We start from the raw sequence: 72089 nt of genomic DNA on the forward strand, positions 1-72089 counted from the left end.
CAGTGTGGACCCCCTCAGCTGTTATCACGAGCCTCAAGATCATCCAGAGCTTTCTGCAGTTCTTGAAGTTTCTCCAATGCCTTTTCCACCTGTTTCTGCCAGTTGCTTGCATGGGTTTTCAATTGCTCCCAATTTTCCTTCACTTCTATTGACTGTTTGAGGACAGCTTTGGCAATTCTCTGGGCTCTCTCTTCCGGGTTAGGTTCTGGAAATATGAAATGCAAATAATTTATCAACTATTCATGACTTTGATCGATGGAACTGAAGTTTTCTTTCGAAACCCCTTTCCTTTAAAAGGTCTCTCTGGACTTTAGCCTGAAATTGGGAATATATAGTATAAGACTAAAGATTTTGTTACAGGCACATCAATGATAAATTCTGTAATGAGCTAGCAGGTCACGGAGCCATTAACAGAGAATCTCAGAGAACCAATACAAAGCCAAATAAAATTGTGCAGATATTTGAAATTTATGACTACCAAGGAAACTTTAAAAAAGGAAAAAGATTAGAGTGACTAAATGGGTAAAATTCTCAACAAAAGATTTGACATATCCTTTCAGGATATCTTTCATAGCTATTAAAACAAACATCCAACACAAACCAAGTTTCATCTTTCAGGACTGGCAAGTTAGAATGATAAACCCGAAGTCTACCCTGCACAATTCGCTCTAGAACTCACTCAATGAGGTTGTTACATGATACAGAGATAACAAAGTGTGCAGCTGGATGAACGCAGCAGGCCAAGCAGCATCTTAGGAGCACAAAAGCTTACATGTTGGGCCGAGACCCCTCATCAGAAAAGGGGGAGGGGGAGAGGATTCTGAAATAAATAGGGAGAGAGGGGGAGGTGGATCGAAGATGGATAGAGGGGAAGATAGTTGGAGAGGAGACAGACAAGTTGAAGAGGTGGAGCTAGTAGAGGTGAGTGTGGGTGGGGTGGTAGGGAGGGGGTAGGACAGTTCAGGGAGGACGGACAGGTCAAGGGGTGAGGTTAGTAGGAAGGAAATGGGGGTGTGGTTTGAGGTGGGAGGAGGGGATAGGTGGGAGAAAGAACAGGTGAGGGAGGCGGGGACGAGCTGGGCTTGTTTTGGGATGCAGTAGGGGGAGGGGAGATTTTGAAGCTTGTGAAATCCACATTGATATTATTGGGCTGCAGGATTCCCAAGCAGAATATGAGTTGCTGTTGCTGCAACCTTCGGGTGGCATTGTTGTGGCACTGCAGGAGGCCCAGGATGGACATGTCGTCGAAGGAATAGGAGGGGAAGTTGAAATTGTTCGCGACTGGGAGGTGCAGTTGTTTGTTGTGAACCGAGCATAGGGACTGCTTTGCAGAACACTTAAGTCTCTCCTCGGTTTCCCCGATGTTGAGGAGTCCACAGCGGGTACAGCGGATGCAGTATACCACATTGGTAGATGTGCAGTTGAACATCTGCTTGGTGTGGAAAGTCTTCTTGGGGCCTGGGATGGGGGTGAGGGAGGAAGTATGGGGGCACGTGTAGCACTTCCTGCAGTTGCAGGGAAAATGTCGGGTGTGGTGGGGTTGGAGGGAAGCGTGGAGCCGACAAGGGAGTCATGGAGAGAGTGGTCTCTCCAGAAAGTAGACAAGGGTGGGGATGGAAAAATGTCTTTGGTGGTGAGGTCAGATTGCAGATGGTGGAAGTGTTGGAGGATGATGCGTTGTATCCAGAGGTTGGTAGGGTGGTATGAGAGGATGAGGGGGTTCTCTTTTGGTGCTTATTGCGGGGATGGGGTGTGAGGGATGAGTTGCAGGAAATGTGGGAGACATGGTTCTTGACCACTGTGTGTGGTTGGGTGGGGGGTGGGGGGTTGCGGTCGTTGAAAAACGAGGACATCTGACGTGTACGGGAATGGAATGCTTCATCCTGGGAGCAGATGAGGCGGAGGTGAAGGAATTGGGAATAGGGGATGGAATTTTTGCAGGAAGGTGGGTGGGAGGTGGTGTATTCTAGGTAGCTGTGGGAGTCGGTGGGCTTGAAATGGATATCGGTTTCTGGGTGGTTACCTGAGATGGAGACAGAGAGGTCCAGGAAGGTGACAGAGGTGTTGTAGATAGTCCAGGTGAACTTGAGGTGGGTGCCTGAGATGGGGACATATATAGCTCCATTCATATTCACAAATCTCTGTTTCAAATCTAATCTTCTTAAGCACGTACGTAATTTTTCATTGTCAATGAATGTTGATTGCATAGAGAAAGTGTTTCAAGAGACTGATTGGCCTCATACTTTTCATCCAATTGTATTTGGCAAGTTGACGTTCAGCACTTCTGTAACAAGTCCAATTCCAGTAAGTGGCGCAAATGGCATGGTCAACATTTCAATATAAATACAAGAGAGAAAAATTAAGACAATGGCCTGAGTGTTTCGCCCGATTACAGCAGAGGCATTAACACATACTAGTTTACATTAATTTATCTCTGAATCTACCAAGAAATGAATTCTTTGACAATGTCACGACAACATTGAGACATTTGGCAAGCTCAGGGGCAAGGGGACTGGTTCAGAACTGTACACAGAAACGTAATGAACAGAAACACTGTATGGTGAGAATGGTACTAAAAAGGAAATGGTACAATTTCATCTGTATCAATCTGTAGTTGGAATACACATGGTTTGAACCGGCACCAATGCAAAATTGAATTGCCATTGCGTGACATACCATGTGTTCAGAATGAGGAAGAGATGAAGCTTAGTTATGATTCATTTCATTAAAATGAATCTTAACTAACTAATCTAATTAAACGAAGCAGTTTTACAGACAGAACGCTGGTTTACAAACAAAATCTGCACTGATTGACTTCCAGATAGTAAAATGAAAGCTGTTGATCTCAGACTTTGATTAAACACAGAATTGAAAGATGAAGTGACAATCTTGGATTCAGGATTGCAAACTGACATCGGGGATTAAGCAACTGATAGAGACCATCCATGTAGTTAATCTTGAATTGGCAGCATTACAAGTGACCAGGACAATACCTGCTCTATAAAAATAAGAAAAAGTAGAAACAGAAGACAACTAAGATACAACAAAAATGCGACATTCAATTTGAATTACAAAATACTTTAAGCAAACAATTTTATTTAATTCACATATATTATCTGCAATAATATCCATTTAATATTGGTTCTTGCAAACTGTTGCAGTATTTTGACATTAAAAGAATATTCCATCACAAGTATTGCTTGCTATAAAAATCCCAGCATGTTCTGAAATTCTTAGAATAAAAGTATTTCAATCCGATGGTGCTCCTGCATTATTCATCAGTTCCCCACTCAATGGGTATGTTCTGATATGCAGGAAACTTCCATTGTTCGCTTTGGGGACGGGTATTTACTTGGCATTGTTCTAATGGAGGCAGCACTGACAGATTATAATTTTCTTCCTGTGGGCTCTGTAGTCCAGATTTTTCTCTCCTCCATTATATTGCATTAAAGATCAACAACATTCACCATTTCCTCAGTCTGAGAACCTACCATGTTAAAAAGTGACCAATTAAAGTGTTGCATTGCCTTCAATTTCACAAGGACTGAACTAATCTGCTGCTTACGACACTGATTGCAAAATTAAAAACCATGAATTGATAACAAAAACAGCGGGATTTTGTACTTTCCCTTGTGGCAAGTTTGAAAATGGAGGACATTTAATCAGGTGGAAGGATGGCACCACCTACAATTCTGCTTAGAGCCAGATTAAATCCATGGTGAGAAGACTTGTGCATAACTTCCCAACTTCATTGCGAGTTAAAGTCCCCAATTGAGCAACTGACGTACACATACATCATCCCACAACAACTGGTATTGACTCAACAGTGGGCAGGGGTGTCACCATTAAGAAATGTAACAGGCTTTCAAAGGCATTCAATGTGCAACATCAAGAAGGGGAAGTGGCGTGCTAATGGTGTTTCACTCAATCCTGGCCCGAGATCGAGCAATAATCGTAGGTTGGTTGCCAATGGTAACAGAGATCATCACCTCCCAAGTGACACTGCTGCTTACTACACCTGCTGGGTTCTGGTTAGCCAACCGCTCATGGAAAGTGGCATCCCACCAGGTTTGCCGCCGGTCTATTATGTGCCAGAGGGGAGAAAGATGTAGCTGCCTACGCATGAGAGGAGCAAGGTCAGGATGATGTACCCCTTGAGGGGAGCGACCTGAGGCTGGCGTTCCCCTGAAGGGAAGCTGGTTGGGGCAAGCCGTTCCCTCATCAGTTCTCGAGTCAATGGCCTAGACCCTCGTCGCTTCCACAGGATTACATCCAGAGGCTAAATAGCTGCCTATTCATCAGTGCTTGCAACTACTTCAACTCCGATTCACAGCTGGACCTGCAGGTAAATCTGCAAAACCACTGTCCCAGAGTACAGTTTCTTTGCATAAAAGGCACATTTTCAAGCTAGGAAGTCAAGGTAAACCAATCTCTTCCAACATTTAGAACTTTTGATGTTGGAAATCAGTCAAGTACAAAGTCGCAGCTCATCAGGAACTAAAACAAAGTTGCTGGAATAGCTCACCGGGTCTGGCAACATCTGTGACGGAAAACAAAAACAGCGTTAACGTTTCGGGTGCGGTGACCGTTCCGCAGATCATCAGGGATGTTTATTACTGGAATATTAATTAAGTAGAAACTAAACAAAATTGGATAAAAGGCAGGAGATGGAGAGTGGTGATGCAAGGAAGTTTTCCATACTGGAGGCCTGTTGCCAGCGGTGTTCCACAGGGATCATTGCTGGGTCTGCTTTTGGTTGTCGTTTATACAAATGATTTAGATGAGAATATAGAAGGCCTGGTTATTAAGTTTGCAGATGATACCAAAATCGGTGGTACAGTGCACAGCAAAGAGGGGAAATGCCAGTTTTGAGGAAAGGTCACCGGACCTGAAACGTTAACTTTGTTTTTTCCTTCAAAGAAGCTGCCAGACTTCCTGAGATTTGACAGCAACTTTGTTTTTGTTCGTGATTTACAGCATCTGTAGTTCTTTCGGTAGTTAAGAAGGTGTTTCATGACTCAGACCTTTGAGGAGAAGAGTTGGAATGCCATGTTGAAGTTGTACAGGATATTGGTGAGGTCTCTTCTACACTGTTGTGTCCAATTCTGGTCGGTGTTCAAGGAAGGATATTATTAAGCTGGAGAGGGTTCAGAAAAGAATTACCAGGATGTTGCCAGAAATGGAGGTTTTGAGATTTAAGGTGAGAATAGACTGGGGCTTTTTTCACTGGATCTTAGGAGGTTTCGGGGTCACCCGATGAATGTTTATAAAATAATGAGGGATCTAGATAAGGTGAACGCCAAATGTCTTTTCCCTACTGTGGAGGATTTCAAAACTATGGGGCATAGTTTTAAGATGAGAGGAAAAAGATTTAAAAAGGAAATGAGGGGCAATATTTTTATACAGAGGATTGTTCATATGTGGAATGAACTTCCAGAAGAATTGGTGGATGCGGGTACAGTTTCACTATTTAAAAGACATCCAGGTAAGTACATGAATGGAGGGATATGGCCGAGCGCAGGAGGCAGGCAGGACTACTTTAGTTTGGGATTATGGTCAGCATGGACTAATTGGACTGAAAGGTCTGTTTCGTGTTGTATCACTCTATGACTCTATAGATACAATTTTATTTAAATGCTAGTCTATCTTCTTTAGCATTGATCAAGGGTAGGTTATGGACAAAATAGAGCTTTGTAATTAGTCTGATCTCAGCTGTTTAAGGAGACTGGTGAAGTCTTTGTTGTCAGAAAAGTGGCCTAAAAAGGAAACAAATACAAGATTGGGTTGCCTCTTGAGGTTAACCACAGATCTATGTAAATGTCTGGCTCACATTCAGGAGGACTTTGCAATGTGTGACTTACTAGTGTTTTATACCACTACAACAATCGAATATGATGGATTTGCTTTACAAGAAAAATGGTGAAGGGCTATTTTGTTTCACTTTATAATTTACAACACACTATCAAGGTCATTCATGTATGACAATTGAATGAATCAAATTCCATTTTAGTTGAGGAATCGAGTGGTAATATCAGGTTTGGCCTTTGAAATGACAAGTGTAATGATCCCAGTTGATGGTGATACTGGACAATTCAGATTCCAGGGTGAGATAAATTTTCATTCTCTTTACTGTGGTATTCAATTACTGAAAATGCTCACAAGCGGATGCCTATGTATATTTATAACAGAAGAACACAGAAAATTATTAGATTAAAACCCACGTCTTGTCCTTCTCACTACACACGGTATAGGTGTACAATTCAAACTTAAAACTTGCGCAGCATTCCTCCAGTATAGAATCCAAGCTCACAAATAACATTATTATGTGAAGCCTGTTCAATATTGCTCTCCAGAGAGAGAAAAATGTTTTCATTTTCTATTAATGTCCTCTTATCATTATTTTAATTTTACTTGGATGGATTTCATTTTAACAGCATTGAAACCTTCATTTTTTTTAGTTTTATGAATCACAGAAACTCAGTAAGCAGGTACAGCAGGTATTAAGGCAGGGAAATGGAATTTTGGCATTTGTTGCTCAAGAAAGAGAGTATACAAATACAAAAGAAGGTTGCTGCAACTATGCAAGGCATTAGTGAGTCCACACCTGGAGCCCTGTGTACAGTTCTGGTCTCCTTACTTAAGGAGAGGTGTCATTGTATTGGAGGCAGTCCAGTGGAGGTTCACCAGGATGATTCCAGAGACGAGAATGCGTCTTAAGACAGACAGAGTAGTTTCGGCCTACATTCTCAGGTGTTCAGAACAATGAGAAGGGATCTAATTGAGGGATATAATATGTTCAAGCAGATTGATAAAGTTGACGTGGAAAGGATGGTTCCTCATGTGGGCAATAGAACAAGAGGTCATAGTTTTAGCATAGGGAAAGAAGGTTTAAAGGGATGATGAAAAATTTCTACACCGGAAGGGTCATGAATCTCAGGAATTCACTCCCTGAGAAGGCATTGGAGGGCTGTGACATGGAGCAAATTTGAAGAGGAGATAGAACGATTTTTGAGTTCATAATGGGTTCAAGAATTATGGAGAGCAGGTAGGAAACTAAAGTTGCAGCAGAGATAAGATCACCCACAATCATATCAAACAGCGGGGCTCGAGGAGCTGAACTGTCTTACTCCTCCTAGTACTTAAGTTCATTATCATTTTTGGTTTGGAGCTGTGAACTGTGAGCTGAGAGTGACCTTTGGACTGTGAGCAGCAGCTTATGTGAAAAAAGAAGAAACAATTTGATATTTGTTTATGAGGCTAGGTCTGGAGGTTAATTGCAGGTCAATTCTTCTTCCAAGAAAACTCTGTTGATGAGTCACGAGCAAAGAGAAACCAATATTGAACTGTCTTTAAATCAGAAGGATTGTCCCTGCAAAAGCTACAGGACAGACGTTTGATTGCCAACTGGTTGTCCTCCCATGATCAACTTATTCTAAGTTAAGAGGTCCTCTGTTACAAGTAATAATTAAATATCCCCCAAAGCCTACTGAAAGGTATTTGCATCGCTCAATGTTTTCAGAAACCAAGACAGAAGCTCAAAAATTACTGGAAATGCTCAGCGAGTCTGGCAGCATCTATGGACAGAAGTTAGAATTAACATTTCAGATCCTGTGACACTTAGAAATAAGGAATTCTGAGGAAAGGTAATACGACCCAAAATGTTAACTCTGTTTTCTCTCCATAGATGCTGCCAGATCTGCTGGTTTTTTACAGCAACTTCTGTTTTTGTTTCTGATTTACAGCATCTGTAGATTGTTCAGATTTTAACTTAACATACAATCTCATCTGACTGTGAGAATTTAGATGATGGACAAAAACAAAATTTCTGGAAAAGCTCAGCAGGTCTGAAAACATCTGTGAAGGCAAAAAAGAGGTACGATGTCAGATCTGGTGGCCCTTCCTCAGAGCTGATCAGAAGAAGGGTTGACAGATCTGAAATCTTACTTCTTTTTTTCCTTCACAGATGCTGCTGGACCTGCTGAGCTTTTCCAGCAGCTTTGTTTTTGTTCCTGATTTACAGCATCCACAGTTCTTTCCATTTTAAAGATCATGCAGTCTGGTTAAGTAAACTGGCCAGTTACACTTGATTTAGTTTTTTCCCTTTGATACATTCCTTAATTATATCTGTTTGTGTGTCTTTCTGTCTTTGCTAGAATTGGGGCTAGAATCAAAGAAGATGATGTTTAAGTCATAGGCGTTCGTCAGAATACCTTTTTGCTTAACTTTTTTTAAAAAAGATACTATATTGTTCATAAACTGTAAAATCTTTTGTTTTGGCTATAAACCTGGTGTCAGGTATTGTTATTCACAAAGTCTGGCACTGGCTTTTCAAAAAATCTGATTAGGAAACATTGGGATCAATTTTGAACGTCACTAAATACTTTATATCAATGAGTTGCAAATATAGACAGGGAAGCTGATTGAATACGGCTGTGACTTCAGGTCATAAAATCAGTCATAACATACTTATATTAAATAAATAAAGACATTCCATCACATTCTCTTACCAATCAAGTTCACTTTGATTGTGACATTAATTTCTCTCCGTATTTGTTCTTGATAAAGCAACCACATTGATATTGTCTCTAATTCAGATAAGTGGGCAAGGTAAGGGCACTGTGACAGTCAGCCAGTGTCACTCAGAACAGCGGATGAGGGCTCTGTGACAGGCAGTGTTACTGAGAGGAGGGAGTGAGAGGCCTGTGACAGTCAGTCAGTGATTCTGAGAGGAGGGGTTTAGGGCCGGGAGATAGTCAGAGTTACCAAGAGGAACAGTTGAGGGCCCTGTGACGGGCCGTGTTACTGAGAGGAGTGGGTGAGGGCCCTGCGACAGGCAGTCTTACTCAGAGGAACGGCTAAGGTCCCTGTGACGGGCAGTGTTACTGAGAGGAGCGGGTGACGGCCCTGTGATGGGCAGTGTTACTGAGAGGAGCGGCTGAGGGCCCTGTGACAGTCTGTCAGTGTTACTGAGGGCAACGGGTGAGCACCCTGTGACAGGCAGTCAGTGTTACTGAGAGGAGGGGGTGAGGGCCCTGTGCAGTCAGTCAATGTTACTGAGAGGAGCGGGTGAGGATCCTGTGACTGGCAGTGTTACTGAAAGGAGGGGGTGAGGGCACGGTGGCGGACTGTGTTAAAGAGAGGAGGGGGTGAGGGCCCTGTGACAGTCAGTCAGTGTAACGGAGAGGAGCAGGTGAGGGCCCTGTGGCAGACAGTATTACTGAGAGGAGTGGGTGAGGGCCCTGTGACGGACAGTGTTACTGAGGAAGGGGGTGAGCGCCCTGTGACAGTCAGTCAGTGTTACTGCGAGCAGCGGGTGAGGGGTCTGTGACAGGTAGTGTTAATGAGAGGAGGGGGGGGTGAGAGCCCTGTACTGTCAGTCAATGTTACTGAGAGGAGAGGGTGAGGGCCCTGTGACAGGCAGTCAATGTTACGGAGAGGAGTGGGTGAGGGCTCTGTGACAGGCAGTATTACTGAGATGCACGGGTGAGGGCCCTGTGACAGGCAGTGTTACTGAGAGGAGTGGGTGAGGGGTCTGTGACAGTTGTGTTACTTAGAGGAGTGGGTGAGGGCGCTGTGACGGGCAGTGTTACTGAGAGGAGCGGGTGAGGGCCCAGTGACAGTCAGGGGATGTTACTGAGAGGAGTGGGTGAGCGCCCTTTCCAATCAGTCAGTGTTACTGAGACGAGCGGGTGAGGGCCCTGTGACAGTCAGTCAGTGTAACAGAGGAGCGGGTGAGGGTCCTGTGACAGTCAGTGTTACTGAGAGGAGCGGGTAGGGGCATTGTAACAGGTAGTGCGACTGAGTGGAGCGGGTGAGAGCCCTGTGACAGTCAGTGTTACTGAGAGGAGCAGGTAAGGTCCCTGTCACGGGCAGTGTTACTGAGAGGAGCAGGTAAGGTCCCTGTGACGGGCAGTGTTACTGAAAGGAGCGGGTGAGGGCCCTGTGACAGGCAGTGTTACTGAGAGGAGCGGGTAAGGTCCCTGTGACGGGCAGTGTTACTGAGAGGAGCGGTAAGGTCCCTGTGATGGGCAGTGTTACTGAGAGGAGCAGGTAAGGTCCCTGTGACGGGCAGTGTTACTGAGAGGAGCGGGTAAGGTCCCTGTGACGGGCAGTGTTACTGAGAGGATCGCGTGAGGGTTCTGTGACAGGCAGTGTTACTGAGAGGAGCGCGTGAGGGCCCTGTAACTGGCAGTGTGACTGAGCGGAGCGGTGAGCGCTCTGTGACAGTCTGAGGGCACTGTGACGGAGTGTGTTACTGAGGGGAGGGGGTGAGGGCCCTGTGACAGTCAGTCAGTGCATAACTGAGAGGAGCAGGTGAGGGCCCTGTGGCAAGCAGTATTACTGAGAGGAGTGGGTGATGTCCCTGTGACGGGCAGTGTTACTGAGAGGAGGGGGCGAGGGCCCTGTGACGGGCAGTATTACTGAGAGGAGGGGGCGAGGGCCCTGTGACGGGCAGTATTACTGAGAGGAGGGGGTGAGGGCCCTGTGACGGGCAGACAGTGTTACTGAGAGCAGAGGGTTGGCCCAGTGACAGTCAGAGAATGTTATTGAGAGGAGTGGGTGAGATAAGGCTCTCCCTGAAAAGCAGGCATACCAGCAGAGACCTGAGAGTGAACACTGGTTTTTGTCCCCTACAATTAAGCAGGAGAATGAGTAAATTAAAAGCAAAGATCCGTGTTCTGTTGAGCTAAGGTATGCCTGGAATTAAGATCTGACCCATGATTGGTACATCCGACGCTACATGTCAAATGCTGAGTGCTCCTGCTGGTCTGCATGACCATGTGTACAGCAGGTGCCTCTTATTGGAGCAATTTGAGCAACAAGTTGGAGCATTAGAGAGCATTGATGAGTCTGACAGGTTTAGTGATAAAAACCACAAGAACTGCGGATGCTGTAAACAACGAACAAAAACAAAGTTGCTGGAAAAGCTCAGCAGGTGTGGCAACATATGTTGGAGGAAAAAACAGTTTACATTTCCAGTCCGGTGACCCTTCCTCAGAACTGATGGTGGCTGGGAAAACATCAGTTTCTATGCCGAAAATAGGGAGGAGGGTGGGGAGGGAGTAAACAATAGGATAGAGCCCAAAGAGAGAGAAAGACAGGTGGACAGATAAAGGAGTTGCTAACGATCAGGCTGGGAAGTTGTCAATGGGGACTGTTAGTCACTAACAACAGGGAGTGTGTAGTGGCAGGCTGCGTGGTAACAAAGCCTGGTGTGTGGGGTGGGGGCGCTGGGATATGGGAGAGTTTAGGCCCTAAAATTGCAGAACTCAATATTAAGTCTGGAGGGCTGTCAGGTCCCCAAGTAGAAAATGAGGTGTTGTTCTGTCTGCTTGTGCTGGGCTTCACTGGAACACTGTAGCAAGCCGGAGACAGAGATGTTGGCCAGGTTGGTTGATAGTATATGTTTCAGGGTGTTGTTTTGTGATTGAATGCAAGTTTTATGAGGAGAAACTGGTAGGCTAAGTGCGTTTTCCATGCAGCAGAGGAGGCTGAGGGGAAATCTGATCGACGTATTCAAAATTATGAGGAGGCATAGATTGATTGTGAGAACCAGTAGACGAGTTTAAGTCAGGGGGCATAGATTTCAGGTGAACTGTCAGCTATTTAGAGGGGATCTGAGGCAAGTGTTTTCACCAAAAGCGATACAAACATGTAATATGCTGCCTGACAAGGTGGAGAAGGCAGATACGCTTGCAATATTAAAGAAGCAACAGATGAGCATTTAAAGGGCCAGGGTATGGTAGGTAATGACTCAGTGCAGGTAAATGGGATCAGTAGTTTGATGTTTGTTAGTTGGCATTGATGTTGATCAAGTGAGCCTGTTTCTATACTGCATGACTTTATGAAGCAGGGGAGGAGATATCAAAGGTCCTGGCAAAGATTTTTCAAGTCATTTCTGGCCACAGCTAAGGTGCCAGAGGACCGCTCATACTTTTATATAAAAGAAGAAAGGACAGATCCAGAAGTTACAAGCCAGTCTAACCTTGGTGGTAGGGAAGTTATCAGAAAGAATTTTAAGGGACAAAATGTCGCTGCACTTGGAGAAACATGGAATGTTCGGGGATAGTCAGCATGGCTTTGTTGAGGTAATGCCATGGTTTGCAAATTTTATCTAATTTTTATTGAGGAGATATCAGAAGTGTTGAAGAGGGAAATTCATCTGATGTGGTCTATATGTTTTTGATAAGGTCAGTGATAGCAGACTGGTCAACAAAACAAGAGCTCATGGGATCTAAGGCTCAGTGGAGTGTTGGATCCAACATTGCCTGAAAGGCCAGAAGCAGAGGGCATGAACTCTTGCTTTTGGACACCAAGGTCCCTTTGTTTCTCAGTGCTCTCTAGGGATCTACTAGTCATTGTGAACATCTTTCACTTACCAGAGCTCCCAAAATGCATCACTACACATTTGCACTCTATCAATTGAGATTACCAGATCAAATTGTTATCCATTCAGATGCCACAAAGCTGTCAGATCAGAAAGTAACTGGATTCATGAATGATTCTCCATTTCCCCAAAGTCATTTCATCTTCCCTGTCTCAGGCAAAGGCAGCATTTTGGTATGGCTGATATACATCTAGTGGCACGCAGAAAAGTGTCCTCTGAAAATGAGACACATCAATACATCACCAAAATATGGTAGGACAGTAAACACATGCTTTTTGCTTTTGAATATGGTAATTAAGAACACATTGCAGAACGTAAAGTCATGTAACGTTTTGTGAAAATGAAAAAAAAATATTTCAAGATGCTGATCTATAAATTTTCTAATAATTTGAAGTTACCACAATCACTAGGTGAGTGGAAACATTTTCAATTGTTCCCACAACATACAATTCTAAGTAACTGTCACAGAATCTTCTGTCATGCGCTGTAACATGTTTCTTTAAATAACATACGAGTCCCTGCATTATTTCTCACTCTCCAGTTTAGCATTACTTTATTTCTAATCTCTTACTGCTCTATAAAGCCAAGTGTTCTGCAGAAAAGTGGTTGTTCCTGCAATAGATTAAGTGGCTGACCTGTTTAAACATGAAGGTGTCAGCGCGACTCCTCTGGCCCTTCTATGGGCTGAATCCAAAGCAGTTATGATTGTCTCCTCCTTATCCATTAGTTCATGTCTGAGTGCCTGCACGTGAAATTCCATTAAGAAATTATCACCATTTGAAAGCAACACTGTACATTTCCATTTAATAAATCCAATCAATCAGCACTGTCAAAAAAAAAGAACACTGATAATTGTATTAGGTTCCAATGAAGTAGTCAATCACTTAAGTTTCTAATATTGAAAGTATATTTAATGCAGAAAGACTAATTACCACCGCAACCTTAAGCATCAGTCAAGCAATGCTGACACAACATGTTAATGCCCATTAGAAGGCCTCTATTTATCAGATATCAGAAGTGTTGAAGAGGGAAATTCATCTGATGTGGTCTATATGTTTTTCATATTATGTTCTTCATATTAAATGTGCTAATCTGTGGATGGGGACAAAGGATGAAGATGGGCATATTTACAGAAAAACACCGTGACTGACAAATCACATCACTGGTTGGAAATGAGAATTGAGAGGAAGATACAAAGATGCTTCAAGAGGATTTGGAGTGACTAAGAGAGAGGGCAAAAAAAATTGTTTGATTCACTTTTTTTTTGAGCAGCTCATGCTGGGTTCATCCTCACCTTCACCAGCTCTCACCTGTGGCTCCAAATAGTTACTAGCATCTGACAGAAGCCACATAATTGTAAAAAAAATTTCAATAGTAAGGTCAAATGCAGAGAAGGTAAACACTGCATCTCTTACAATTGGTGACTTTATGATTGGTCTATTCTAGCAGGCAAAGGCTGATTCTCCAATACTGGACAGATGAGACCAATCTCAAGGCCAATGGTCACGAGTACAGAACCATGTTGTGGAACATCTGGTTACCGGGACAATTCACTCTAGATCTCCCAAACATACTGAAGAACTTGCAGCTTCTAATGTTGCTGTTCCAGTTTCAGAAAAACAGAGCTTGATTTTTGTTTTTTCATGAGGTAAGACCCCTAACAAACAAAAAAAAATTCTGAAGAGACACAGTTTGTTTCTTGTGATTCAGGCCAGGATTTGTTCACACAACAATGATGGGAAAGTTAGAGGAAAAGTTTCCATATAATGGAATAGGGAATGCTTTTACTGCAAGTGACTATTCAAGCAAAATCTAGTGCTTCACCTAAAAGGGAACTGGGTGAAATATTTACAAGAAAAGAAAATTAAAACAAAGGAAACAAGTAGGGAATTTGGATGAAAAGTCCCCCTTCCTCCATTAGGAGGGTAGCACCAGCACATGCAAGACTAAACTAATCATCCTCAGGGCAAATTTTGTTTTAAATCAATTAGAGAAGGAATATAAATGTGGTTCCATTGTTTATAAAGGGTACGAAGGAAATGCCAAACAATTAAAAGCCTGCTTGTCTTATGTTAGTGGTGGGAAAATTTTAAAATCGATCTGAGAGATCAAATAAACTAACTGAGAAAGGCATGGACTAGTCATGGGTAGTCAGCACGGCTTTGTCAAGGTAAGGTCATTACTTACAAATTTAGTTGAATTCTTTAAGAAAGTGGCAAGGAGGATCGATGAGGGTTGCGCAATGAATTTGTCGACATGGATTTTAGCAAAGCAAATGATAACGTCCCACCTGAGAAGTGCAAAAAAGTGAAAGCTCATGGGTCATGGGATACGGAGTAATGTGTTGACTAATCGGCTTCGTGGCAGGAAACAAGGGTAATTGTTCATGGCTGTGCTTATGAACGGAAAGCAATTTCCATTGGTGTTTCACAGGGCTTGATTTTGGGGCCCCTTTAATTTATTTTATAGATGAACGATTCAGACTTGAACATGGGGGGCACAATTGGTAAATTGGCAGACAACTGAAAAATTGGATGTAAGGTGGATAGGACAGAGGATAGCTCCAAGTTCCAAAATGATATTAGATGGGTTGGCGGAGAAGGCAGGAAAGCGACAGATGGAGCACAACTCTGACAAGTGTGATGCATTGCTTTTCATGAGGACATAAAGGGAATACACAATAAATAGGAACATACTGAGAGGGGTAGATGAAGTGGGGGATCTAAGCATGGAAGTGAACAGGTTCCTAAAAGTAGCACTACAGGTCAGTAATGTTCTGACGAAGGCACAGGGAATGCTTTGCCTCATTGGGAAAAGTGTAGATTACCAAAGTAAGGACATCATGATAAAACTGTACAGGATACTGATGATGCCACAACTGGAGTAGTGTGTGCAGTTGTGTTCATCACAATCCAGGAAGTATATAATAACTCTGGAGACAGTGCAGAAAAGATTTACTCAAATATTGCCAAAGCTGGAGAATTGTAAATATAAGGCTGTTTTCCTTGGAACAGAAAAGTCTGAGGGATGACATGATTGAGGTATACAAAACAGTGAAGGGCAGCGATAGGGTAGAGTTAGTGTAGACAGGAGGAAGCTGCTTCCCTTGGCAGAGAATTCAAAAATCAGCAGTTACAGAGTCAAGCTAAGTGGCAGAAGGGTTAGAGGGGATGTGGGAAAATCCGTTTTATGCAGAGGGTGATGGGTGTCAGGAATTTGCTGCCTGAATTGGTGTTGGACTAAGAGATTCTAAACTCTTTTAAGAAGTACCTGGATCTGCACTTTAAGTGCTGCAGGTCCATGTACGTTTGTAACAATTTGGGATGAAAAAAGGCATCAGATGTCTATGGGTCAGCATGGACAAAGATGGCTGAATGGCTCCCTTCTGGTTTATATCATTTGTATGGCTCTCTGTTGGTCCTGCGCAAGGCCAGCATACATTGGTCACACATTATCACTGTTGCAAAGGCACTGAACTAACTTCATGGACCGCAAGTGTTCATCTGGGATAGATACCCTGCACAAGGCTGATAGATAGGAATGGCCAGGATTCTGGCCCAGCATTTGATCTGATTTATTTGATTTATTGTAGTCACACGTACCCAATACAGGTGAACTACCCTTGTTTTTCTAGTGGGAACTGCTGTCAGATGAGTTATTGCAGTGCATTTTGTAGATGGTACACAATGCCCCCATTGTCTATCAGCAGTAGACAAACATCAATGTTGAGGTGATGGAAATGGTGCCAATCAAGCATGGATGGCATCAAGCTTCTTGAGTGTTACTGGAGCTGCGGCATCCAGGCAATCATATTCCATCACACTCCCAACTTTGCCTTGTCAGAGATGGACAAGCTTTGGGGAGAAAGGAGAGGAGATACTAACCACATGATTCCCAGACGTGCTCTTGTAGCCACAGTATTGATATGGCTTATCTCATGCAGGTTCAAGTCAGTAGTAACACCCATGAAGTTGATAACAGAATTTCAGTGTTGAAACTCAACAAAGGAAGATGGTGAGATTCTCTCTTGTTAGAGATGATCATTGCCTGGCACCTCTGTGGTGCAAACATTATTTGGCACTCATCAGTCCAAGCCCGAGTATTATCGACATCTTGCTGTTGATGCTAAACACTGTGCAATTATTAGTAAACATCCCCAAGATTCATCCTTGAGTTGACCATTTTGCCATCCTTCCACTGTGTCCTTCCACTGTGAAGCAGTGAATAAATATAACTTAGAGACATAAATAGAACTGTCAATGTATGTCACTTCTAGCAGGTGCAAATGAGCCCCGTTAAAAGTTCAACTGTTTATCTTAAACTGGTCATGACTGAACAGCCCCTGCTAATAGCAGGTGTTTCACTTTGGACTTCTGCAAGTGAAGGCTTGTTTGTTTGTCAGGACAGATGTGATAGAGGCCAAGAATCAGGGAAGATGGAAGGGAGACCTTACAAGAAACAATATGTGTGGAAGTGTGGTTGAGGTAGCTTTGGGAATTTGGAGAATGTAGTGAATATTCATGAAATTGCATGAAATTCTTCAGGGGAAGGATGAACAGCCAAGGTCCAAGTGGGAGCAAAATAGAAAATGAAAACAGCAAGGAACAGGAACTCAGGTCATGCTTGTGGACTGAATGAGGGTGTACCGCAGGATAATCACCTAATCAATGTATCATTTCCCCTTTGCAGAGAAAACACTGGAAAAATTGAATATACCTGTATGTTTGAACAGATGAAGTACGGGTAAATCGCTGTTTCACTTTACAAGTGTATTTGGGACCTTGCTTGGTGACTGAGGAGTGGACTACAGAGGGAATGGTCACTTTGGAATGCTGAAAGGGGATACTGGTGAAGATGCTGGAAGATAATCTGCTGAACGCAGAGGTTGATGGAGGGACAAGCTGAGAATAAGGAGAATTTATGATTCTGGGATAGGTGGAATGGATGAGGGCCGAATTTTGTGAAATGGATCAAAGTGAAAGTTCTGCGAACCATGTTGGGGTCCTTGGTTGTGGAAAAGAGAAAGCATCTCACACATGCCGGTGCGGTGTGCTCTGCTCATTACAAACAAGCAGTTTTCAGTCGGCCAATCATTATCACATATGACCTATATGTCTGGCATAAGACTGGCTGCAAATTTCATAGACAATGTTGGTCAATGCAATGAGAATTATTTTTGGACTGACAACAGCATACTGCTAGGGGAAAATACCATTCACATAACCACTATACAGCAGCAGCATGATTTACTTGCTTAAGCTCAAACTTTTGAGAAGCTTTGGTTTTCCATGGCAATTTGAGGTAGACCAGGCACTTTTCAGTTCTAAAATTTGAACCATTTGACAATGCACACTATACACATCAGTCATCTACTTGTGATATCCATTATAGAACATAGAATATAGAACAATACAGCACAGAACAGGCCCTTCGGCCCTCGACGTTGCGCCGACCTGTGAACTAATCTAAGCCCCTCCCCTGACACGATCCCATCATTATCCATATGCTTATCCAAGGACTGTTGAAATGCCCCTAATGTGGCTGAGTTAACTACTTTGGCATGCGGGGCATTCCACGCCCATAGCACTCTCTGAGTAAAGAACCTGCCTCTGACATCTGTCTTAAATCTATCACCCCTCAATTTGTAGCTATGCCCCCTTGTACAAGCTGAAATCATCATCCTCTGAAAAAGACTCTCACTGTCCACAATATCTAATTTTCTGATCATCTTATATGTCTCTATTAAATCCCCCCTTTTCTCCAATGAGAACAAACCCAAGTCTCTCAGCCTTTCTTCATAGGGCCTGTGCTCCAGACCAGGCGGCATCCTGGTAAATCTCCTCTGCACCTTTTCCAATGCTTCAACATCTTTCCTGTCATGGGGCGACCAGAACTGCACGCAATATTCCAAATGAGGCCGCACTAGCATTTTGTACAGTTGGAGCATGACATCATGGCTCCGGAAGTCAATCCCTATAAATCCCGTGACTGTACAAAACGCTAGTCGAGTAGCCTGTATCTCAGTATTCTCCTCGACAACATTGTCGTTTTCCAGAGTGAATACTGTCAAAAAATATTCAATTAGTGCTTCCCCTATCTCCTCTGACTCCACACACAACTTCCCACTACTGTCCTTGATTGGCCCTCATCTTACTCTCGTCATTCTTTTATCTTTTATCTTATTTATCTTCATGATGTACTTTATGAACAATACCACACATCCCCACATCACTTTAAACCTTTGGAACCTTAACAAGTTGTAGATATCTCCAATTAGCTCACTTCTTCGCTTGAAGCAGAGCAAGGACTAAGTCCTACACGGTGAAAATGTTAGAAACAACAATGAGCACTGTCCTGCTGAGCCTTACCTAACTTCGTTACTGACCAAACTACCAGCACCCAGTTCAAAGTTGCACAATTGCTCAAGATTTGCATTTCAGAGAGTGACTATTGTAAACATGGAAGCTAGGAGCAGGGAGGAGGCCAAATGGCTCTTTCAGCCTGCTCCACCATTCTTCATGATCATGACTGATCATCCAACTCAACAGCCTAATCCTGCTTTCTCTCCATAACTCTTGATCCCATTCACCCCAAGTGTTATATCTAGCCATATCTTGAATACGTTCAATGTTTTGACATGAACTGCTTGCTTTGGTAATGATTTCCACGGACTCACCATTCTTTGGGTGAAGAAATACCTCCGAAATCGTCTATCCTGAATCCTCATACTGTGACCCCTGGTTCTGGACACACCCACCACTGGGAACTGCATCTATCCTGTCCAGTCCTGTTCGAATTTTATAAGTCACCTCATTCATTTGAATTCCAGCGAAAACAATCTTAACCGAGTCAATCTCTGATCATACATCAGACCTGCCATTCCCGGAAACAGGCTGATAAACATGCGCTGCACTGATAAACTATGAGAGCAACAGCATCCTTCCGCAGAAAAGGAGCACAAAACTGCACACACTATTTTAGGTGCGGCTTCACCAAGGTGCTGCGTAACTGCAACACCACATTCCGGCTTCTGTACTCGAAACCTCTCAGAACGAAGGCCAACAGACCATTTCAGAGATGGGAGGAACTGCCAATGCTCGAGAATCTGAGATAACAAGGTGTGAAGCCGGATGAACACAGCTGGCCAAGCGGTATCAGAGGAGCAGGAAAGATGACGTTTCGGGTTTGGGCCCTTTTTCAGAAGTGGGGGAGGGGAAGGGGATTCTGAAATAAATAAAGAGAGAAGGGGAGGTGGATAGAAGATGGATAGAGGAGAAGATAGGTGGAGACAGATCAAAGAGGCGGCGCTGGAGCCAGTAAAGGTGAGTGTTGTTGGGGAGTTATGATGGAGGTTCGTCAGTCAAGGAAAGACAGACAGGTCAAGGAGGAGGGGATGATGCTGGTAGGTAGGAGGTGGGGTGGAGATTAGGGTGAGAGTTCGGGTTAGGGTTACACCCTAACCCCACCCCACCTCCTACCTACCAGCGTCAGCCCTGCCTCCTTGACCTGTCTGTCTTCCCTTGACTGGTCAACCCCCTTCCTAACATTTGTCTTTACCAGTCTCTTTCTCTTCACGTATCTATAGAAACGCTGTGTCAGTCTTTATGTTCCCTGTATGCTTACTTTACTGCATTTACCCCTTCTTAATCAATCCCTTGGTCCTTCTTTGCTAAATTCTACTATGCTGCCAATCCTCAAATGTTGTTTCCATGGATCAGATACTATCGCTAATTGCCTTTGTTAGGTCATGGATTGGTCCTCTTACCCATTTTGCTTTCATGCCAGACAGGAATAAACAGTTGTTGCAGTCCGCCCACGTGCTCCTTAAATGTTTGCCATTGCGTATCCACTGTCATCCCTTTAAGCAACTCTTTGTGATCTATCAAGGCTAATTTCATGCCTCATATCTTCAGCTTTCATTATTAAGATGCAGCACCCTGGTCTCCAAATCAACTCTGACACTCTCCATCTTGATTGAAAAAATTCTATCATGTTGCGGCCACTCATCTCGAAGAAATCTTGCACAGCTAGATTGGCAATGATTCCCTTCTCATTACACAGCACCCAGTCTTAGATGCACTGCTTTCCAGTTGGTTCCTCAACATATTGCTCAAGAAAACCATCCCGTATCCATTCCAGGTCTGTTCTAGTTCTGTCATAAACTAGTAGAGCTCTCAACAATAAATTAGAAGGCTATGGCTTCAAGCTGTAATTTATATTTAAGCATAATTTTTAGGGTAATACTTCAATGAAGTACTGAGGAATTTGGATTGTCGGAGATGCCAGCATTCAGAAGAGGCATTAACTAGAGGCTCCATCTGCTGATAAGAGCTCAGATCAACTGAAGTCGTGACACACTTTGCCTGGGTCATAAATTCTAGTGACAAACCAGTCCATATCAATAGTGCAAGATAACAAAGTGTGGAGCTGGATGAACACAGCAGGCCAAGCAGCATCTCAGGAGCACAAAAGCTGACATTTCGGGCCTAGACCCTTCATCAGAGAGGGGCATGGGGAGAGGGAACTGGAATAAATAAGGAGAGAGGGGGAGGCGGACCGAAGATGGATAAAAAAGATAGGTAGACAGGAGTGTACAGGTGGGGAGGTAGGGAGGGGATAGGTCAGTCCAGGGAAGACAGACTGGTCAAGGAGGTGGGATGAGGTTAGTAGGTAGGAAAAGGAGGTGCAGCTTGAGATGGGAGGACGGGATGGGTGGGAGGAAGAACAAGTTAGGGAAGCAGAAACAGGCTGGGCTGGTTTTGAGATGCAGTGGGGGGAGGGGAAGAACTGGGCTGGTTTTGGGATGCAGTGGGGGAAGGGGAGATTTTGAAGCTTGTGAAGTCCACATTGATACCATTGGGCTGCAGGGTTTCCAAGCGGAATATGAGTTGCTGTTCCAGCAACCTTCGGGTGGCATCATTGTGGCACTGCAGGAGGCCCATGATGGACATGTCGTCTGAGGAATGAGAGGGGGAGTTGAAATGGTTCGCGACTGGGAGGTGCAGTTGTTTGTTGCGAACCAAGCGGAGGTGTTCTGCAAAGTGGTTCCCAAGCCTCTGCTTGGTTTCCCCAATGTAGCGGAGGCCACACCGGGTGCAATGGATACGATATACCACATTGGCAGATGTGCAGGTGAACAAAACGAAAATGAGCTCAAAATTCATACTGGCAAGTAGACCCGCTTGACAATATGAATTGGTGCAGAGCACACTTAGATGTTGGAAGCAACTGCGGACACTTGGTTCAATGGTGCTGCCTCCAAATGAAGCTACCTCACCCAGCTGCCAAGGGATCTGGACTGCATCGTGAAGCAAAAGGTTCAGGCTTCGTTGGTCACATAAATCTGTGGGTTCAGCTACTTGTTTGAAGATATCTGCAAAAGTTATCCAGAAGAAAAATACTGACATTCCTAAACTTAAGGGAGGTAGTTGAGAGTTCAATACATCCAATACATCTTCCTCAATTGCCTTGCTTTGTAAATTATCTTAAAACATTATTTTATTACCTTGATTGGCTATTTGCAAACAACTGTGGAAACAAAAACTTCTGTTTGTTTACAACAATGGACAATGGATGTTGTATGATTCTCCAAGGAAGTCATTTTGTCAATTTCTTTCTTGATTGTAAATCTCAAACCTCTCTAATATCTCCTCGTTCATTTCACAGAGGTAATCTTTGTGTGGACCTGGAAAACATCGGCACCGTCCTCAATGAATATTTTGTGTCAATCTTTACAATGGAAAAGGACACTGCAAGTAAGATATCAGGGCAAAGGACCTCGAGGCATCAGAGGTTAAGAGACAGGGAGATGCAGCTGGTTGAGCAACTTTAAAAGTGGATACATCTACAGGGCGAACTGAAATGTATACCAGCTAGCGGGGGAAGTGAGGGAGGAGATATCTGGGCCGCTGGCAGCAATTTTCAAAACCTTGTCAATCGCACGTGAAGTAATGAAACACTATTAACATTGCCCCACTATTAACAAACGGAGAGAGGAACAGACCAGGAAATTAAAAGCCAGTCAGAATAATCTCAGCACTGGTGAAGCTATAAAGAGGCATTCTTAGGGGTAGAATGTACTTGCAAGAAATAATCAGGGATAAACACTATGGATTTGTTAAGATGAGGTCACATTATGCATTTGATGTGGGCTTAGTAAAGTCCCCCTTGGCAGATTGAGCAAGAAAACAACAGCCATGGGATCAAAGGCAAAGAGGCACACTGGAGCCAAAACTGGCTGAGGCAAAGAGCACAGGGTGATTGATGGTAGAGGGATATCTATTTGGCAGGATGTTTGCTTTGAGTGGGGTTGTGCAGGGCTTTCCATAAGGACCCTTGAAATTTGTCAAGTTAATTCATCATTTGGGCTTAAACACAGGATGTATGACTGTATCGCTAGCGAATGGCTAATTTAGTGAGGAGGATATCGATGGAATGGCCATGTAAATAACAGCCATGGGATCAAAGGCAAAGTGGCACACTGGATCCAAAATTGGTTGACAGACAGGAAGAATAAACTTCAGGAGGAGATCAACAGACTGGTCAGCTGAGCACAGCAATTGAACTCAACCAGGAAAAGTGTGAGCTAATGAACTTGGGAGGGCGAACAACGCAAGGGATCACACTACGAAGGGTGTAATCCTGGAGATGACTGAAAAAAACAGCTGCCTGGGCTGGGGGTTGTCATGGAATCATATAGTACAGAAGGGGTCCTATGGCCCACTAAGGCTGTACCTCTAAAAATACACTGCAACATATACTAGTTCCATTTTTACACACTGGACCATTCTCTTAAATATTACGACATGTCAACTGCTCATCCAAGTACTTTTCAAAGGTTGTGAGGTTTCCTGTTTCAACTTCCCGCCCAGGCAATGCGCTCCAGACCTTCACCACACTCTGGATGAAAACGATTTTCCTCAAACCTCTAAAATATTCCCGTCTTTCTCTTGAAAATTATGCCCTATTGTTATTGATGCTTTAACTAAGGGGAACAATGCTTTCTATTCAACCCATCTATACCTCTCATAATCTTATATGCCTCTGTCAGGACCTCCATTCACCCACAAAACCTTCTCTGCTTCACAGAAAATAATGTGATTTTTTCCAGTCTTTCTTCACAGCTAAAATGCTCCAACACATGCAACATCCTTTTCATTCCCTCCAGTGCAATTACATCCTTCCTAATGGGTGGTGACCAAAATGCCACACACGACTCCAGCTGTGGCCTAACCAAACTTTTAAACAACTCCAAAGTGACCTTCCCACTCTTACAATTTATGCCACAACTGACAAAGGGAGGTGTCCCATATGTCTTTGTAACAACCCTTACTAGCCTGACCTGACCCCTTCAGGAATTCATGAACAAGCACTCCAGGATCCCTTTTCTCCTCTAAGCTTCCCAGTGTCCTGCTATGCATTAGATTGAGATTTTATTATCACATGCATTCAATACAGGGTACAAGAGTACAAAGAAAAGAGTACAAAGTTGCCTTAGACGGTGCCATCTCAGGTACAAAGTACTTTGGTACGCAATTTTAGTTGCAGAAGTACAAAATTTATCCATCCTTCTTTACTCAGAGTCGTAGGGGAGTGGAATGCAATGCCGGAGAGGGTAGTGGAGTCAGCCTCAATAGGGGCATTTCATCGGCTATTAGACAAGCACATGGATGATAGTATAAGGGAGGGGCGGAGGTTAGATTGACCACAGGATTAGGGTAAAAGTTCGGCACAACATCGTGGGCTGAAGGGCCTGTACTGTGCTGTACCGTTCCATGCTCCATGTGATAAAAATAAATGAATAAGTTAAAATGTTCAGCACTACAGTCTTCTTATTAGAACAGTAGAAGAATAAAAACAAAAGTTTAAAAAGTCAAACATTCCAGTCCTCAGGTATGACTCCAGTGGAGAGTAGAGAGGCAAATGTAATTCCTCTCTTCAAGAAAGGAAATAGGGAAATCCCCGGCAATTACAGACCAGTAAGTCTCACGTCTGTCGTCTGCAAGGAGTTAGAAAGGATTCTGAAGGATAGGATTTACGACCATCTGGAAGAGCATGGCTTGATCAAATACAGTCAACACGGCTTTGTGAGGGGTAGGTCATGCCTCACAAACCTTATCGAGTTTTTTGAGGATGTGACTAGAAAAGTTGATGAGGGTCGAGCTGTCGATGTGATGTATATGGACTTCAGCAAGGCATTTGATAAGGTTCCCCATGGTAGGCTCATTCAGAAGGTCAGGAGGAATGGGATACAGGGGAACTTAGATGCTTGGATACAGAATTGGCTGGCCAACAGAAGACAGCGAGTGGTAGTAGAAGGAAAATATTCTGCCTGGAAGTCAGTGGTGAGTGGGGTTCCACAGGGCTCTGTCCTTGGGCCTCTACTGTTTGTAATTTTTATTAATGACTTGGATGAGGGGATTGAAGGATGGGTCAGCAAGTTTGCAGACGACACAAAGGTCGGAGGTGTCGTTGACAGTGTAGAGGGCTGTTGTAGGCTGCAGCGGGACATTGACAGGATGCAGAGATGGGCTGAGAGGTGGCAGATGGAGTTCAACCTAGATAAATGCAAGGTGATGCATTTTGGAAGATCGAATTTGAAAGATGAGTACAGGATTAAGGATAGGATTCTTGGCAGTGTGGAGGAACAGAGGGATCTTGATATGCAGATACAGAGATCCCTTAAAATGGCCACCCAAGTGGACAGGGTTGTTAAGAAAGCATATGGTGTTTTGGCTTTCATTAACAGGGGGATTGAGTTTAAGAGTCAGGAGATCTTGTTGCAGCTCTATAAAACTTTGGTTAGACCGCACTTGGAATACTGCGTCCAGTTATGGTCGCCCTATTATTGGAAAGATGTGGATGCTTTGGAGAGGGTTCAGAAGAGGTTTACCAGGATGCTGCCTGGACTGGAGGGCTTATCTTATGAAGAGAGGTTGACTGAGCTCGGTCTCTTTTCATTGGAGAAAAGGAGGAGGAGAGGGGACCTAATTGAGGTATACAAGATAATGAGAGGCACAGATAGAGTTGATAGCCAGAGACTATTTCCCAGGGCAGAAATGGCTAGCATGAGGGGTCATAGTTTTAAGCTGGTTGGTGGAAAGTATAGAGGGGATGTCAGAGGCGGGTTCTTGACACAGAGAGTTGTGAGAGCATGGAATGCGTTGCCAGCAGCAGTTGTGGAAGCAAGGTCATTGGGGTCATTTAAGAGACTGCTGGACATGCATATGGTCACAGAAATTTGAGGGTGCATACATGAGGATCAATGGTCGGCACAACATTGTGGGCTGAAGGGCCTGTTCTGTGCTGTCCTGTTCGGTTCTATGTTCTATGTTCTATTACAGTCCTTTCCTAAGCCACGAGTTTGCAGACACTCTGAACGAGGCTTCCCCCGTGATGGTTTGTATTCCCTGCGCTGGGCTAAAACCCGCCCATCCTTGCCAGTGGACTTCACTGCTGACTGCCGTTGCTGACCTCCATCGGGCACGACAGGCTTTGCCACATTAAGTACTCTCTTATCTTATTCCTTCTTCAGGCTATATCAATCTGCCACTGACCTGCCCATCTGACCGACGAGAAGATTGGAGCAGACAAGGGGACCTGGTAAAAGGTGTTTAAGATTTTGAAGGGCATAGAAAGGATAACTGGAAGCTGCTTTTTCCATTAGTTGACATGAACTCACTGACGGAAAGTGTGGCTGATTCAGAAAGTGTCTGAATATTTAAGCAGTATTTAGATATTCACTTCTGTTGCTGTAGGCTCCAGGGCTATGGGTCAAACAATCAAAAAGGAAATCAATGTACTGTGAGTTCAATGTAGACAGATCTTTGTTGAGCAGTGCAGTAACGACAGTGCACACGGCCTCCTCCTGTGCAACAAACATCCATGACTCTATAATTACACAGCTTTTCTTTGAGGCATTTCTCCACTTGACTGATTCTTTGTAAATGCAAGGCCGACAAAATAAATCCTTTTATTAAAAGCTTCCATCTCACTGAGAAAGCTTCAGGCCAATTTGATAATCTGCTCTGAAAATTCTGCTCATATTTTGATAGTTATGAAAAATTCTACTATCAGGGCTGTCACAATCCACAACATTCTAAATCAATCAACAATATTCTAGAAAGATGATCATTTGCCTATCCAACGAATTTTAACTGGTGTTTTTAAAAAATAGAGAAATAAATCTAGATCTGTCAAAAACTAATCAGTTCTTCCTTGGACCATACCTGTACAGACCAGGTTTCAATGAAATATGCCCATTAGTTGTGAGATACATTGTTGACAACACAACATCAAATGGGGAAAAACATGACCTCACATTAAGTGTTATCACTGCTGCAAGTGAGCAGTCGAGTCATACAGCACTTCTGAATATTTTCCAAGTATTCTAATGATGAAAACATTATTGGTAACAAAAACAGCTGCTAAGTTGGTGTCGTTGAGAAGCAATGGCATCATACAGATGTAGTGCATCATTTATCCAGCAGGAATACACTGTGCAGATTCTGCAAAGACCACGCTCTAACTTAACATTAATAGTGGCAGTGACTAAATAGAGAAATATACTAAGACAGCAAACCTTTTGTGAAACAGTACCCGTGGTACCAGGAATGGGCTGAATAATCAAAAATTCCAGTTGATCAATAGGCCCACACACACAAAAAACACACACTCAATAACAGGAACATAACGCATGGGATATACACATTACTGTTCTCCTTCATTTACAGCATAAATAACTTCAGCAATGATGCAACTTCGCCTTAACTCAAACTTACTGGCAGGGAGCCTTCTCACTTGCACCCTCACCAGACATCACAGAGATGATGAGAATACAGTAAACATCTGGTGTGTAATTTTTGTCAGTTTATTGAGTGGGCTAGTTTGTTAAACAAAGTTTACGTACAGTTAAATCTACAGTTTACATGTGTATCGGCAATGATAGATTTAGTACTTACACTTGTATTTTTTCCTCCAGATGACCCTTGGACAGACACATCAAGCCAATTTTCAAAGAAACACTCTGATTCTTCCACTCCTACCCCTGGAAAAGGAAGTGACAGAATGCCACTGACTGACTACTTATTTGAATACAGCATAAGATACATAGAACATTGAACAGTACAGGCCCTTCAGCCCATGATGTCGTGCTGAACTTTTACCCTAAACCTCAGGTCTATCTAACCTCCACCCCTATCTTGTATTAACACCCATATGCCTGTCAAATAGTCACTTAAATGCCCCTAATGAGGTCGACTCCACAACCCACTGCAGCTGAAACAAAGATCTCTTTGAATTGTCATTTGTCAGACATGTATTGAATCAAAAAACAAATTTCTCACTTCCACAGATTTCTACAGCATGTTAATATGATTTGTGAAAGTTAATACTTCACCCTTTTATTTTACAAATACAACTTTAAACAAAATGCTACTGTCTAGAACTTCTATGCTGGCATTTGTGCATATGCCATTTCAGTTTTGTGATCTGTTTCTATGCAACGAGTGATAAATACTTTGATTAAAACGGTTGAGAGCAGTATATGTGAGATTTAATACCATGCTTTATCTGCAGATAGTCCATCTGCAGGTAGTTATTCATGAGAATCAACTAACATCATGTCTCAGAGGAGCTTGTGTCCTCTGGGTTAGGTACTGTTTGACCGTTGCTTACTGGTCACTAGTTGAGACGAAAGAGAACTACTAGCTGCTATCCATTTTCAACAAGTGATCACGATAATCTACCTGCATTTCAACGTCCCATCAACATTCAAGAATAATAAAATGTGAGGCTGGATGAACACAGCAGGCCCAGCAGCATCTCAGGAGCACAAAAGCTGATGTTTCGGGCCTAGACCCTTCATCAGAAAGGGGGATGGGGTGAGGGTTCTGGAATAAATAGGGAGAGATGGGGAGGCAGACCGAAGATGGAGAGAAAAGAAGATAGTTTGTGGAGAGGAGAGTATAGGTGGGGAGGTAGGGAGGGGATAGGTCATTCCAGGGAAGACGGACAGGTCAAGGAGGTGGCATGAGGTTAGTCGGTAGGAGATGGAGGTGCGGCTTGGGGTGGGAGGAAGGGATGGGTGAGAGGAAGAACAGGTTAGGGAGGCAGAGACAGGTTGGACTAGTTTTGGAATGCAGTGGGTGGAGGGGAAGAGCTGGGCTGGTTGTGTGGTGCAGTGGGGGGAGGGGACGAACTGGGCTGGTTTTAGGATGCGGTGGGGGAAGGGGAGATTTTGAAGCTGGTGAAGTCCACATTGATACCATTGGGCTGCAGGGTTCCCAAGCTGAATATGAGTTGCTGTTCCTGCAACCTTCGGGTGGCATCATTGTGGCATTCAAGAATTGTTGCTCGAAGAGGCTTCTGTGTAACAAGTAGGAGTAGAATCAAGATCAACCATGTTGTTTTCCCAATGTGAACCAGCTGCCAACACCATATATATGGGACCATCTTAATCATTCTTCTACAATTAACTTTTACAACAGACAACAGGTGCAGGAGTAGGCCATTCGGCCCTTCAAGCCAGCACCACCATTCATTATAATCATGACTGATCATCCACAATCCATATCCTGTCCCTGCCTTATCCCCATCACCCTTGATTCCACTATCTTGAAGAGATCGATCCATCTCTTTCTTGAAACTATCCAGAGACTTGGCCTCCACAGCCTTCTGGGGCAGAGCATTCCATATATCCACCACTCTCTGAGTGAAGGAGGTTTTCCTCAACTCTGTTCTAAATGGCTTACCCCTTATTTTTAAACAGAACCTCTGGTTCTGGACTCACCCATCAGCAGAAACATGCTTCCTGCCTCCAGAGTGTCCAATCCTTTAATAATCTTCTGCATCTCAATCAGACCCCCTCTCATCCTTCTAAGCTAGGTCCCTGTACAGCTGCAGAAGGACGTCTTTGCTCCTATACTCAATTCCTCTTGTTATGAAGGCCAGCATGCCAATGGCTTTCTTCACTGTCTGCTGTACCTGCATGCTTGCTTTCATTGACTAATGTACAAGAACACCAAGATCACATTGTACTTCCCCTTTACCAACTTGACTCCATTGAGATAGTAATCTGCCTTCCTGTTCTTGCTACCAAAAAAGTGGATAACCACACATTTATTAACATTAAACTGCATCTATCAGCCATCCGTCCACTCACCGAGCCAATCCAAGTCATCCTGTATTCTCATAACATCCTCCTCACATTTCACACTGCCACCCAGCTTTGTGTCGTTGGAAAATTTGCTAAGATTACTTTTAATGCCTTCATCTCTATCATTAATGGATATTGTAAACAGCTGTGGTCCCAGCACCGAACCTTGTGGTACCCCACTGGCCACTGCCTGCCATTCCGAAAGTGACCCGTTCATCACGACTCTTTGTTTCCGGTCAGCCAGTCAATTTCTAATCCAAGTCAGTATTTTGCCCCCAATAACATGTGCCCTGACTTTGCTCACTAGTCTCCGATGTGGGACTTTATCAAAGGCTTTCTTAAAGTCCAGGTTCACGACATCCACTGGTTCTCCCTTGTCTATCTTCATAGTTACATACTCAAAAAATTCCAGAAGATTCGTCAAGCACAATTTCCCCTTTGTAAATCCATGCTGACTCTGACCTGTCCTGTTCCGGCTATCCAAATGAGTTGTAATTTCATCTTTTATAATTCACTCCAGCATCGTTCCCACCACTGACATCAGGCTAACCGGTCTACAATTTCCTGTTTTCTCTCTCCCTCTTGGACTCACCCATCAGCAGAAAAATGCTTCCTGCCTCCACAGTGTCCAATCCATTAATAATCCTATCCGCCTAAATCAGATCCCCTCTCATCCTTCTAAACTCGAGAGGACACAAGCCCAGTCGCTCCAATCTTTCAACATATGATAGTCCCGCCATTCCGGGAATTGACCTTGTGAACCTACGCTGCACTCCCTCAACAGCAAGAATGTCATTCCTCAAATTGGGAGACCAAAACTGCACACAGTATTCCAGGTGTGGTCTCACCAGGGCCCTGTACAGCTGCAGAAGGACCACTTTGCTCTTATACTCAATTCCTCTGATCTGATTGAGGCATAGAAAATTATGACAGGCACAGGCAGAATACATTGTGAGAATTCTTTCCCCACGGCACATGTGTCTAAGACCAGATGGCACAAGTTTAAGGTGAGGATGAAACCAGATGGCACAAGTTTAAGGTGAGGAAGTCTGAGGAAAAGCTTTTTCATGTCAAAACTGGTAGACGTATGGAGCACGCTGCCTGAGAGGGCAAGTAGAGGCAGGTATTCTCAACATTTAAAAAGCATCTGGGATGAGCATTTAAAATGCTAGGTCAAAGTAGGCTCTGGACCAAGTGTAGATAAATGAGATTAGTGCAGTTTGGTGTTTGTCGGTAGGCATAGATATGGTGTTTCTATGCTGTATGACTCTACGAGATTGACGGTCACAAAATTTTATTCAACATCTGGCCGTTTATTCCTTGACATTAACTGGATGATGTGCATATTGTGCGCATTATACACGTCATTCTCCAGCACTAACATTTGTAACCGTGAAGAGCATTGCAATCAGAGTGTCGCGATGTCTACATGATCCTGTACAGATCTGACCAAAAGGAATCAAAAGTATATCAGTTTCAATTTTATGATTTAAAACAAAAGTCGCTAAAACTTTCAACTACTTTATTTCTTTCACTGAAATGAAATTAGAACACACTGAAACTTTCTGTCAACAATGTGACTAGTAAGGTTGATGAGGGTCAAGCTGTGGATGTGGTGTATATGGACTTCAGTAAGGCATTTGATAAGGTTCCCCATGGAAGGCTCATTCAGAAGGTCAGGAGGAATGGGATACAGGGGAACTTAGCTGCTTGGATACAGAATTGGCTGGCCAACAGAAGACAGCGAGTGGTAGTAGAAGGAAAATATTCTGCCTGGAAGTCAGTGGTGAGTGGGGTTCCACAGGGCTCTGTCCTTGGGCCTCTACTGTTTGTAATTTTTATTAATGACTTGGACGAGGGAATTGAAGGATGGGTCAGCAAGTTTGCAGACGACACAAAGGTCGGAGGTGTCGTTGACAGTGTAGAGGGCTGTTGTAGGCTGCAGCGGGACATTGACAGGATGCAGAGATGGGCTGAGAGGTGGCAGATGGAGTTCAACCTGGATAAATGCGAGGTGATGCATTTTGGAAGGTCGAATTTGAAAGCTGAGTACAGGATTAAGGATAGGATTCTTGGCAGCGTGGAGGAACAGAGGGATCTTGGTGTGCAGATACATAGATCCCTTAAAATCGCCACCCAAGTGGACAGGGTTGTTAAGAAAGCATATGGTGTTTTGGCTTTCATTAACAGGGGGATTGAGTTTAAGAGTCGTGAGATCTTGTTGCAGCTCTATAAAACTTTGGTTAGACCGCACTTGGAATACTGCGTCCAGTTCTGGGCGCCCTATTATAGGAAAGATGTGGATGCTTTGGAGAGGGTTCAGAGGAGGTTTACCAGGATGCTGCCTGGACTGGAGGGCTTATCTTATGAAGAGAGGTTGACTGAGCTCGGTCTCTTTTCATTGGAGAAAAGGAGGAGGAGAGGGGACCTAATTGAGGTATACAAGATAATGAGAGGCATAGATAGAGTCGATAGCCAGAGACTATTTCCCAGGGCAGAAATGGCTAGCACGAGGGGTCATAGTTTTAAGCTGGTTGGTGGAAAGTATAGAGGGGATGTCAGAGGCAGGTTCTTTACGCAGAGAGTTGTGAGAGCATGGAATGCGTTGCCAGCAGCAGTTGTGGAAGCAAGGTCATTGGGGTCATTTAAGAGACTGCTGGACATGCATATGGTCACAGAAATTTGAGGGTGCATCCATGAGGATCAATGGTCGGCACAACATTGTGGGCTGAAGGGCCTGTTCTGTGCTGTACTGTTCTATGTTCTATGTTCTATGTTCTAATGCCAGGGTTGATTTTAATCAGTCGACAATCTTCACATTTACTTAACTGATCATGCATATATCAAAATCCAATATGCAGGAAGCAGTTTAATGCACCTTAGGACAATCTAAACATACTACATTCAAGTGTAAATCATACATACGTATCAAAGACGTTCAGCAGCCAGTTCAGATACATGTCGACACAGAGTGGCACATTGACCTAGTTTTTGTGATTTTGTTCCAAACCATCATAAATGGTCGTTGAACAGTTGATTACTTCAGTCACATTTAGAAGTTGCTCGTTTTGTGTCAATTTGTGTTGATCGAAGACACATTGTGCTGTGTGCAACTCCAACAGATCCACTACAAAGGAGGAAGAAAACTAACTTTGATTACAGTTTTAACTTATTGGATCTATTAAACAAAATTAATTCCTTTATTTGGCCTAGAAATAAATACAATGATTCACAAAAGTACTCTGGAATGATGGAAACAGGCCATTTCCTTCTCAAATGTAAAATGTCAAATCTAACTCGGGAACCGTCAGTGATGCTGGTCATATTCTGTTGTTTGCTTCAGTAATTTCTGTGGAACAATGGTGGAGGAACAGTAGCTTTATATGTTATGAAGCCCTCCTTGATATTTATGAAGCAGCACTCAGAACAATTTAACCTAAAACATCCATCTCTTTCAACCGGCGTGCATTCTCATTACATCCAAATCCAAAGTACAATCTAATTGGCTCTTCACTTGTTTCCAACAGTGGATCTTACAACCCCTATTTCACTTCGGGTTATCAGCATTCTTTTAAATCACACTATGTCGCAGCTATTAAATGTGTTAATGACACGTTCTTGTTAAGTTTAAAAAGGTGCTCTGTTACCTAGGTTTTGAACTAGATTTCTCTTGTAATTTTGCTATTTTGCCATACATATGGTATGTTCTACAGTGTCTACCAAAAACAATTAGTAGTTAAGCAAGTATCAATTCAATGTTAGTTCACAAGATGCCAACAAAATCTGGCAAACATTGTCAAAACATCGAATGCCAGGCAGAAACATTCACTGCTTTAAAAAAAAATTCCTCTTGACACCCCCCTACATCTTTTCCCCAAAACATGAATGCATTCCCTTCTCCTTGTATCATCATCCATTAGCCATGGGAACACAGCTTTTCCACGTTTATCTTATCCCAACCTATCGTAATCCCTAATGTCTCGATTAACTACTTATTAATCCCCTGTACTCCAATGAAAACAGCATTAGCTAAATTTGATGATAAAATGTCACATTCTTAAAACAAGTTGGGTAAATTTCATTATTATTATTCAAGACTACCAAAATTATTAGTCTTGAAGTTTCGTCACCAGATTTGGCTGCATCATTCCAGTCCTATTTCAAGGCTCAGGATAACTTCTTATGAGCTCGATTATACAGCCCCATCCCACAGATACGAAGGTGGGAAGAACACACAAAATCTGGAGGGCACTGTGCGTACATGTGTGAAAGTTCTGGGGAACTGTCAAGCAGCCTGTCTATCCTTTGACCTCCTGAGACTAATTGATGGCAATTTAAGGGATCCCCTCTGTTGTGTCAGGAGATAGATGTCAATCAGAAAGACAGTCAGCTTTACATGCACAATCCAGTCGAGAAAAAGTGAGTTGGTAGGGGAACATCGTTCACAGGCCCCTTGGCCTGATCCTAGGCACTTCATGCCCTTAAACTCTCATCCAACCTTTTAAAAACCCCTAACAACCCTCGGGGACCCGCCATCCAGCCATCAGCAACTTCAGACTCTTCTGGGCTCTAAGTGGCCAGGAGTTCTACAAGGTAGAACTTCCATCCAAGAGGGTGCCCGCTGTCCTGCCTCCAGCCATTTAATGCTGCAGGGCAGCTGTGAAGAGCATGGGCAGGCTCACATTTGGCATTTCAACTGGGAGAGACCTGAGCAGGAGCGGAGGCAACAGCACCATGTCGAGTACTATTTATCAGACCAAAAATTTCATATCCTAAGCATTCTCTCCAATGTTCTGCCAATTCAACAGTCAGTGCCCAAGGTTAGTAGAAAACCAGAAATAAGGAAAGATTTCAAAGCCGAGAAATAGAAAAGAAACAGACAATAAGAGCTTATTTAAACAAATGAAGGAAGAGGCCAAAGTGAAAGCAGATCCCTTAAAGAATGGAGGCGGCAAAAATAATAATGGGGAATCAGGAAATAGCAAATGAGACAAATAAATACTTTATACCAGTCTGCACAGCAAAAGACACAAATAGCATCTCAAAATTACTTAATTAACAAGGGGCAAAAAGAAGACAGGAAATATCACCAGAGAAGAGGTGCTAGGGAAACTAATGGGGCTAAAGGTCAATAGGTATCCTGCACGCGATGTACTCTGTGCTAGTAAATTAAAAGATGTAGCTAGTGCAGCCTTACTTGGAATACTGCGTGCATTTCTGGTCACCCAATTACAGGAAGGATGTAGAAGCATTGGAAAAGGTTCAGAGGAGATTTACCAGGATGTTGCCTGCTCTGCAGCGAAGGTCTGAGGAAGAAAGGCTGAGGGTCTTGGGTCTGTTCTCATTGGAGAGAAGAAGGTTCAGAGGGGATTTAATAGAGACATACAAGATGATCAGTGGACTAGATAGTGTGGACAGTGAGAGTCTTTTTCTGAGGATGATGGCATCAGCTTGTCTGAGGGGGCAGAGCTACACATTGAGCGATAATAGATTTGAGATAGATGTCAAAGGCAGGTTCTTTAGTCGGAGAGCGATAAGGATCGCCCTGCCTGCTGATGTAGTTCACTCAGCCACATTGGGGGCATTTAAACAGTCCTTGGATAAGCATATGGATGATGATGGGATAGTGTTGGGGGATGGGTTAAGATTAGTTCACAGGTCGGCGCAACATCGAGGGCCAAAGGAACACTGGCTTTGTGTCCCAGAAATAGATCCAGCATTGCACTGTCCCTTACAAGCTCATCTCCATGTTCATGTAAAATAATCTATCAAATGTATTTAAAGAATTATTTCCCAAGTCAAACTTTTGTCTAATCTCAATTAATGTTGTGCAGTTGAAATCCCAGAATATAATTATTATTTTATTAGCTTCTCACCCCTCAGTGAATTCCCTGCTCTTCAACTGCCCACTGCTTGCAAGGCCGATAGCTTAAATTCCTCACAACATTAGCAAACCCTTGTGCAAGGATTTTGGTTCCTTTCTGCTTCAGCTGCAGACCAGCCCACTTGTAGAGGACATACCATCCTCACAAATTCTCCTTCAGATCCAGGAGTCTAAATCCCTCCCCAAACACCAACACTTGAGCCAAGCATTCATCTGTTTTCTTCTCCTTTTTCTTGCCTTCTCAGCATGTGGCACCAGGAATAATCCAGAGATTACAACTTTACAGGTCCTGCTATTTAATCCACTGCCTAGCTCTCAGAACGCTTGGTGCAAGCGTTACCCCAAACCAAATCACTCATCTTACCAATGTGTACATCGAGCTGTGTCTTAGGGTCCTCCTCCTTCAGGATCCCCTTAATGACATTGTTGACCTGGTTAATATGCCACAATGGAGTCACAGGTACGACTGTGCAAAATCTGGTCCACCCAGATCGTCGCAATGGGCAAAAAAGCACACCATTTGTCTCTACTTGCCAGGGGGCTAAGGCAGTTTGGTGTGTCCACAAAGACAACTTTCATTGATGTACCAGAGAAAGCATCCTATCTGGATGCATATCACAGCATGGTTCCTCTAGCTGAACAATCCCTATTTATTATGGCTCTTGCCTTTCTTCTTCCAGGCAGAATTGGAGAGAGCGAGCGCGCGACAGACAGAGCGAGAGAGGTGGGCGATGAGGGAGAGAGAGACAGACAGACAGACAGAATGGGCGACAGAATGTGAGTGTGAGCGCGCCTGCATCAGACAGTGAGAGAGATGTTGCTGAGGTGGAGATAGTTGAGAGTGTTGATCACCAACGATCTCTCCTGGTCCACCCAGATCGTCACAATGGGCAAAAAAGCACACCAATGTCTCCATTTCCCCAAGAGGCTAAGGCAATTCAGTGTGTCCACAAGGACAACAATTATTGATGTACCATAGAAAGCAACCTATCACAGCATGGTTTGGCAACAGCTCTTCCTCAGGTCATAAGAAACTACAGAGTCGTGAACACAGCATAGTCCATTATGCAAACCAGCCTTCCATTCATTGATTCCACCTGTACTTCCCACTGCCTCGGGAAACCCACTGACAAAATCAAAGGCCCTTCTCACCCAACAATTACACTCTCTTCTACCTTTGACTGAAGGGAAGATGTAAAAAAGTTTGTATACATGTGTGAAAAGATTCAAGAACTGCATCTTCACCGCTGTTATTGGGGATCTGAATAGAACACTTAAAATTTTAAATCTAGAACATAGAACATAGAACAGTACAGCACAGAACAGGCCCTTTGGATCTAACTTGGATCTCGCTCTCAGTGACAGCTACAGAGAAGATGTACAATGTTCCATTTCACGAATGCACTTTGTATGGTATGATCTGTCTGTACTGCATGCATAAGAAAACTTCTCAGTGTACCAAGGCACAAGTGACAATGATGACTCAAATCAAATTGACTGTGTGCGAGAGAGAGGTGAGCATATGATTGTGTTCAAGAGTGCAAAGATGGTGCATGAAAGTGTGAGTGTGCGCACGACAGAATGTGTGCGCCAGTGTCTGTGCTTGAGAGTGTGTGAAAAGAATTAGCACAAGGAGGGAGTGTTACAAGCATGCATGAGGCTGTGAGAGTGTCTGTGAGAGCGAGTGACTTTGAGAGCAAGCAAATTTTCAAGCATAAGTGTGTGAGGGAGAGATTTGTCGGGGGGGGGGGGGTGTGTGTCTGTGCGTACTTGAGAGTATGAGCATTGGCAAAAGATCCTGCGACAGTGCATGCAAGTATGCCACAGCATGTGTGCAAGACCGTGCTTGACTGTGTGACAGTACGGAGTATGAATGAGTGAGAATGTGACAGAATGTGTGAGTGAGAGACTGTGTTCCTGGTTCTGTGTGTGTATGGATAGTATGTTTGAGCATGAGGGATAGGATATGCATGTGCAACACAGTGTGACTGTGAACTTCTGTTTGTGCCTGTGAGTCAAGTGATGGGGGATAACAGGGAGAGGAGAGATAATGACAGACAGAGAGAGAGAGAGAGAGAGAGAGAGAGAGAGAGAGAGAGAGAGTGCGTGAGAGAGAGATGAGATGAGGAATAAGAAATGATGAGTGGTCAATACCTGGAGGAAAAAAAGAACCGTGTGTGAGCATTAAGAGAAGCCGCTGGCTGTAATATGGAGGCTATTGTTTTACTGATTGTACGAAACGAAAAGCAAGTGTCACCTCTTGGTGTTAGGGGACAGGAGATGCCCATTAGAGAAGGAGATATAGTCAGCCTTGTTAGAGACAGCAGACACTTTGCAAATGCATAGAAACTAAAATTAAAGCTTTCTTGTCAATGTGTAAAGAGGTGAGACAAATATGACCGGCTAATATTGTACCTTTGCGCTCAGTAAAATGATAGAATCATGATTCAGGGAATCCTTACAATGTGGAAACAGGTCCGTCAGCCCAACACGTCCACACTGCCCCTCAAAGCATCCCACCCAGACCCATCCACCTATAACTCACCTAACCTACACATCACTGAACACCTTGGGAAATTTAGCATGGCCAATCCACCTAACTTGCACATCTTTTCACCGTGGGAGGAAACTCGAGCACCCGGAGAAAACCCATGCAGACACATGGACAATGTGCAAACTCCACACAGACAGTGACCTAAGGGCGGAATTGAACCCAAGTTGTTAGTGCCATGAGGCAGCAGTGTTAACCAGAGCCCCTGTGCTCTTTATTATGCTCATTAAGCTGCAAGCATTTTTTTTTAAGAAAGTAAACTTACCATCGTCACAGGATGCGAGTGCTTTCAATTTCTGTCAGCTTGGAGAACTTTATCCGCATCTGCAAGGGCAAGGTGATGGCAATGGTGTGAGACTGGTCAATATTCTGCAGCTCGCCGTGCAAAAAATTAACAGCATTTCCAATGCTTTTTACCTCGGGGCATAACAGAAAGACAAGAACATGAAAAAATCCTGAAATCTTCCTCCAATTTCCATCTCAGATGGACCATCCCTTCATCAAAAGCCACAACCAAACTGAACAGTAACTTGGTTCACTCCAAATCAACTATAACGCTAATTTCCAAAACTCAATGTCCTGTTTTTCGAAGATATCTGCATGTTCCATGTAAAATCATGTATTTTCCACTGCCTACCAGGCCAATCATTTGTTCACTATGATCTCTGTCTCTCTCTCTCTCTCTCTCTCTCTCTGTATCTTGCCCTCTTTGATTTCTGTAATTCACGCCCTCCCTACCCTCAGCTACCTGTGCTCATATGCTCGAGGCTTCTCCAATTTTCTGATGTTCGTGCGAATGCTTTAAGATCCCCGCACTGAATGTCAGCAATTTTTTTCAAAAGCCTCAATGACGACTGCCCAGTGGCTCTGACATCCATATTTATCACTATGAAGTGCTTTGAGAGGTTGGTCATGGGTCACATCAACTCCAGCCTCCCACATTACCTTGATCCACTGCAATTCACCTACTGATGCAGCAGATCCATGGCAGATGCCCTCTCCTTGGCTTTACACACATCTCTGGAACGTCCAGATAACAAGGGCATCTACGTCAAGCTCCTACTTATTGACCACATCTCCACCTTCAACACCATAATTCCATCTGCCCATCCTGGGCCTCCTGCAGTGCCACAACAATGCCACTCAAAGGTTGCAGGAACAGTACCACTTATTTTGCTTGGGAACCCTGCAGCCTACTTGTACCAGTGTGGACTTCACAAGCTTCAAAATTTCCCCTCCCCACCTACATCCCAAAACCAGCGCAGCTCATCCCCACCTCCCTAACCTGTCATTCCTCCCACCTATCCACTCTCCCACCTCAAGCCCTACCCCCATCTCCTACCTACCAGCCTCAGCTCCACCCCCTTGGCCTGGTCGTCCTCCCTGGACTGACCGATCCCCTCCCTAACTGCCCACATACACTCATCTTTACTGGCTCTATCCGCCGCCTCTTTAACCTGTCTGTCTCCTCTTCACCTACCTTCTCCTTTATTCAGAGACAAAGGGAACTGCAGATGCTGGAGAATCCAAGATAACAAAGTGTGAAGCTGGATGAACACAGCAGGCCAAGCAGCATCCCAGGAGCACAAAAGCTGACGTTTCGGGCCGAGACCCTACATCAGAGAGGGAGATGGGGACAGGGTTCCGAAATAAATAGGGAGAGAGAGGGGGAGGCGGACCGAAGATGGAGAGAAAAGAAGATAGGTGGAGAGGAGAGTATAGGTGGGAAGGTCGGGAGAGGATAGGTCAGTCCAGGGAGGACAGACAGGTCAAGGAGATGGGATGAGGTCAGTTGGTACGAAATGGAGGTGCAGCGTGAGGTGGGAGGAGAGGATAGGTGAGAGGAAGAACAGGTTAGGGAGGCGGGACAAGCTGGGCTCGTTTTGGGATGCAGTGGCGGGAGGGGAGATTTTGAAGCTTGTGAAGTTCACATCGATACCATTGGGCTGCAGCGTTCCCAAGTGGAATATGAGTTGCTGTTCCTCTGCACCCTTCGGGTGGCATCATTGTGGCACTGCAGGAGGCCCATGATGGGCATGTCGTCTAAGGAATGGGAGGGGGAGCTAAAACCGTTCGCGACTGTGAGGTGCTGCTGTTTACTGCGAACCGAGCGGAGGTGTTCTGCAAAGCACACATGAGGTTTTTTTCTTCTAGCTTGCACTCACTGGAGCACTGCAGCAAGCCTGAGACAGAGATTTTGGACAGGGATCATGATGGGGCGCTCAAGTGACAGGCAATTGGAAACCTGGGGCCATTCTTACGGCCAGAATATAGGTGTTCTGCCAAGCGGTTGGTCAGTCTGTGTTTCGTCTCCCCGATGCAGAAGGAGACCATATTGTGAGCAGTGAATACAGTAGAATAGATTGAGTGAAGTGTGGGTAAATCGCTGCTTCCCCTGGAAGCCTTGGATAGTGAAGCAGGAGGAAGTAAATGGGCAGATGTTATGCCTTCTGTGGTGGCATGGAAAGTGCTGTTGGGTTATGGGGAGCTGTTGAGAATGGATAAGGAGTGGATCGAGGTGTCCCAACGGAATGGTCCCTGCGGAAGGCTGACAAGAGAGGGGAGGGGAATATATGCTTGGTGGTGGGTTCTTGTTAGAAATCGTGGCTGATGTTCTTCTCGATGTGGATATTGATGGGTTGGTCATTGAGGACCAGGGTACCTCATCAGGGGTGAGGCCAAAGTGTAGGACATGGGTTGGACATGGCTGAGATATCTGTCAACCACAAACGCAAGGATGCTCAGTTGAGGAAGAATGTAGACATTTCGGAATCCCTCCAGCAAAAGATGATATCATGAGAACAAGTGGATCTGTCTGGACAGTCCTGTCTGAAGATTTTGTGATGTAAGACTCTGTTGTTTGTCATAAAGGATATGGTTGAGTGATCATATTCAAATAGAAGAGTCCAAGAATGTGAGGCTGGAGAATGGGTTGAGAACCATGACTCTAGGATTCCTCTGCATGTCTATGCTTGGCTTGGGCTACTATGGTTACCTTGTCCCAGTTTTGTATGACAGGCGTGATTCTCCACCCATAATGCAACCAACAAGCAGATACAATTGGGCCCCCACATACAAACCCATACAGATCAAAACCGGAAATGACAGTACTCATGGTAACAGACCGGACAGTATAAATTCCAGACAGAGTAGAGTAACATTGTTTTGTTGGAGGCTCTAGTGATGATGTCATTGATCATGGTGACGAAACGTCTCAATGAAAACAAGCCAACTCGGCGAGCAAGTCAACAACCGCAATTTGAACTACCTTGTTCAAGTGTTTCATTTTTGATCTTGAATGTTAAATCTCGCTCCAACACAGGGATGGAAGATGACAGTCAACAGCTGCATTCTAACTAATTCATATCGAATCATTGTTTTGACCAGTTCGGAAACATGTAGGTTAGGTGGATTGGGAATGCTGAATTACCCACATTGCCCACGGATGTGTAGGTTAGGTATATTCGCCATTGGAAATGCAGGCGGACAGGGATAGAGTAGGGAATGGGGATGGGTCTGGGTGGGATGCTCTTTGTAGGGTTGCTGTGGACTTGTGGAACTGAATGGCCTGTTTCCACACTGGGGATCCTATAAAACTAGGTTTTACTCAATTCAAGAGAGAGAGAGTTTATCAATTGCTAAATGCAAGAAGTCATAAGGCACCACAAATATGCACAAGTTAGACACAAGAAATTAGCTCAAAAAACATAAAAGTTAAGAGGGATACGGATAGTTCAGAATTTGGATTGTTTGTGAAGAATAGAAAGTGGGATGTTGTGGCCACTAAGTTGGGCGATCCCTGTAATGCTGATATGAATTCAGCAGTTAATTTTGAGATTCTTGTTGAAACTCTTTTGACCTTGTTTCTTTTTGACATCGCCCTGGTTTGCAGAGCTCAGAGCAAGAGATTGTCTTTTCTTCTTAGCTGCAGCAGAGGCCTATGAAATGGCTGTCCTAGAACTGCGACCTCCACAACTCCGTAGACCACACGAGCATATTCGCCCAGGAATACACACACACTGACATTAAAGAACTATTGGGATAACAATACTCAGCATGGGACTGGAAAGGACAGCATGTAGAAACAGAAAACAGCTGTAAATAGTGTCAAGAGGTCAAATAAAGTTATAAAGCTAAATTAATGACTCTTTGCTTGCGTGCTCATTGTATTCAGAACAAAATCAACAAATTAAGAGCACACATACAGGTTGACGGGCATGATTTGAGAGCTATTACAAAGACATGGCTCTAAGGAGATCAACACTGGAGGTAAATGTGCAGGGCTACGTGACATTCCAAAAAGACAGGCAGGAGGGAAACTGACTGTAAGCGATGAAATTACTGAGAGAACAAGAAACAATCTTCAATCAGAAGATGTAGAATCCAATTTTATTTATTTGTTAATGGGAGGAGGACATCATTAGCTACGCAGTGTTTATTGTCCATCCCTCGTTGCCCAGGGGACAGTTCAGAGTCAATCATATGGCTGTGGGTCTGCAGTCACAAGTAGGCCAGACCACGTAAGGATGGCAGTTTGCTTTTCTAAAGGACATCAGTGAAGCAGTTGGGTTTTTCTGACATTTGGCAATGGATTCATGGTCATCATTAGATTCTTCATTCATGATTTTCTTTTATGTTCAATTCAAATTCCACCATCTGCTGTGCTGTGATTTGAACACAGGTCCCCAGAATGTTATCTAACTCTCTGAATTAACAGTCCAGCAATACCACCACTGGGCCATTTCCTCCCCAATCTTGGAACAAGAAAACCTGTAGCTGACTCCCACATGGGGAAAAACACTGAACCAGGAGCTTCTTCAAACGGGGTGATCGCCTCTCCTTACATTTTAAGATAGCTATGAACAATTAGGAACTTGTGGGAAGCTACTAAATTGGGGGAAGGAGTATTAGGTAGGAGCTGAGTAGTATTCATTGGGAGGAGCTTTTATTGAACAAGTCGACATTTGATACGCGGGAGTTATTTAAAGACCTACTGATCAGCGTTTAGAACTGGCCTATTCCAGGGAAGGAGGAATGACAAGGATGGCAATCTAAGGACATACGGACATAAGAAATAAAGCAGGAGTAGGTCATCTGTCTCTTTCAGCTCACTCCGCCATTCAATAAGGTCATGGCTGATCTTTGTGCGGACTCAGCTCCACTTACCCCGCCATTCACCATAACCCTCAATTCCTTTCCTGTTCAAAGATCTATCTGTCTTGGCCTTTAAAACATTCAATCAGGGAACCTCAACTGTTTCACTGAGCAGAGAATTCCACAGATTCACAACCCTTTGGATGAAGCAGCTCATCCTCAATTCAGTCTTAAATCTGTTCACCCTTATTTTGAGGCTGTGCCCCCCAGTTGTTATTTCACCCATCAGTGGAAACAACTTCCGTGTATCTTTCCTATCTATTTCTTTCATCATTTTAAAAGTTGCTATTAGAACACCCCTCATTCTTCGAAGTTTCAGTGAGTGCAATCCTAGTCTCCTCAATCTCTCCCCATACAGCAACATTTTCAATTCTGGAATCATTCTTGTGAAGCTCCTTTGCACCCCCTCCAGTGCCAGCACATCCTTTCTAAAGTGAGGAGACTAAAACTGTACAAACTACTCTACATCAAGCTTTACCAGCACCCTATACAACTGGAGCATCCCCTCCCGATTTTTAAACTGCATCACTCGAGCTATAAGGGACACTATTCCATTTGTTGCCTCAATTACCAGCTGCATCTGCAAACGTTCTGTGATTCATACACAAGGTTGCCCAGCTCCCTCTGCATAGCAGCATGCTACAATTTTTCACCATTTAAGTAATACTCCATTTTGCCCTAATTGCTACCAAAATGGATAGCCTCACATTTACCATCATTGCACTCCATCTGCAAGACCCTTGTCCATTCACTTCAACTTTGTGTCCATCTGCAGATTTTCATTATCCTCTTTACTCTACCACTCATTTTAGTGTTAAATGTGATTTGTGAACTGTAATAGTACATGGAACAACACAGCGCAGAACAGGCCCTTTGGCCCTCCATGTTGCGCTGACCTGTGAACTAATCTAAGCCCATTCCCCTACACTATCCCATCAGCATCCATTTGCTTATCCAAGGGCTGTTTAAATGCCCCTCATGTGGCTGAGTTAACTACATTGGCAGGCAGAGCATTCCACCCCCGTACCACTCTCTGAGAAAAGAACTTGCCTCTGACATCTGTCTTAAATCCATCACCCCTCAATGTGTAGCTGTGCCCCCTTGTACCAGCTGAAGTCATCATCCTCGGAAAAAGACTCTCACTGTCCACCCTATCTAATCCACTGTTCATCTTGTATGTCTCTACTAAATCCCCTCTCAGCCTCCTTCTCTCCAATGAGAACACACCCAAGTTCCTCAGCCTTTCTTCATAAGACCTTCGCTCCAGACCAGGCAACATTCTGGTAAATCTCCTCTGCACCTGTTGCAACGATTCCACATCCTTCCTGTAATGGAGCGACCATGCAATATTCAAAGCGAGGCCGCACTAGCGTTTTGTAGAGTTGCAGAATGACATCACGTCTCCGCAACTCAATCCCTCTACCAATGCAACCTAAAACACCATCAGACTTCTGAACAGCACTATCAACCTGGGGGGCAGTTTTCAGGAACCTATGTACATGGACACCAAGATCCCTCTGTTCATCTCCACTACCAAGAATCTTTCTGTTGACCCGGTGTCCTGCCTTCCTATTATTCCTCCCAAAGTGAATCACCTCACATTTATCCGTATCAATCTGCATTTGCCACCTTTCGGCCCAATTTTGCAGTTTATCCAAGTCTCCCTGCAACCTGCAACATTCTTCCACAATGTCCACCACTCCATTGTCTTTAGTGTCATCTGCAAACTTACTAACCCATCCACCAATGCCTGCATCCAAGTCATTTATAAAAATGACAACAGCAGTGGTCTCAAAACAGATCCTTGAGACACACCACTAGTAATCAGACTCCAGGCTGAATATTTTCCATCAACCACCACTCATTGCCTTCTTACTGAAAGCTAGTTTCTAATCCAAATGGCGAAATCTCCCTCAATCCCGTGCCTCTGTATTTTCTCCAATAGCCTACCATGGGGAAACTTATCAAAGGCTTTACTCAAGTCCATGTACACCACGCCAACTGCCCGACCCTCATCCACATGATTGGTCACCTTCTCAAAACACTCAATGAAGTTTGTGAGACACGACCTGCCCTTGACAAATCCATGTTGACTATCTCCAATCTCATTGTTGCTTTCTAGATGATTATAAATCCTATCTCTTATAATCCTTTCCAAAATTTTTCCTACAACAGACGTAAGGCTCACAGGTCTTTAATTGCCTGGGTCATTCTTACTGCACCTCTTGAACAAGGGTACAACATTTGCACTTCTCCAGTCCTCTGGTACGAAACCTGTAGACAATGAGGACTCCAAAATCAAGGCCAAAGGCTCCACCACCTCCTCCCTAGCTTCCCAGACAATCCTCGGAAAAATCCCATCAGGCCCAGGGGTTTTATCTACCTTCACACGTTGTCGAATTGATAACACTTCATCCTTACTAACCGTAACCTTTTCAATTCTAGTAGCCCGTAACTCAGTCACCTCCTCTGCAATATTCTCCTGTCGCTCAGTGAAAACAGATGAGAAATATTCATTTAGCACCTCTCCAATCTCCACAGCGTCCACACACAACTTCCCACTTCTGTCTTTGACTGGCCCTTTGCCTAGCCCAGTCATCCTCTTATTCCTCACATACCTATAGAAAGCTTTAGGGCTCTCCTTTATTTACCAGCCAATGTCTGCTCATGTACCCTCCTTGCTCTTCTTAACTCTCTCTTTAAATCCTCCCTAGCTAATCTGTAGCTCTCCATCACCTCATCTGAACCATCTGGTCTCATCGTCACATCAGCCTCCCTCTTCTGCTGAACAAGAGATACAATTTTTTTAGTAAACCACGGTTCCCTTAGCTTATTGCTTCCTCCTTGCCTGACAGGGACGTACCTCTCAAGGACATGCAATATCTGTTCCTTAAACCAGCTCCACAATTCAATTGTCCCCATCCCCTGCATTTTGCTAACCCATTCTATGCCTCCTAAGTCTTGCCTAATCGCACTACAAGGGAGGAATGGAGAAGCAGATAGTGAAGGGGACTATCAGAGATTACAGAACAGAACAGAGATAGACTGGAGAGTTGGGCAGGTAAATGGCAGATGGAGTTCAATCCAGGCAAATGCGAGGTGATGCATTTTGGAAGATCAAATTCAAGGGCAAACGAAACAGTAAATGGAAAAGTTTTGGGGGAAATTGATGAACAGAGAGATCTGGGTGTTCAGGTCCATTGTTCCCTGAAAGTGACAATGCAGGTCAATAGGGTGGTCAAGGCGGCATATGGCATGCTTTCCTTCATTGGACAGGGTATTGAGTACAAGAGTTGGCAGGTCATGTTGCAGTTGTATAGGACTGTGGTTCGGCCACATTTAGAGTACTGTGTCCATTACCAAAAGGACGTGGACGAGAGGAGGAAAATTTAGGGGAGATATGCATGGCAAGTTCTTTACACAGAGGTTGGTGGGCACCTGGAACGCATTGCCAGCAGAGGTGGGCAACGCAGACACATTAGCATCTTTTAAGATATATTTGGACAGGTACACGGACGGGCAGGGAGCAAATGGACACAGACCGTGAGAAAATAGGTGACTGGTCAGACAGAGGATCTTGGTCGGCGCAGGCTTGGAGGGCTGAAGGGCCTGTTCCTGTGCTGTAATTTTCTTTGTTGTTTTGACTGACTGGAGTGAGGGAGGGAGGGTGCGACGGCTGGAGCGAGGGAGGAATGGATGGCTGGAGGGAGCGAGCGAGGGAGGAATGGATGGCTGGAGGGAGGGAGCGAGGACTGACAGGAGGAAGGAATGGATGAATGGAGGGAGGGAGCAGGAGGAGGGGGCGGGGGGTAGGACGAGGGGGTTGGGGGGAAGGAGGAGGGGCGGTTGGGGGGAAGGAGGAGGGGCGGGTGGGGAAGGGAGGAGGGGGCGGGGAGAGAGGAGGGGAGGAGAGGGGGTGGGTTCGGTGCCAGGCAGCTGTTCAGGCAGGTACCAGAGATAGTGGGAACTGCAGATGCTGGAGAATCCAAGATCTTGGCCTGCTGTGTTCATCCAGTCTCACATTTTATTGTTCAGGCAGGTAGCTGTGCCCAGGAGCCGGGCGAAGAGGCCTTCTCCCACCTCGGATCCCCGCTCCCGGCCAAGGCGGCGCAGGGCCGAGCCACTGAGCAGCGAGCGCTCCAGCAGCCTGGATGCCTGCTCCTCGCCCAGTGGTCATGCTGGAGGCTGTAGGGTTCCGGGATAGTGGTACGCTGATCCCGATGCAGAACAGCTGGGTCCTCAGTCCCCTCCCGCGAAAAGGGTTCCAGACAGTGGACTCGTCACCGAGGCAGAGTGGGGGGAAAAGGCATGAGTAGGAACAGGAGAGGAAGGGGATTGACTGAGAGGGAGAAAGAGACAGACTGTGTGTGTGAGAGAGAGAATTAGAAATGCAGTCTGATTGCGGATGGGTTGGGTTTAAACAGATTTTTAAACTTTTTAAAAAAAAACTCAATGCTCCCTGCTGAGCGGGTGGAGATGCACGGATAGATAAACACACGGTGAGAGGAAGAGAGACACAGAGAAAGACAGAGCGCCGGGGGTGGGGGCAGGGGAGAGGGAGAAGTTCACAGGGAGAGACGGAGAGACGGAGAGACAGGGGAGAGACAACGGCAGAGACACACACAGAGGGAGGCAGAGACAAGACGAGAGACAGAGAGGAGCGCGCGCGCGCGCGCACACACACACACACACACACACACACACACACACACACAAGAGACAGAGTGAAAGAGAAAGAAAGAGAGACAGAAGTGCACAGCGAGGTGGCAGAGACAAGACAACAGAGAGAGAGAGAGAGACATAGACACAGAGTGAGGCACACACAGAAAGATGGAGAGACAGAGATTGTGTGTGTGGCGAGGGGTGGGTTTGGAGAAAATGGGAGGGGGGAGCGAAGGCGAGAGAGAGAGACACAAAGAGACGAAGACAGAGTCGTAGAGTTGTGCAGCAGGGAAACAGACCCTTCAGTCCAACTCCTCCATGCTGACCAGATATCATAAATGACTAGTTCCATTTGCCAGCATGTTGCCCATATCCCTACAGACCCTTCCTATTCATGTGTCCATGCAGGTGACTTTTAAATACTGTGATTATAATAGCCTCTGGCACTCCTCTGGCAGTTCATTCCATACACAAACTACACTAGGGAGAACACATTGGCTCCAAATCCATCTACCATCCTCAGAGAAAAAGAACAGGAAATAACATGACCAACCCAAGGAAACCTAAACACTTGAATAGAAAGCGGGACCGAACACCAGCGCTTCACTGGAGGCTCACTGATGATTTTGCCTGGAATGGTGACGAATCATCTGAAAACTAACCTTCCAGCTCAGTGAGCAATCTTACATCCAAAACCTCAATCCTGAGCTAAAAATCTTCTCAAAACTCGATAATACTTTGCCACTTGATTGACAGATGCATCCTATTTTTTTTAAAAAATAAACTTTTTTTGTTCGATGTATGACTGACTGACCAGTGTTTATTGTCCTTCCTTAACTGAGACTTGGGAACTCTGCAGCCCAATGGTATCAATGTGGACTTCACAAGCTTCAAAATCTCCCCTCCCACCACTGCATCCCAAAACCAGCCCAGCTCGTCCCCACGTTCCTAATCTGCTCTTCCTCTCCCCGATCCCCTCCTCCCAGCTCAAGCCAAACCCCCATTCCTGACCTACTAACCGCTTCCCGCCCCCTTGACCTGTCTGTCCTCCCCAGACTGACCTCTCCCCACCTACACTCACCTCTATTGGCTTCATGTCCGACCCTTTAACTTAAGACCATAAGATATGAGTCTAAGTAGGGCCATTCGACCCATCAAGTCCACTCCGCCATTTAAATCATGGCTCATGGGCATTTCAACTCCACTTCCCTGCACGCTCCCCGTCGCCCTTGATTCCTGTGAGATCAAGAATTTGTTGATCTCTGCCTTGAAGGCATCCAACGTCCCGGCCCCCACTGCACTCCGTGGCAATGAATTTCACAAGCCCGCCACTCTCTGTCTTAAGAAAAGTCGTCTCATTTCCGTTTTAAATTTACCCCCTCTAATTTTAAGGCTGTGCCCACGGGTCCTAGTCTCCTGGCCTAAAAGAAACAACTTCCTAGCGTCCACCCCTTCTAAGCCACACATTATCTCGTAAGTTTCTATTAGATCTCCCCTCAACCTTCTCAGCTCTAATGAGTACAATCCCAGGATCCTTAGCCGTTCGTCGTATGTCAAGCCTACCATTCCAGGGATCATCCGTGTGAATCTCCGCTGGACACGCTCCAGGGCTAGTATGTCCTTTCTGAGGTGTGGGGCCCAACATTGGACACGGTATTCTCAATGGGGCCTAACTAGGCCTTTATAAAGCCTCAGAAGCACATCACTGCTTCTATATTCCAACCCTCTTGAGATAAACAACATTACATTCGCTTTCTTAATCATGGACTCTACCTGCAAGTTAACTTTTAGAGAATCCTGGACCAAGAATTCCAGATCCCTTTGTACTTCTGCTTTACGAATTTTCTCACCATTTAGAAAATATTCCATGTCTCTATTCTTTTTACCAAAGTGAAAAACCTCACATTTACTCACATTCAATTTCATCAGCCATTTCCTGGACCACGCTCCTAAACTGTCTCAATCTTACTGCCGCCTCTCCACCTCCTCAGTACTACCTGCCTGTCTACCTATCTTCGTATCATCGGAAAACTTCGCCAGAATGCCCCCAGTCCCTTCATCCAGATCATTAACATATAAGGTGAACAGCAGCGGCCCCACCACTGAACGCTGCGGGACACCATCGTCACTGGTTGCCATTCTGAAAAAGAGCCCTTAATCCCAACTCTCTGCCTTCTGTCAGACAGCCAAACCTCAATCCAGGCCAGTATCTCACCTCGAACACCATGGGCCCTCACGTTGCTCAGCAGCCTCCTGTGAGACACCTTATCAAAGGCCTGTTGGAAGTCTTGATAGATAACATCCGCTGGGTTTCCCTGGTCTAACATACCTGTTACCTCTTCAAAGAATTCTAACAGGTTTTTCAGGCACGACCTCCCCTGACTAAATCCATGCTGACTTGTTCTAATTTGACCCTGCACTTCCAGGAATTTCGAAATCTCATCCTTGACAATGATTCAAGAATTTTAATCAACTACCGAGGTCAGGCTAATCGGCCTGTAATTTTCCATCTTTTGCCTTGATCCTTTCTTAAACAACGGAGTTACAACAGCAATTTTCCAATCATCTGGGACTTTCCCTGACTACAGTGACTTTTGAAAGATCATAGCCAAAGCCTCTGCTATTTCCTCAGCCACCTTCCTCAGAACTCTAGGATATAGCCCATCGGGGCCAGGAGATTTATCAATTTTTAGACCTTTTAGCTCTTCTAGCACTTGCTCTTTTGTAATTCCTACCATCCTCAGCTCTGCCCCCTGGCTCTCCCTAATTGTTGGCATATTACTCATGTCTTCCACTGTGAAGACTGACGCAAAGTACTTATTAAGTTCTTCAGCTACTTCCTTATCTCCCACCACTTGCCTTCCAGCATCAATTTGGAGTGGCCCAGTGTCTACTTTTGCCTCACGTTTGTTTCTTATGTATTGAAAGAAGCTGTTACTATGATTTCTGATATGACTAGCTAGCCTACCTTCGTATTTGATCCTCTCCTTCCTTATTGCTTGTCTGTCTCCTCTGCACCTATCTTCCCCTCTATCCATCTTCAATCTGCCTTCCCCTCTCCCTATTTCTTTCAGAGCCCTCTCCTCCTCCCTCTTTTCTGATGAAGGGTCTAGGCCCGAAACGTCAGCTTTTGTGCTCCTGAGATGCTGCTTGGCCTGCTGTGTTCATCCAGCTCCACACTTTGTAATCTTGGATTCTCCAGCATCTGCACTTCCCATTATCTCTGATGCCAATTGTTTTTATTTTGTGGACAGCTGCTATCAATAGCAAACCAAACAAAAGCTTCATTTGTCATTGTCAAAATTGGTAATAGCCCACGAGCTGCAGAGTGAACAAAAAAAAGTTACCCATTTGCTTGTGACTCTCAGATGGATTTCTTTCCGATTTATTTATTCTTTAATGAGACATAGCTGTTGCTAATTGTCCAGCACAAATTGACTTCTTGAACAGCTTCATGTTGCTGTACACAGACCCACAATGCTGTTCCAAAAGAGATTACTAATATTGACTCAGGAACAATCATTCATTTCCAAATCAGTTTGAGAGTAGCTTGGAGGTGATTTTTACTGGGATTAGTGCTACCATGTCTGATGTCCTTGACCTTGAAGATGAGTTTTCTAAGTCTGGAAAGGCGGGTGTAAGAATAGTTGGAAAAAAATGTGGCAGTGCATCTTGTATATGGACACATTATTGTGTCTTGGAGTTGGTTGTGGAGAGAATGGATACGGTGCCAATCAAGGGGCTGCTTTGGTCTAGACTCAAGATCGTTTCCAGTGTTGTTGGATCTGCACCATCATTGACACACTTCTGACTTGAGAATTGGAGGGCGGCTGCAGGCTTCGGAGTCAGGAGTTTCTACATCAAATCGCAGAGTCGTTTTGCTTTGTTCCTTTGTCTGTTAGTCTGTGGTCCCAAGTGATATCTAAAACCAGGTCATCTTTCTTGTGAGCTTGTTATTCCAAACTTAAAATTTATGTTGAATATCAGATGGAATTTGTTTTATTGACTCCATTCTGCAATCATGTCGATCTGAAAATGTTAACTGCATTAATTAATACTAAGCAGAAACAGACTTTGTAGTAAATGGTTTGACGATTTTCTGTGTCTGGAACATCCCTCTTCCTTCTTGAACGAAGATCGTACCAACCTATGGTACCAAACTGCGAGTCAAACGGACAGGGCTCATAATCTTTAAATTCCTAATCAAAATTAGTGTAATCGTATGGTTCTGTGCAATAAAAGAGAAAGAATAAACAGGTTCCCACAATTTTGCTGATGTTTATGAACAGAATGCACAAATTCAAAAGTTTGCGCTGGCATGTCTGCTTCCTCCAGCCTGTTTAAACTGCTCCATTCAATGTGAAATTTGTGATAAGTTTTAGCACACAGGTCTGTTTCATCTGTGCCACCGCCTTCAGAGTGTATTCAATTCTTATAGACATACATGCTTTCCCCCTTTTCCAGTAATACATTCCTTGAAGAGTTCAATGATATTTGGATGTTAAATCTTATCCTCATATTCTTTAGATTCTCAATCATCACTGAATCTGATGTCACCGCCATTCCATACAGTGTCAAACAGGAGTCAACTGGCATATCCAAATTTTAATTTGAGTTTAGTGCTACACAAATATATTACTTTTTAAAAAATTATATTCAAGTCAACATTAACATTTCATTCCCTGACACCGGATGAACTTACTTTTAAACTCCAATTTTCCTTCAGTATTAAGAGAGGTGAGCCTTTTTGCAAGCGCCGAAAGTCTCCACCAGTTTATGCTAAAGCTTGAGGAACTGTAAGTTTCACAAATATGTTCCTATTAAACACTAATTCCTATTGAAGCAGTATTCAGCTACACTTGTTCAACTAGACAGCAGAAATGGTCAAGATTTTAAAAGCGACTAAGTACTTTGAAGAGGAGTCACTCTTTGAATTAAATTCCATGATGGTGTGTGTGAGTCCATAGGTTCCTCACTCTCAATGAACCATTCAAACTGACATGCAACTACTGAAACACACAGACAAAAAAAACATGAATGTTAACAGTCACTAGGATTTTGAGAGTGATTTGGAACTTGTATTCAATACCTTCTGGGGTAAATCTGTTCCAATCTGGATAGTACTCATTTATCACCATCCCACCTACCTTCCCCAGCACCTCCTCCCTCTCCACACTATTTGTTTCTGAGCTCCCGTCCACCCTCCATTTTGGAGGAAGGGTCCTGACCCAAAACATCAACTTTCTTGAGCCTCTGATGCTGCCTGCTTTCCCCCAGCTCCACAATGTGTTATCTCAGACACCAACTTTGGCAGTTCTTACTATCTGGATAACTCATTCTCACCTTGTAACAAGTGATTTATCATCATTTTCTTTTCAGATTACACATGTACATGTATATACATAAATATACATGTGACACCTTTATGCCTGAACCATGAACCGAGAGGATTTTTAAAATAGTCTCTTCATATCTGCATGCAAGAGAAATCAAGGTCATAATTTTCATTTTAGGAATCACTTAAACACTCAAAGTACTCACAGTCAGTGTCCCATTTCCTTGACCAGTCAATTTGATGAGAATATTTCGTCCAAGAGGAAACCGTAACAGTAATTATATTTTATCATCAAACTCTTCATTGCATCACCAATATTTCCTTGTCTGTTTGAAATGTAAGACAATGAAATAATCATGGACAGATTGGCCAACAATGTAATTTAATGTGTGTTATGGCAACTGAAAATCACAACCATTGAAGAGTGTTCTTTAAAATGCTGTTATCATACAACAGAGTACTTTTTGAGATGCAGTGATGAATATAATTCCTGAGATGCAAAAATATATGCTGAATTAATTCCAAAGAATAACTTGACAATTAAAAAGAAGCGAAGAATCTCTTTACATCGTGATGCTTGTCAGATTGCCACTAGTCAATGGAAATCGTTCAGAACGATTATTTATTGCCAGATGAAAAGGAAGCGTACACATTTCATTTTTACATCTCATCCAAGAGACAAAAAAAAACACCTTTACGAATTCATTGTCAAACAACAAGACTCACTCAAAAAGTCATTTGGCCCATTGAATTTCCTCCACCATTCGGTGAGATCATGGTTGATCTCATTACATTTATTATTGTACAACATTGCCACCAAGCCCTCCTGAAAGCTAATACATTCCAATCCAAGTAACATCCTGGTAAATCTCTGTTTCTGTGCCATGCCTTGTCTTTGCAAATATTTTTGAGTCATCTACAAATTTAGCCACAGCACATTCACATTTTCCTCAAAGTCATTAATAAACAAGCTCAAGACCTGTGGTTCCTTCAGCGTTGCCCCATTTCTTACTCACAATCCAACCCTGGCATCTCTGTCCATTTGTCTGTTCTTTCTATAGGACATGTATCATTGGATATTTAGTTCCCAACACTTATCCCCTTACAACCACATGTCTGTGATACCCAGAACAATACATCTGTCAATTTCAATCTGCACCACAAACTCATTCACTTGGTTTAATACACTCCCTACAATTAAATAAAAGACCTTCAGTCTGGCATTTATGGCCACCCTTCTTATCTGCTGCACCTGAAATGAGACTCCTGACTATTTCCATACTTTTTGTCCTATTACTTGCTCTGGAAACTTTGCTGAGCACTTACTAGCTTCTAACTTTTTCCATAATTTTCCATGCAACTGGACTCACCCGCTCCACACTTTTCACTTTGATGCCCTACCCCCAGACCTAGCTATGTCTTTTGCCAGGATACTTGTCCCAATATGATTCTCATCAAGCCTATGCCACCGGAACAACTCCCTCCTTCCCCATACCAATGCCAATGTCCCATGAATTCAAACACATTTCTGCCATGCCATCATTTGAACAATGCATTTACATCTTCAGTTTTGTTCACACTGTGCCAAATTGCTCAGATAAGAATCCCGAGATTATTACCTTTTGGTTCTGCCTTCTCACTCAGCACCTCAGTGCTCATAATCCCTCAGCAGAACCTCTTTCCTCTTTCTTCCATATCAATGGTACCTGTGTCCACCACGATAGCTGGATTTCTACACCTCCCACTTCAAATTCCTTGGTAGCCAAGACGGAATATCCTAAACCTGGGCGCCAGGCAGGCAACACTACTTTCGAGACTCTCGATCCTAGTCACAACCAACAATGTTCATTCCGCTAACTATACTACCTCTGATTATAACTACATTTCACTTTTTATCCCCTCTTGAATGTCCCCCTGTACCACCGTGCTATAGTCAGTTTACTCATCTTCCATATACCCTGACCTCTCATCCACACAGGAAGAAAGAATCTCAAACCTGTTCGATAAGATCAAAGGCCAAGGTTCCTTCTGCACGACATCCTGGATCCTTCCACCTGCCCTGTCCTTAGTCACAGTCTCACGTCCCTGGCCACTGACCGAGCTTCAGGTAGTTAATCTAAGGTGTGTGACTGCCTCCGGAAACAGAGCATTCCCTGGTAACTCTCCCCCGCATGATTTGTTGATTGGTCGAAACTGAGATTCCAGTTCATCAACCCTGAGCTGGAGTATGGTGTCTGACCACTCCCCCGTCATGGAGGTTTAAATCATCATTGGCCCGGCATCTCCATTTCAATTACTTAAATCTTAATTTGATTTAAAAACATTAGTTTGTAGCCTGTATATATTTCTCCGATTTACTTTCAATCTGAAAATTACCGATAATAGATTCTTAAACCAGTAGCTATCACCAACCAATGAACCGGGTTCACCTTCTGGGTCCCCGCTTCTGGCTTCAATTTGTCCTGTCTCAAAAAAAAAAGCTGACCAACTATCAGGCAAAAAAAGCAAGCAAATAGCACCTCTTACCCTCTGCACTGACTTACCACATTGCCACCAAATTCCCCAAAATATCTATTCACTTGGTGCATTTCACTGTAGATGTGATCTCTCCTTCCTGGCCATGCAAAGCATACTGATCCATAGCAATATACTACCTTCAAAACCTCAGCTCTTAGCTTATTACTTTTGAGTACATTCTCAAATGTTTGCTCAAAGTCCAAATACAACACATTTACTGGTTTTCCTCTACTAATTCTGGTTGGGACTTCCTCGAAAAACCCAAACAAATTAGCCAGACATAATTTCTCTTTCGTCAGGCTATGGTGATTCTGTTTGATTAGATTCTGATTTTCCAAATGTCCTGCTATTATTTTCTTCACAGTTGATTGCCACATATTTCCAACAATTTGCCTCTCTCCTTTTTAAATAGGGATGTCACATCGGCAGTTTTCCAGCCCTCAGATGCTTCTCGAGAATCGAAACCTTTTTCAGAAATTACAATCAATGCATACACCAACTCTGAAGCTCCTTTGTTTGGAATCATAGAAAGTAAACCATCAGGGCAAAGAGTCTGATCTGCTTTTACTCCATTAGATTGTCTACTACTACTTCTGTAATGGTAGTGATGGTGTGGTAGTGATGTATTTAATTCATTACTAAAGAATACAGGGATAAGGGGATCCTTGAAGTATCTTCCACTGTGAAGACTACCCTTTCCTCATTATTGTTGTTTCTTGATTTGAAAATTAAACGGGCCATCTCAGCCTAGCATATAATTGATGGCATTACCTCGAAAACCTTCTCTGCTAAAGTGTTGAATAGATTGCTACCACCTGAAAGAAGTAATTCTTCCCCTGAATTAACAGGCAACTAATATGAAAATGTGGCCTCTGGTCATAAAATATTTCACAAATGGGAGCATTCTCTACGGATATACACTATCAAGCCTCTTAAGAATCTTAAATGCTGAAAAAATAAGATTTCTCTCAATCTTATAAATCCCATCCGCCCAACATTCCTAAGCATGGCAATCCCCTCCTCCATTTCCGAAATCAACCCAGGCAACATTAGGTGTACGGCCTCCGCAGCAGGGGCCCTGTGGCCGGACACCAGTTATAAGTTACCATCCTGCTGCCCCTTCTCTACTTCTGTTTGCGATGCAGTCCTCTGTCCATCCTAATATACTACCCTTGAACCCATGGGCTGCTTTCTTTTGAGTCACCTTATGAGTTGTAATTTATCAAATGCTTTTTTGAAATCTAAACGTACTACATCAACTGGTGGACCTTCATCAGTCATGTTTGTTTCCATCTCAAAGCACTGTAGCAGGACCGCGGGGGCACATCGCCGCGAGCGGCTCAGGACCAGTGAATTCAAATATGAAATTACACGAAAGACAGCATTGAATTTAAAGCATCAAGAGAAAAGGGATTTGGAATCGAGCATTAGTTTGTGGGGATGGAGCAGCGCTTAGAATATTGAGTTCAATTCTGGTTGCTTCATTATAGGAAGGATGTGGAAGCTTTAGAGAGGGTGCAGAGGAGATTTAGCAGGATGCTGCATGGAATGGACGGCACGTCTTATGATGAAACATTGAGGGGGGGCGAGGACTTTTTCCATTGGAGCAAAGAAGAATGAGAGGTGACTTGATAGAGGTATGCAAGATGATGAGAGGCATAGCTGGAGTGGATAGTAAGATTTTTTTTCCCAGGGCAGAAATGACTATTACGAGGGGGAGAAATTTTAAGGTGACTGGAGGAAGGAATAGGGGAGATGTCAGAGGTAGGTTCTTTACACAGAGAGTGGCGGGTGTGTGGAATGCGCTGCTAGCAGTGGTAGTGCAGTCAGATACATTTCAAGACTTTTAAACGACTCTTGGATCGGCACATGAAGGATAGTAAAATGAAGGGTATGCAGGGTAGTTTGATATGAGTGGGATAATAGGTCGGCATAACATCGTGGGCCGAAGGGCCTGTACTGTTCTTTGTTCTCTGTTCAGCCAAAGGTTCTTTCCTTTTGGGGAGAGGGTAATTTTTAAAAGACAGAACTGGAGGACAGAGAAAGATATCAAGGAAGGTTGCACGTTAGTGACAGTATCAACAAGTCCACAGCAGATGCACTCTGAGTAACTACACTGTTTTGAAGGCGAGAGGACCGATGCTATCAGTTAAGCCCCTCTTGTTCTTGTATTGTGTACTTCTGATATCGGCGCAAATGGACAACCTCACTCTCCTGCTAAGCTGCAGAACGAATAATGCTGCAATATTTGTCAACCCCCAAATGGGCATTGATACATTAGTAAATCTCACATCAATAAACTTACATCTCAAGGTTCTCACCTTCTAGGACTGTTTGTAGTGGTAAATAACCCAAGCGAGGATGTTTGGCAAAGTATTTCTTTGATCTGAAGTTATTTTTCAGCACCTTGGTGAAATCACGCACATCTTCACCTGATGTTGTCTAAAAATGTAAAATAAATCAAATTTAGTTAAGAATTAATAATGAACTAATCTACTCAACTCACTCTATAATCCATGCTATTCCTGCTAAATGTCTTTGAGGATGTAAAATTGAAGAGTCTGCAACTCTGAGGGATAAAGTCGGCTATCTTTCTGTAAGATTATGATCAAGGTTAGATATGTCTGAATGTGAGTTTCGGACAATTAAGCTTGAGTTTCATAGAGTCATACAGCATGAAAACAGATCCTTTGGTCCAACCAGCCTATGCTGATCACAATCCCAAACTGAACTAGTTCCACCTGCCTGTGCTTGGCCCATATCTCTCCAAACATTTCTATCATCTTTCTATCTTCTGGGTACATCACCTCAGCAGATTTCTCCATCCTGTGGCCAAATACTGAAACTATCCAATTAAATAATTTCAAATGATACACAGATCCAGGATTCACATTAGTGGCCTTTCTGGTTGAATTCCGAATTATTTTAACAATAGTGCATTTCGTTGTCCAATTATGCCATGTAATCCAGTGATCCAAAATTCATCTCATTGGGTTTAATTTGTTTGTTTTTTTGTCTTGTGTCAAAGATGAGATCAATACATTGGTGAGAAATTATCTTGGTTTGGAGATTCAAAGTCACTATAGTCCCAGTTGGGACCACAGGTCTGCTCTCACAGTCGAGAGAGATAACTGGAGGTGGTTGAAATTGAAGGTTACCACACCTCAGATGAGGAGAGAGGTTGAGAAGAAGATTCCTTCATTGTAACTTCAGACAGTGTCGGATCCCAGGCTGTTGGTATCACTCTGAATTACAAACCAGCCAACTGGCTCCCAGGCAAAATAGACAATCAGTTTGGGTAGAGATAAGGAACAGCAAAGGAAAGAAGTCACAGCTGTGACAGTTTCAGATTCATAGATCCCCTGACAGAAGGTACAGTCCAGGATAGCATACAGTCGATAGACCAAGAAGTAATGGGATCTTGTAAGAAAGATGTGATCATAAACTGTGAACCCAATTGGCACAGATAGCCTGGAAGATTCTTTTTTATTCACGGGATGTGGATGTTGCTGGCTAAGCCCAATTACCCTGGAGAAGGTGGTGGTGAGCTGCCTTCTTGAATAACTGCAGTCCTTAGAGTAGTGCTGTTCAGAAAGAAGCTCCAGAATCTTCACTCAATGACTATTAATGAACAGCGATATAGTTCCGAGTCAGGATAGTGTGTGTGGCTTGGAGGGAAACTTGCATGGGGCACTAATTATACATTACTGATGATAGAACAGATGTTGAAGGTGGTGGGTGGGGTACCAATCCAACAGGCTGCTTTGTCCATATGATTCAAGCTTCCTGAGTGTTGATGGAGCTGCACCAGTCCTGACCAGTGGAGATTACATTCCTGACTTGGGCTTTATAGATGGTGGACAGGCTTTGTGTAGGTAGGGGGCTCATTATTCACTGCAGAATTCTTAACCTCTGACCTGCTCTTGTCGTCACAATAATTACAAGTTTGGTCCAATTCAGTTTCTGGAAACCTGATAAGCCTCAGCATATTGGCAGTAAAGGAGTGTAAGTCATGGGGCAATGGTTAGATTCTCCTTAATGGTGACGTTCATTGCCCGTAAGTTGCACAGCACAACTACCACTTGCTTCTCATCACTTATGTTCTGTGGACATGGACTACTTCAGCATCTGAGGAGCTATGAGTGGTGCTGAACATGGCACAATCAACTGAGAACATCCCCACGTATGGCATTCTGACGGAGGGATGGCATTTGGCATTTGATGAAACAGTTGAAGATGGTTGAGCTCAGGGCACAAATTTACGTAACCCCCGCAGTGATGCTTTGGAGTTGGGGCAACTGACTTCCAACAACCACAACCACTTCCTTTATGGTAAGGTTCCAGCCGGCAGAGGGTTTTTCACCTGATTCTTACTGACTGCAGCTTTGCGACGGCTCCTTGATGTCATATTTGGTTGAATGGCACCTTGATGTTAAGAACAGTTATCTACCCCTCAGGATATATTCATAGAGTGCATTTGGAGTCTTAATCCCTGCTTGGTTCCAGTGGCACAGTTTTAAGATATTTTAGACCTGGTAGTATGTTTTGCGATACAACTCATCAACCATAACATAGTACAGGATTCTCTGGATAAGAATGATCAGGATGTGGTAGAATTTTACATCAAGGACGAGGATGAGAATTTGGTCTGAAACTGTTTAATATCTTTAACTTTCATTGAAGATAACTCAGGAGTATAAAGGCAGAGTTGAACTGGGAAAATAGTTTAAAAGACCATAGAGAAGCAATGGCAGATGTTTCAGGGGATATTTCATAACTCTGAACAAAAATATTGTCAATTTAGAATGAAAGGATGTACAGCTAGAATGCACCATGGTGCCATCTGTTGCTATCTAAGAAAGTTAAAGATAGTATAAATTGAAAGAAAGATTGGAAAATTGTGGAACTGAAACTATTTCAGATGTGAACAAAAGATGACCAAAATAATAATGAGGGAGACATTAATACAAATACAGTAAAAGCTTCCACAAATCTATAAAAAGGAAAAGAGTAAATACAGTGAATAATGGCTCATGAGAGGGTGAGACTGGGGAAATGAAGGTAATGGCACAAGCTTTGAACCAATATTTTCTATCTGATTTCACAGTAGAAAACATACAAAAAAAAACCAATGGGCGAAAAGTAGGGAGCGAAAGGGAGAAGGAAATCCTCAAGAAAACATTGAGGAAAACTGAGAAGACTAAGTTAATAGGTTCCCTGGACCTGAAGAATTGGATTCCAGGTATGCAAAGAGTCCAACCCAACATCGTACCATCAGAGCTTTATTTCTTTTAAAAATACTCCATAAACGTCAACCCCTAATTACTAGCTCCCATATTTATACAGCCAACTCACAATCAATTCATCCTCAATTAATACAGACATAAAACCTGTTCCCTCACTTCATTAGTTGTCAGGCATCCCTTCAGACTAAATTAGATGATAACATGGAGGATTATAAGAGTTGACTGCAGACATTAGATGAGATTCGGTTCCCTGCAGTGTGGAAACAGGTCCGTCGGACCAACAAGTCCACTTCGCCCCTTGCAGCATCCCATCCCACCCCTATAACCCACACACACCCCTGAACACTACCGGCGATTTAGCATGTCCGATCCACCTCGCCTGCACATCTTTGGACTGTGGGAGGAAATTGGAGCACATGGAGGAAACCCATGCAGACACAGGGAGAATGTGCAAACTCCGCACAGACAGTTACCCGAGGCTGGAGTCGAACCCGGGCCCCTGGCGCCGTGAGGCTGCAGAGCTAACCACTGAGTCACCGTGCTGCCCAAATGGATGTATTGGCTGTAATCTTTTCTAGATTCTTAAAAGATCCCAGCAGAACGCAGCAAGAGGCATGTACATGAAGCACAAAAATTTAGCTTCTATGCACAGCATGTATTTTAGAAGGCACGTGAGGTGCAAATCTTTATTTCAAGGAGGGGAGGAGTGAAAATCTTTCCACACAAGACTGGTGACGCCACTCAAGGTGCACAGCGTACAGTTTTGGTCTATTAAGCTAGGATATGCTTACAACAGCGTTCTCAGAAATCCCCTCCCTAATCGTATTGTATCTACCGAAAGCAAATGTACTTGTAGCAGTTCAAGAAGGCAGCTCACCACTACCTTCCTAAGGGCAACTAGGGACAGATAATAAATGCTGGCCGAGCCAGTGATGCCCACATCCACAACAGAGTTTTCAAAAAAAAACGTCCATATAAGTGACAGATAATGACCATCTCCGACAAGTGAGCATCTAACCGTCCCCCCTCAACATTACCTTTGCTGAAATCCCAGCCTCAATATTTGAGCAGTTGCAACTGACTCTCTGCTCCACCATCCAATCTCCCGCTTTCTCCCCCTAACTCTTGATCCCCTTACTAACCAAGAGCCTATCCAACTCATATCTTCAACAGACTCAATGACTTGGCCTTCACAGCCTTCCGCAACAATGAATTCCACAGATTCACCATCCACTGGCTGAAGAAATTCCTCATCTCAGTTCTAAAGGGTTATCCATTCGACTCTGAGGGTGTGCCCAAAGATTTAAGTCTCTCCTACTCATGGAAACATCTTCCCCACATCCATGTCTCTCCAGGCCTCTCCACATTCTCCCCTCATCCTTCTAAACTCCACCGAGTACAGACCCAGAGTCCTGAACCACTCCTCGTAAGACAAGCTCGTCATACTCAGAATGATTCTTGCCAACTTCCTCTGGACTCCCTCCAATGTCAGCAGATGGAGGGACAAATAGTAGTGAGGAAGTGGGGAAGCTGCAGAAGGACTTGGACAGGCTAGGTGAGTGGGCAAAGAACTGGCAGACTCCTTGTTTCGATATGGAGCCAAACATTGGTCACAATGTTCCAAATAGGGTCTGACCAGAGCCATATACAGCCTCAGCAGTACATTCCTGCACTTGTATTCCAGCCCTCTTGAAATGAATGCTAACATTGCATTTACATTCCTAACTGTCAACTGAACCTGCATGTTAACCTGAAGAGGACTTTGAACAAGCTTACAGTTTTGGTCTATTAAGCCTATTAAGATATGCTTACAACAGCGGTTTTCAGAACGTTCACAATGTTAATTCCAGGGGTAAAAAAAGGGTTGTTTTGTGCAGATTGACCTGGACAATGTTCAGGCTCAGCTGATAACACGCTGGGTCAAAATCCAAAATTCCCTCCCTAGTGGCATTGTATCTATCTTGAGCAAATGTACTTGTAGCAGTTCAAGAAGGAAACTCACTACTACCTTCTCAAAGGCAACGAGGGACAGTTGTGCTTCAGACTTCAAATGCCCTTTCTCATTTAGAAAATAATCTATGCCTCCATTTTTACTACCAAAGCACATAACCTCACAGTGTCCCACACAGTATTCTGTCTGCCACTTCTTTGCCCACTCTCAGAGTCTATGCAAGTCCTTCTGCAACTTCCTCACTGCTATCTCTCCCTCCATCTGTCACTGTGCCAACTGTAAACTCAGCAAAAATGTCTCAGTTGCTTCATCCATATCATCAATGTATTACATGAACTGTTGTGGTACCAACATTGATCCCTGTGGGACTCTACTCGTCACCAGCTGCCATCCTGTAAAAGACCCCTTTATCTACACTCTCTGCCTTCTGCCAGTCAGCCAATGCTCAATGTCAATGGCAGTAACTTGCCCAAACACTATGGGCTCTCATCTTATTTGATACCTTCTCAACAGCATTCTGGAAATCCAAACAAATCCCATTCACTGGCTCCCTTTTGTCTAACTTGCCCACTTTCTACTCAAAGAATTCTAACAGATTTGTCAGGTATAACTTCCCCTCGATGAAGCTATGCTGAATCAGCCCGATTTTGTCATTTACTTCCAAGGTCTCTGCAATCTCAACCTTAAGAACGGACTCCAAAAACTTACCAATGATTGAGGTCAGGCTAACTGACCTATAATTTCCCTTCTTCTGTCTCTCTCTTTTCTTAAACAGGGGTGTTGCTTTAGCCATTTTCCAAGCCCCCAAGATCCTCCCTATCACCAGTGATTCCTGAAAGATCACCACTAATGCCTCAACAATTTCTTCAGCTATCTCCTTCAGAAGTCTACAGTACAGTCCATCTGGTCCAGGGGTGATTGGTCCACCTTCAGACTTTTCTGCTTCCCCAGCACCTTTTCCTTAGTTACGGCTATTATATTCACCACTGCCCCTAACTCTCAAAGTTCTAGTATGCGATTGGTGTTTTCCACCATGAAGTCTGATACAAAGTACCTGTTCAGTTCCTCTTCCATTTCTTCATTCCTCATACTGATTCTTCAGCCTCCTTTTCCAGTGATCTACTGTCTACTATTTAATGTTAGTTGCAATACTGGTCGAAGACCATATCACAGCTGTACTGAAGGAGGGCCCCATGGAGGGCTCAAGCATTGAGGCAATATGGGTAGAACTCAGAAATAGGAAGGATGCAGTAACAATGTTGGGGCTGTACTACAGGTCTCCCTACAGCGAGCGTGAGATAGAGGTACAAATATGTAAACAGATAATGGAAAGGTGTTGGAGAAACAGGGTGGTGGTGATGGGAGATTTTAATTATCCCAACATTGACTGGGATTCACTCAGAACTAGGGGGCAAGATGGAGCAGAATTTGTAAGGTGTGTCCAGGAGGGTTTTCTAGAGCAGTGTGTGTGTAGTCCAACTCGGCAAGGGGCCATACTGGACCTGGTGTTGGGGAATGAACCTGCCTGGTGGTTGAAATTACAGCAGGGGACGACTTTGGAAATAGCGACCACAATTCCCTAAGTTTTACAATACTCATGGACAAGGATGGGAGTGGTCCTAAAGGAAGAGTTCTAAACTGGGGGAAGGCCAACCATACCAAGGTTCAGTAGCATCTGTGGAATTTAGATCAGGAGAAAATGTTTGAAGGTAAATCCACATTTGATATATGGGAGGCTTTTAAAGAGCGGTTGATTAGTATGCAGGAGAGACATGTTCCTGGGAAAATCAGCAACAGAAAAGGCAAGATTCGGGAACCATGGATGACAGGTGAAATTGTGAGACTAGCCAAGTGCAAAAAGGAAGCATAGATTAGAGGCGACTTAAGAGAGATGAAGCTTTGGAAGAACACGGGGAATTTCGAGCGCATCTGAAACAAGGGATTAAGAGGGCGAAGAGAAGACATGAGATATTGCTGGCAAGCATGGTTAAGGAAAATCCCAAAGCCTTTTATTCATATATAAAGAGCAAGAGGGTAACTAGAGAAAGGATTGGCCCACTTAAGGACAAAGAAGGAAAGTTATGCACTGAGTCAGAGAAAATGGGTGACATTCTGAACGAATACTTTGCATCGGTATTGATGAAGGGGAGGGACATGACAGATGGTGATGTGAGGGATAGACATTTGCTTACTCTAGGTCAAGTTGACACAAGGAAGGAGGAAGTGTTGGGTCTCCTAAAAGGCATTAAGGTGGGGATCTATCCCAGGTTATTGAGGGAAGCGAGACAGGAAGTAGCCGGGGCCTTAACAGATATCTTTGCAGCATCCTTAGACACGGGTGAGGTCCCGGAGGACTGGAGACTTGCTAATGTTGTCGCCTTGTTCAAGAAGGGTAGCAAGGATAATCCAGGTAATTATCGACCGGTGAGACTGACGTCAGTGGTTGGGAAGCTACTGGAGAAGGTACTGAGGGATAGGATCTATTCCCATTTGGAAGCACATCAGCTTATCAGTGATAGGCAACATGGTTTTGTGCAGGGAAGGTCATGTCTTACCAACTTTATAGAATTCTTTGACGACATGACAAAGTTGATTGAAAGGGAAAGGCTGTAGACGTCATTTACATGGACTTCAGTAAGGCGTTTGATAAGGTTCCCCATGGCAGGCTGATGGGGAAAGTCAAGTCGCATGGGGTCAAGGGTGCGCTCGCTCGACGGACACAAAAATAAATGGGCTAGGCAACAGGAGACAGAGAGCAGTGGTAGAAAGGATTTTCTCAAATTGGACACCTGTGACCAGTGGTGTTCCACAAGGTTCTGTGCTGGGACCACTGTTGTTTTGTGATATGCGTAAATGATTTGGAGGAAGGTGTAGGTCATCTGATCAGCAAGTTTGCAGATGACACTAAGATTGGTGGAGCAGCAGAAAGTGAGGGGGACTGTCAGAGATTACAGCAGAATATAAATAGACTCGAGAGTGTGGCAGATAAATGTCAGATGGAGTTCAATCCGGGCAAATGCGAGGTGATGCATTTTGGAAGATTTAATTCAAGGGTGAACTATGCAGTAAATGGTAAAGTCCTAGGGAAAAGTGATGAACAGAGAGATCTGGGTGTTCAGGTCCATTGTTCCCTGAAGGTGGCAAGCCAGGTCAATAGGGTGGTCAAGAAGGCATACGGCATGCTTTCCTTCATCGGACGGGGTATTGAGGACAAGAGTTGGCAGGTCATGTACAGTTGTATGAGACTTTGGTTCAGCCACATTTAGAGTACTGTGTACATTACCAAAAGGACGTGGACGCTTTGGACAGGGTGCAGTGGAGGTTCACCAGGATGTTGCCTGGTATGGAGGATGCTAGCTATGAAGAGAGGTTGAGTAGATTAGGATTATTTTCATGAGAAAGATGGTGATTAGGGGGGACCTGATTGAGGTCTACAAAATCATGAGGGGATAGACAGGGTGGATAGCAAGAAGCTTTTTCCCCCCCAGAGTGGGGGACTCAATTACTAGGGGTCATGAGTTCAGAGTGAGAGGACGAACGTTTATGGGAGATATGTGTGGAAAGTTCTCTACACAGAGGGTGGTGGGTGCCTGGAACGCGGTGCCAGCGGAGGTGGTAGACGCAGACACGTCAGTATCTTTTCAGATCTGTCCGGACAGACAACTGCAACAGGTATGAGATTTTTGCTCCGTGTACGGTTGAGGGAATGGACTGTGGACAGGATGAGCCAGCTGACCATGGCACCGTGGGGCACAAGGTCATTCAAGGGGGGGGGGAGCAAAAAGACAGGTAGGTGTTATAGGGGATTCTATAATTAGAGGGACAGATAGTATCCTGTGCAAGCCGCATCGGGAGACCCGCATGGTGTGTTGCCTGCCCGGTGCCAGGGTGCGGGACATCTCCAACCGGGTTGAAAGGATATTAGAGCGGGCGGGGGAGGATCCAGTTGTTGTGGTCCACGTTGGGACTAACGACATGGGCAAAGCTAGGGTAGAGGACCAGTTCAGGGATTATGAAACACGAGGAAAGAAATTGAAGTACAGGTCCTCAAGGGTCATAATCTCCGGATTACTGCCCAAGCCACGTGCCAATTGGTGTAGGGAAAAGAAAGTTAGGCAAGTCAACACATTGGTAAGGGATTGGTGTGGGAAAGAGGGATTTCATTTCATGGGGCATTGGCATCAGTTTTGGAACCGGGGGGATCTGTACCGTTGGGACGGTCTCCACCTGAACCGATCTGGAACCAGTGTTCTAGCGAAAAAGATAAATAGGGTGGTCAGTAGGGCTTTAAACTCGTGAGTCGGGGGGAAGGGGAAGTGAAAGAGACAGGGAGTATGGAGTTAAATGGAAAGATAAGCAACAGGATAGCATGAGTACAGGTGGATTTAAGCTCGAGGCAGACTAGGAATACAGCAAAAAGGAAGGATAACTTAAGACATCTTGGGATTTCCAACCTCTCTCATAATGATAAGAAAGCTAGCATTAAGACACTTCATCTAAATGCTCTTAGCATTCGCAACAAAGTAGATGAATTAACAGCACAAATCCTCTTGAATGATTATGATGTGGTAGGCATCACAGAGACATGGTTGCAGGGAGCTCAGGGCTGGCAGTTAAATATCCAAGGATTCACAACACATCAAAAAGACAGGGAGGTGGGCAGAGGGGGTGGGGTTGCCTTGTTAGTTAAGAATGGAATTAGATCTACGGCACTAAACGACACAGGGTCAGAAGATGTGGAGTCTGTGTGGGCGGAATTGAGGAAACACAAAGGCAAAAAAAACTGGAATGGGAGTTATGTACAGACCTCCTAACAGTGATCAGGACCGGGGCGCAAGATGCACCGAGAAATAAATAGGGCATGTCAGAAAGGCAAGGTCACGGTGATCATGGGGGACTTCAACATGCAGGTGGATTGGGTGAATAATGTTGCTGGTGGATCCAAAGAAAGAGAATTCATGGAATGTTTGCAGTGTGGCTTTTTGGAACAGCTTGTGATGGAGCCCACAAGGGAACAGGCTATTCTGGGCTTTGTGCTATGTAATGAACCAGACTTTATAAAAGACCTTAAAGTAAGGGAACACGTAGGAGGCAGCGATCATAATACAGTAGAGTTCGGTCTGCAGTTTGAAAGAGAGAAGGCAAAATCGGATGGAATGGTATTACAGTTAAATAAAGGTAATTACAGGGGCATGAGAGAGGAATTGATGAAAATCGACTGGAAGCAGAGCCTAGCGGGGAAGACAGTAGACCAACAATGGCAGGAGTTTATAGGTGTAATTGAGGACACAGGGCAGAGGTTCATCCCAAAGAAAACAAAGATTATCTGGGGTGGGATTAGACAGCCATGGCTGACAAAGGAAGTCAGGAAATATATCAAAGAAAAAGAGACAGCCTATAAAGTGGCCAAGAGCACTGGGAAATCAGAAGATTGGGAAGGCTACAAAAACAGACAGAGGATAACAAAGAGAGCAACAAGGAAGGAGAAGATCATATATGAAGGTAGGCTAGCTCGTATTATTAGAAATGATAGTCAAAGCTTCTTTCAATACATAAGAAACAAACGAGAGGCAAGGGTAGATATTGCGCCGCTCCAAATTGATTCAGGAAGGCCTGTGACGGGAGATAAGGAAATAGCTGAAGAACTTAATAAGTACTTTGCGTCAGTCTTCTCAGTGGAAGACATGAGTAGTATGTCAACAATTAGGGAGAGCCAGAGGGCAGAGTTGAATACGGTAGGCATTACAAAAGAGAAAGTGCTAGAAAAGCTAAAGGGTCTAAAATTTGATAAATCTCCTGGCCCCGATGGGCTACATCCTAGAGTTCGGTGGGAGGTGGCTGAGGAAATAGCGGAGGCTTTGGTCGTGATCTTTCAAAAGTCACTGGAGTCAGGGAAAGTCCCAAATGATTGGAAAATTGCTGTTGTAACCCCCTTGTTTAAGAAAGGATCAAGGCAAAAGATGGAAAATTATAGGCCGATTAGCCTAACTTTGGTAGTTGGTAAAATTCTAGAATCCATTGTCAAGGATGACATTTCTAAATTCCCGGAAGTGCAGGGTCAGATTAAAACAAGTCAGCATGGATTTAGTAAGGGGAGGTCGTGCCTATTAGAATTGTTTGAAGAGGTAACAAGTATGTTAGACCAGGGAAACCCAGTAGATGTGATCTATCTAGACTTCCAAAAGGCCGTTGATACAGTGCCTCACGGGAGGCTGCTGAACGAGGTGATGGCCCATGGTGTTCGACGTGAGCTACTGGCTTGGATTGAGGATTGGCTGTCTGACAGAAGGCAGAGAGTTGGGTTAAAAGGCTCTTTTTCAGAATGGCAACCAGTGACGAGCGGTGTCCCGCAGGGTTCAGTGTTGGGGCCACAGCTGTTCACCATAGAACATAGAACATAGAACATAGAACAGTACAGCACAGAACAGGCCCTTCAGCCCACAATGTTGTGCCGACCATTGATCCTCATGGATGCACCCTCAAATTTCTGTGACCATATGCATGTCCAGCAGTCTCTTAAATGACCCCAATGACCTTGCTTCCACAACTGCTGCTGGCAACGCATTCCATGTTCTCACAACTCTCTGCGTAAAGAACCTGCCTCTGACATCCCCTCTATACTTTCCACCAACCAGCTTAAAACTATGACCCCTCGTGCTAGCCATTTCTGCCCTGGGAAATAGTCTCTGGCTATCGACTCTATCTATGCCTCTCATTATCTTGTATACCTCAATTAGGTCCCCTCTCCTCCTCCTTTTCTCCAATGAAAAGAGACCGAGCTCAGTCAACCTCTCTTCATAAGATAAGCCCTCCAGTCCAGGCAGCATCCTGGTAAACCTCCTCTGAACCCTCTCCAAAGCATCCACATCTTTCCTATAATAGGGCGCCCAGAACTGGACGCAGTATTCCAAGTGCGGTCTAACCAAAGTTTTATAGAGCTGCAACAAGATCTCACGACTCTTAAACTCAATCCCCCTGTTAATGAAAGCCAAAACACCATATGCTTTCTTAACAACCCTGTCCACTTGGGTGGCCATTTTAAGGGATCTATGTATCTGCACACCAAGATCCCTCTGTTCCTCCACGCTGCCAAGAATCCTATCCTTAATCCTGTACTCAGCTTTCAAATTCGACCTTCCAAAATGCATCACCTCGCATTTATCCAGGTTGAACTCCATCTGCCACCTCTCAGCCCATCTCTGCATCCTGTCAATGTCCCGCTGCAGCCTACAACAGCCCTCTACACTGTCAACGACACCTCCGACCTTTGTGTCGTCTGCAAACTTGCTGACCCATCCTTCAATTCCCTCGTCCAAGTCATTAATAAAAATTACAAACAGTAGAGGCCCAAGGACAGAGCCCTGTGGAACCCCACTCACCACTGACTTCCAGGCAGAATATTTTCCTTCTACTACCACTCGCTGTCTTCTGTTGGCCAGCCAATTCTGTATCCAAGCAGCTAAGTTCCCCTGTATCCCATTCCTCCTGACCTTCTGAATGAGCCTTCCATGGGGAACCTTATCAAATGCCTTACTGAAGTCCATATACACCACATCCACAGCTTGACCCTCATCAACCTTACTCGTCACATCCTCAAAAAACTCGATAAGGTTTGTAAGGCATGACCTACCCCTCACAAAGCCGTGTTGACTGTATTTGATCAAGCCATGCTCTTCCAGATGGTCATAAATCTTATCCCTCAGAATCCTTTCTAACACCTTGCAGACGACAGACGTGAGACTTACCGGTCTATAATTGCCATGAATGATCTGGATGAAGGGACTGGGGGCATTCTGGCATAGTTTTCCGATGATACGAACATAGGTGGACAGACAGGCCGTGCTGAGGAGGTGGGGAAGCTGCAGAAAGATTTCGACAGTTTGGAACAGTGGTCCAGGAAATGGCTGATGAAATTGAATGTGAGTAAATGTGAGGTTTTGCACTTTGGAAAAAAGAATACAGGCATGGACTATTTTCTAAACGGTGAGAAAATTCGCAAATCAGAAGTGCAAAGGGATCTGGGAGTGTGGTCCAGGATTCTGTACAAGTTAACTTGAAGGTCGAGTCCATAATTAAGAAAGAGAATGTAATGTTGTCGTTTATCTCAAGAGAGTTGGAATATAAAAGCAGCGATGTGCTTCTGAGGCTTTATAAGGCTCTAGTTAGACCCCATTTAGAATATTGTATCCAATTTTGAGCCCCACACCTCAGGAAGGACAGACTAGCCCTGGTTCGTGTCCAGCGAAGATTCACACGGATGATCCCTGGAATGGTAGGTTTAACGTATGATGAACGGCGAAGGATCCTGGGATTGTCCTCGTTAGAGTTTAGAAGGTTGAGGGGAGATTTAGAAACTTACAAGATAATCTATGGTTTAGAAGGGGTGGACGCTAGGAATCCGTTATGCGGCGAGACTAGGACACGTGGGCACAGCCTTAAAATTAGAGGGGTAAATTTAAAACTGAAATGAGACGACATTTCTTCAGCCAGAGAGTGGTGGGCTTGTGGAATTCATTGCCACAGAGTGCATGGAGGCCGGGACGTTGGATGCCTTCAAGGCAGAGATCGACAAATTCTTGATCTCGGAAGGAATCAACGGCTACGGGGAGGTGGTGTTGAAATGCCCATCAGCCATGATTTAAATGGCGGAGTGGGCTTGATGGGTCGAATGGCCTTACTTCCACTCCTATGTCTTATGGTCTTATGGACAGGTACATGGATGGGCGGGGAGCAAATGGACACAGACCCTTAGGAAATAGATGGCAGGTTAGACAGAGGATCTCGATCGGCATAGGCTCGGAGGGCCGAAGGGCCTGTTCCTGCGCTGTAATTTTCTTTGTTCTCTTTATTTGTACTCTTGCCTCTCTCTTACCTTTTATAGCTGAAAGAAACTCCTGCAATTTTTTTTAATATTACCCTCATTAATATTGCCCTCATATTTCATCATCTTCCCCCTTATTACCTTTTTACCTGTCCGCTGCTAGTTTTCGAAAGGCTTCCCAATTCACTGGCTTCCCACTAACCGCAACACATTTTATGCTTTTTCTTTTGCTTTCATCCTGTCCTTGACTTATCTTGTTAGTCGTGGTTGCTGATCTTTTCCTGATCTCAACTCCACTCTCCTGCCTGCTCCCCATGGCCCTTTCTCCCTATTTTTCATCAGAAACATATTTATTTCTTTCTTGAATCGGTCGATTGGTGCTGCCTCCATTGCATTCAGGGGCAATGAATTCCATAGATTCACAA

General features: G+C 44.1%; 1 long non-coding RNA gene across 2 annotated transcripts; it reads right to left on the reverse strand.

Moving 5' to 3' along the window:
* Positions 1–10119: 10119 nt before the first annotated feature.
* LOC132209236 (uncharacterized) lies at positions 10120–53151 on the reverse strand. Of its 2 annotated transcripts, XR_009445328.1 has the most exons (5): positions 52497–53151; positions 38244–38302; positions 27349–27434; positions 13024–13130; positions 10120–12603 (listed from the first exon to the last, which is right to left on the reverse strand). It is a non-coding gene; the product is annotated as an uncharacterized LOC132209236 (long non-coding RNA). The 2 variants fall into 2 exon arrangements; XR_009445327.1 differs by lacking the exon at positions 52497–53151 and having other exon boundaries at positions 38244–39171.
* Positions 53152–72089: the final 18938 nt, after the last annotated feature.

The sequence above is a fragment of the Stegostoma tigrinum genome, unplaced genomic scaffold, assembly GCF_030684315.1.
Source record: "Stegostoma tigrinum isolate sSteTig4 unplaced genomic scaffold, sSteTig4.hap1 scaffold_73, whole genome shotgun sequence".
Taxonomy (NCBI): Eukaryota; Metazoa; Chordata; class Chondrichthyes; order Orectolobiformes; family Stegostomatidae; genus Stegostoma; species Stegostoma tigrinum.